The sequence below is a fragment of the Achroia grisella genome, unplaced genomic scaffold, assembly GCF_030625045.1.
Source record: "Achroia grisella isolate CSIRO2021 unplaced genomic scaffold, CSIRO_AGI_Agris_v1 utg669, whole genome shotgun sequence".
Taxonomy (NCBI): Eukaryota; Metazoa; Arthropoda; class Insecta; order Lepidoptera; family Pyralidae; genus Achroia; species Achroia grisella.
The window spans coordinates 571,504-631,050 of NW_026712988.1; the positions used below are offsets into that span (position 1 = coordinate 571,504).

Sequence of the window (59,547 nt, forward strand, 5' to 3'; positions counted from 1 at the left end):
AATATACAGTTTTATTTATCAGTATCATTTTACAGTTTCAGCACAGATCCGAGTGGCGCCTAACTGTTTTAAAACAGCTGGAGAACTTTGAGGAGAACCGTCTGAAGAGCTTGGACGTGAAACGTTACGCCAGCAAGACTCGTGTTAGGTGCTCCTTCACCTATACTTGCAATGATTCTGGCCAACTTTGCTGTACTTAATGCGACCGAGACTTTAAAAATAAACTTGGTTTCGTTAGTTACATGAAAGGAAACAACAGTGAGTTGCTGTTGCCGAATTTACGATAAGAAGGACATCATCGTCATAGTTTTGGTATACCCCGAACAGGTCAAGATCGCTGGAAAGCATTGGACGCGAGCAGCGACAGATCTCCGTGGAGATTTCTGGACGAGACCTTGTTAAGCAGTGGATGTCTTCCGGGCTGAAATTATGATGATGATGATACCCCGAACAGACAGACAGCTTCTAGCATTGCAACTAATTAACTAATAGTAAATACAGTCTATCAATACAACACAGAGTATAACTCCTCCCATATCTTCATACGATCTTCAAATAGGTTTTCATGTACTGAAAACTGGTCTCCGACCCTCAGGTATTGACGGTCAGTCGGCGTCATGGGTGGCCATTGTAATGAAGATATTTCAGGAAACTCGGAGTCACGAGGGTTTGGATCTCTGTGGATAGAATATAAATGTTCAGGTTCGTATTCACACATAAAAATATAGACTTATATTTACGGCATGTCGATTTAGAACACTGCTTTACTTACAACATTCGCGGGTTCGATTCCTCGCGCGGTGCATAGTATGTATGTATTTACAAAACAAATGTATCTATGTATTTTTGTCAGTTATCTAGTACCCATAACACAAGTTCCGCTTAGCTTGGGCCTAGATGGCGCTGTGTGAATTGTTCTGTGTTATTATTATTGCTATAATTATGTATAACAAAAATAAAGAAAAATGTTTGAAAGTAAAAAAAAAGAAAGTATTTAACATGAATGTGAATGGATGGGAAGGGAGAGGTCGACCAGAAATAAGATGGATGGATTGTATGAAAGATGATATGTATAAAAGGAGAGTAAGCTCAGATATGACGGCCAATAGAGATCAGTGGAAGAAAATGACATACTGCGCCGACCACAAATAATAGGATAAAGGCAAGGCAATGACGATGATGATAATGACGAAAATCAAATGCACTCACCCATATTTAGCAAAGTTGTACCAAATAGCAGTCATCTTGTCCACCATTTGGGAGTCGCTGCTGTTACTCACTTCGATGGTGGGGTAACGGTAGCTTAAGGTGAATAAGTAGATCAGATCGTCATGGTGCGCGGCAGCTGTATAAAAAGAAATATCATACATCATTTTATTACTCAACTATTCATTTATTTATGCCAACTTTGCAATTTGGCAGTTAGTATTCACACGAAATTCTTAAAAATGTAACTCTGAATAACGTTTATTTAAAAGAGCAACACGTAATTTCCTTGCTCATTCTTCTTGTGATGAGTTTGCGGTCAGAATGAGTGGTAGAAGCAAAAAAATATATTTCTTGTTTGTGAGTGTGGATAAATAGATGGATGGTTTGTTACTCTTTCACACAAAAACTATTGAATGGATTGTAATTAAACTTTACAATAATATAGTTTATACATCAACATAACATATAGGGTACGTATTACACGTGAGTGAAACCGCGGGTACAGTTAGTAAATATTTGACAAAATCAATACCACTTGGTTTCTTGGTCACAGGATCTTCGTAGTGGCTGTGATCGCCAATATACGCAAATTCATAATAGTACACTTTGTGTGGGGAATGGCGGCACATGAGGTTAGCCATTCTGAAAACAAAAATATTTTAATTTGAACAATAAATAAGCTCTGTAATATTTTATCGAATTAGGTGTTATTTTGCGGTAGTCCAGTTCATCGATGGTTTATCACACTGCTTTATTTAAGATAGTAGCGGGTTCGATTTCTAGATGCGAACATTTATATTCATGAGTATGATTGTTTGTATCGGTCTGGGTGTTTTCTATGTATATTATGTATGTATTTACAAAATAAGTATTTAAGTATTCTATCAGTTATCTAGTACTTATAATATAAGCTCTGCTGGGTTTAGGATTAGTTATGTGAATTATCCTGAGTTATTGTTTATATATATTCTTTGATAGCTGAAAAAGGTGGAACAAAGGATCTTCTGGATATTCTGCAGATGAATTTGTAAATTCCTCTTTGATAATTCTTAAAACTTTAGGAGTAAGTTACCTGTGTACAGGGAACCCAATTAGTGTGTCGCCGTACAAATTTCCCAAGGCTCTAGCAGTGGTCTCATCATTAACCAGCTTCTTTCCCTTGAAGTACTCCTGCCTCAATCTATCTACTGTTTCTTCCGAGTTTTCTGGAGGTAGTGCAAATGATATTGGTGCTATACGCTCCCACTCGTTGTTCATTGTGTTTAGAAGTGTTTCGTTATTAAGGATAGCTGTAAAGGAAAATATGTTGTCAATAAAAAGTATCTTATATAATATACCGTAGATATCGACGGTAAATTGTTAAAGCAGACCATGTTCTTTACAATTGAGTGGGAGCGGAAGTCTGATCCTTCTGTCCTGGAATCCACCATTTATTTTTTTCTGATAAGTATTTTGGAACATTATGCCCCTTTTTATATTTAGGAGTTTGGAACTTGAGTTCTTATAGACTACCAACAAATGTTAAGTACATTTGTTCTAAAAGTTTTCCAGAAAAATACATTTGTAGTCCGACTAAAAATGAAGATATTGAATACATAATATCGCCTTTTATATTTGGAAGTTTGGACCAGCGTTAAGTTCAATAGACCTGCTAAGTACTTACATCATGCTTTCCAGAAAAACTCATCTGTAGTCCGACTAAAGATAAAGTTATTAAATAATTTATATCGCCTTTTACACTTAGGAGTTTAAGATTTACTTTAAGTTTAATATGCTAAGAAATGTACTTACTAAAAGCCTTCCAGAAAAACTCATCTGTAGTCCGACTAACGATGAAGGGTACCGCATGCATTTTGCCCGTGCGTATCGCTTCCATTGGTTCCATTGTAAGGAAACGCTCTTGTCCAAAATCGGGCTCCACTATTGGAGACCATATTAATAATGGGTCATATCCAAAATCCTAAAAAAACTAATTCTATAAATATAAGCCTAATTACTTTTTAATGTCCAGTATCAGTATGGGCTACGGACGTAAACTCTTTCGATTGATAACTAAAATAGTATTGGCAAAGATAGCGTCGTGGATTTGTAGTTAGACTTATCGCAAAACCTTCGTAAGTTCAAGCCTGGCTGACAACAAAAAACCTTTGTTTGTCAATCTATACTACTATATATGGACTCTCCCGTAATAAAAATATGTATAACGTTCAATTAGCAAATGTAGGCATCACCAGAAAGTTTAAATTTGTTAATGTCTCTGACTACCCCCATTCCCCAATAGTCGTAAAGGTATATATTTATATTATTTTTAACTATAGACTTTTTGCCACGCACAACAACGTTGTGGAATCACCTTCCAGCAATGGTATTCCCGAACAGCTACGATATTTAAGCTTTCAATTAAAGAGTATATTCCTTCCTCAGAGGCAGGCAATGCACTTCCAATTTTCCTGGTGCTGAATCATAGATGGTAGTCATCACATAACACCCGGCGAGTAGCAAGCAAGTTTGTCGTTTATGCTTAAAATATAATATAGAGAAAATAAACTTACATAGAATGAATTCAACGATTCTCCAATTTCTTTTCCAGACTTCGTTTTTAAGCACTCAATAATTGCCTCTGATGAATTTGTTGGACAATTTAGTATACGCGCTTGTTTTTGTGCAAGATCTAGCATATCCTGTGCTAGTGGTACTTTGGTAATTGGAGATCCACTTATGGATATGCCACGGTGGAATAAACCTGCAATTATAAAATCGATTAATAATGATTTTACGTGGTCTTCAAGTAACCTATATCGACTAATATTATAAAGCTGAAGAGTTTATTTGTTTGAACGTCCTAGTCTCAGGAACTTCGGGTTCGAATTGAAGAGTCATTTTTGTGTTGGATAGTCCATTTGTCGATGAAGGCTTTAAGCTATGTAACATTACGCTACAACCTATAGGAGCGGAGCTGCAATGAAAAATATTGCAAAAGGTGGGGAAATTAAACGCAGACGAAATGGCGCGGATCAGCTAGTTGGTGATAACGATAAAAGAAAATTTTCGTTTTTTTTAGGGTTTTGGGCTATTGTCAGATGCTATGCTATCCTATGAGCTGTAGCACTGCAACCTTTTGTCCTCGCCTTGACATTTACTACTTTGTCTGCTTTCTAAGATATAGATTTTTAATGATTGTCTACATCTACTGAATGCTTATGTGTTTGTTCTTTATGCACAATAAAGTGCTGAGATGATTCTTTTTTATGTGACTGGAAAGGAAAATAAGGCGCATTACTGTCGGTATTTACATGAACAACATTATCACATTATCTTGTGACCACATGGTACTCATGACTTGCCATTCCAGAAAACAAGTTGGCGGCTGAATTACGTGAGTCAAAAATAATGGAATGAAATGAAAATTCTTTATTGTTCTCCTCCTAGAATACAAACAAACATTTATATACACTATTAATATATAAATAAGTATAAATATGTATAAAGATACAACATTGTCAAAGTGAAGAGGCAACAAACAAAATATCCACGTGGTGTTTGTACAAAACCTACGTTGGCGAGTTATAGCAACTCACCTGCCGACATTGGTGACACCATATGCAACAGCACACTGGAGGAACCAGCGCTGCAGCCTGCCAGCGTAACGAGGTCAGGATCTCCACCGAACGATCGTATATTCCTTTGTACCCACCGTAGAGCAACTACTTGGTCTTTAAACCCATTGTTACCGGGAGCTAATGCGTCACCTGTACTAAGAAATCCTGGAAAGCAAAAAATTTCCTTTAAATTTTTACCAATATTACAAAGCAGATTAGGATTGGATCCCGCACTAGGCGAACCAGATGAATTGGCAGATGTTATAAACTATTATAGATCAGTGAATAAATGAAGAAGATTCATCATTGCCTTGCCTTTATCCCATTATTTGGGGTCGGCGCAGTATGTCATTCTCCTCCACTGCTCTCTATCCGTCGTCATATCTGAACATACTCTTTTATTCATATCATCTTTCACACAATCCATCCATCTTTTCTTAGGGATGAAGAAGATTTATCAGTTCGAAAGATTTTAAACAGAAATGCTTCAAATTTGAATTAAAATAAATCAAAAGTGTTGTAACTGGCTAATGAAGAAATGTTTTGTATTTAAAATTTATAGTTCCTTTTGTAGATTCTTGTTTGTTACTTTCATTCTATTCTGAGTAGTCTATATTAATATATATTTTCCTCCGTTTTGTCTTTTTTCCTATTATCTATACATGAATAAAATAAAACTACAACAAGAAGCATCCTTACTATTATTCCAAATGCCAAAATGAGTCTGCGCATCTGTTTATTACTTTTTAACGACTAAAAGACGAATGGATTTCAAGGAAATTAGAAATGAAAATTTATTGTAACACGAGGATGTTACCAGATTATATTCTGCTTCAAAAAAGTACACAAAGTCGAGGATAACGGCTAGTATTAAACAGTCGAAGGACAGCAATCAATCACAATACAATAATATCAAACTAGTCTAAGTCAGACGAAACATGACGCGATCATATGATTTGACATACCATGAGAGTCTGTAATAGACCTCCATAATAAAGATATTTTGATGATAACTTCTGGAAACCATTTTGATAAATTTCTGGTGGGCCAACTAAACAGATTCATATTATATAATCTTTCACTGATGGCTGACTTCCAAAAGAGGTATACCGGTACAATTTACCACCATATATCAGATTATTTATTACTAGCTCCACCGGCGACTTCGTCCGCGTGGAATTTAACTATATTTTTCTAAAACAAATAGATTTTTGTAAAATAAAAGTAGTCTAAGATACTCATAATTACATCAGCTACCTGCCAATAAAAGTCCCGTCAAAATCGGTCCAGCCGTTACACAGTAAAAAATGTTATTTTGGTGTATGCACCGTATTTATATTCATATGCATGTAGCAAAAAACGGTTATTTCAATATTACAAACAGACACTCAAATTTTACTTATATGTATAGATTAATCTTATACAGAAAAAAAAACCAAAACAGCATTTACCTAGTGATCCGATTCGATAGTTAATGGTAACAAGGACGATATCTCTGTCCAGTAAATAGTGAGGTCCGGCGAGGTCACTGCGGCCTGACATCGAGTAGTACCCTCCGGCGTGAATGAAAAATATAACAGGCAGGGGATCTTTGCTGAAAACATATTAATTTCATATAATACTAATGAAAATGAAATGATTTTTATTCAGTAGAAAACTAAAACACACATTAAACAAACAAAAAATAGAATAACAAATAAGTGCGAACAATTACAAACAAATAACAGTACCCAGATTACGTATGTGCGCGTGTGCGAGCATGTGTATGTCTGTGGAGCATCTACTGAACAGATCCGTGCTCAGCGTAATACTGCAGTGTTAAAGTCCGGAACCCGTTCAACCCTAATTTGTTTGTCCTTATGAGACACACTTCGAAAGACAGCTTATTGTTTAACTGCTTTTTCCTCAACAATTTATCCACTCAATTATTTAAATATCTCTCATATAGTATTATAATATTCATCATCATCATCATCACAGCCCGCAAGACGTCCACTGCTGGACATATCCTCCTCCAAAGATCTCCACGGCGATCTGTCCTGCGCTGCTCGCCGCGGTCGCCACTCGAGGACTTTACTGCCCCAACGATCATCTGTCCTATGAGCTATGTGCCCTGCCCATTGCCATTTCGTTTCGCAATTCTTCGGCCTATGTCGGTTGCTCTGTTTCTTCTGCAGATCTCCACTTAAAGCTCCTCTTAAGAACTTTTTAATAGTCTTAACATTTTTTTTATCTACCGCTCATTCGGAAAGCTGTCTCATCACAAGAAGAACGAGCAAGAAACTTGCGTGTTGCTCTTTTAAATAATCCTTGTAACTTTACATTTTTAAGTCGAAACGTGTGAATACAGACTACCAACCAGCACTAATTTATTAGGGTCAAATATAAATACACGATAAGATTAATCATTCATCCCTATAAACAGCACTTGAGTATGACGGATGAGCCAGCCATCACTACGCCCGACCATATTTTAGGGAACCCAATGACCCGGCCCACCACGTCGCCACATGTCTGGACATTTTAATGAGCATGACTACTCATTCCACTCGACCACGTCACAGCTACTTAAAATTACTATGATGATAATGAATACAAATAATGTACATTTAGACTTATGTTATTCCTTCCAGCAATAGTATTTCCGAACCGATACGATATTGAAACCTTCAAGAAAAGAGCTTATTCCTTTTTAAAAGGCCGACAACGTACTTGCAATTTCCCTGGTGTTGCGGGTGCACATGGGCGGCGGTAATCACTTACCATCAGGTGAGTCGCATGCTCGTTTGTCCCCTGTGTTATAAAAAAAAATGTACATACCTGTCATGACTTGGGGTATACACGTTGATGATCAGACAGTCCTCATCTATGTAGTACCCTGCAGGAGCTGGTTGTGGTGCGGCTGGACCATCCTTCGTGGCGTCTACTTCACCATCATAGTGGAGAATCGGCTTAGGTGGCTACAAAATAAATATGCTAGATATATCAAAATTAAAAATAAATTTTTATTAAAAAAAAATTAAAAGAACTCGCAAGACCCTCAACTGGCATTTTTTTTTATATATATTTTATTGCACTTTTAAATACATTGATTGAATATAATATTCTCAGGACAATTCAATTTTCTCAACACAGCGCCATCTAGACCCAAGTTAAGCTAGCTAAAGCTTGTGTTATGGGTACTAGATAACTGATACAAATACAAAGATTTTTTTTTTGTAAATACATATAATATATATTATACATTGAAAACACCCAGACTGATACAAACAATCGTACTCATATATAATACAAATGTTTGTGCCATGCGAGGAATCGAAGCCGCGACCATCGGACGTAAAGCGGTGTGCTAAACCGCTAGACCACCGAGGTCGTCAGAATATGTGTTACAAATTTTGTTTGCAAAGAGGACATATCTCTAAAAGAGATCTCTTCCAGTCAACACAAAACAGCGCGACACTGGAAGTGGTGTGTGGGTCACAGGAGAAATAAATGTAAGAAAAGATAAAATAAGAACTGAAACTAAAGATTTAAAGTCAAATATTATATATATTTTAGTATAAATACACTGTAGATATAAATATATACATATATTTTCATTCATAATTTAAAAGCTACACTCTTGTCGGTGGAGCTCTTGCCACTTTCCGCGATCTTCCATCATGCTCTTTAATTCTTGATACGACACGACTCCCATTTTGTCCTCAATTTGTTTGATGTAGCTATTCCTTGGTCTTCCCCTCCCCCTCTTTCCTTCTATTTTCCCCTCAATAATAATTTTCATGAAATCATCGCGCCGTATCAAGTGTCCTAACATTTTTCCTCGTCTATTTTCTATTTTGTTCAATATCTGCCTTTTTTCTTTTACCCTGTGTAGTACTTCTTCGTTTCTTGCTTTACATATATAACTAATAATAATATATACATATATAATATAAATAATCAATATATAACCTAAAATGTTATATGTTTTGTTATTTTTCGAATCAGTTTTATTATTCTTCGTCCGCGTGGAATTTATCTTTATTTTTCTAGAATAAAAGTAGCCTTAGTTACTTTTTATTACATCGGCTACCTGCCAAAAAAAGTCCCGTCAAAATCGGTCCAGCCATTTCAGAGATTAGCCGGAACAAACAGACAGACAGACAGACAAAATTAAAAAAAAAATATGTTACCATAGTAGTATAAAAAACAATATTTTTTTTATCCTAATCTTAATATTTACAATTTTTTTTATTTGTTACTCTTTCTCGGAAAAACTACTGAACGGATTTTGATGAAACTTTACAGCAATATGCATCAGAATAACATATAGGGTATAGTTTTAATTGAAATTTAACGCAGGTGAAACCGCGGTCCTAGCTAGTAAATACAGATATATAGACAATACAAACAGTCTTATTCATGAATACAAATATTTCACGCACGATGTATATAATTTAGATATAAAATTATATACATCGTGCGAGGACTCGAACTCGCGACCATCGAAATTAAAGCGATAGATTACCTGGAATCTCAAGTTTCCGATTGGTGGCTCAGCATATCTGATGCCGCGGTAAGCTTCGAATCGACGACCTCGACGTGTTTCCATCCAGGACCCTCGGAAGCTACCAGATGGATTGGTAACCAATGGACCATCTTGTGGACACGAGATTACGTTGGCAGCCATTACCGGGGTATTTGGTATAACTAATAAAAAACGAGTGTATTTTTAACGTTAGAACCAGACATTTTTTTTTAGTTATAAACGCGAAAGTTTGTAAGTACGGATGTTTGTTACTTTTTCAAGCAAAAACTACTGAACTATTTTTTTTTATTGCTATATTTATATGTATATATATTTGCTATATATATATATATTTTATTGAACTATCGTTTAGAGAGGAATAATTCTTTCATACATATTTTTAGGTACCTTAAACTGTGTAAACGTAATGTCACGTAACGAAATCCCTCTAATATGAATATTTTTCCCCGTTGTAACATTTTTCACTCACTCTTGGCTCCTATTGGTCGTAGCGTAATGTTATATAGCTTAAAGCCTTCCTCGAGAAATGGACTATCCAACACAAAAATAATTTTTCAATTCGAACCAGTAGTTCCTGAGATTAGCGCACACAAACAACATACAAACTTCTGCTTTATAATATTAGTATACAGATTACTAGTTACTCGCCCCGGCTTCGCGCGGTTGTACATGTATTATACATAAACCTTCCTCTAGAATCACTCTATCTATTAAAAAAAACCGCTTCAAAATCCGTTGCGTACTTTTAAAGGTTTAACCATACATAGGGACAGACAGCGACACTGATGTTTTGTTTTATACTATGTAAAGATAATTGTACATAAAAATTCACATTAACCATACATAGGGACAGTCAGCGACATTGACTTTGTTTTGTATTATGCAATAATGATAATTGTTTTGAAAAAAATCACAGCACAAATAATAAAACCGTTAAAAAAAACAATTAGGGTAACTCTAACCTGTGTGTTTGTCGATGGTCTGCCGGCAGCCGAATGAGACCACAACGTAACACAGTACAAGAAACACTATCATTTTCCTGTGCGAGAGCGGACACACTAAACCGACCTGTATGAATCACAATATTTATACACTTCATTATGATTCAAATGTATATTAACTAACTAACTGCGAACCGCGACTTTGTCTGGTTTATTAGACACATATATGTATATATATATATATGTGGGCTGATGATGATGATGCTATATATATATCTATACATTTATATGTATAGATAGGTTATTAACGGTATTTATATACCGTTAATAACCTTCACCATCAGTTGGGCCGTATGCTTGTTTGCCACCTAAGTGGTATAAAAAAAAAAATTGTAGTGTCTGTTTGTAATATTGAAATAATCGTTCTTTACTACATGCATATGAATATAAATACGGTATATATCAAAATAACATTTTTTTATTAATTTTTGTCTGTCTGTTTGTTCCGGCTAATCTCTGAAACGGCTGGATCGATTTTAACGGGACTTTTTTTGGCAGATAGCTGATGTAATAAGGAGTAACTTAGGCTACTTTTAATTTAGAAAGATTTAGTTAAATACCAAGTGGACGTAGTCGCGGGAACAGCTTGTATATATATTTACTAGCTGTGCTCACGGTTTCACCCCCGTGAAAATAACCTATGTGTTATTCCGAAATATAAGCTATATTACTGTAAAGTTTCATCAAAATCCGTTTAGTAGTTTTTGCGTGAAAGAGTAACAAACATCCATCCATACTTACCAACTTTCTTGTTTATAATATTATTAAGATAAGATATTTATACCATAGTGGACAAACGAGCTTGCGGCTCACCTGATGGTAAGTGATTACCGTCGTCTATGAGCACCCGTAAAACCAGTGGAATTGCAAGTTGTTGGCCTTTTAAGAAGGAATAAGCTCTTTTCTTGAAGGTTTCAATATCGTATCGGTTCGGAAATACCATTGTTGGAAGTGGTATCTTAATATAACAGATGAGTCGTAGATATTTCACATTCACATTGCTTGTCTAGTAGTTTAGAACACCGCTATATTTCCGACTATCTTTTGCCTGCGGCTTCACTCGCGTTAATTTATCCACTTAGGGATGAAATTTAACAAAATCCTTTCTTAGGGGATGCCTACGTCATAGTAGCTTTATGCATGCAAAGTCTCAGCCCGATCGGTTTAAAATTGACGAAGTTTCATACAAACTTTCATCCCCTATTTTATCCCCTTGGAATTAAGGTAGTGGTAGAATTAATCAAAATCCTTTCTTAGCGGATGCCTACGTCATAACATCTACCTGCATGCCATATTTCAACTCGATCCGTCCAGTGGTTTGGGCTGTGCGTTGATAGATCACTATGTCAGCGAGTTTGAAATCATCACACGACACAGATTTGTATTCATGAGTATGACTGTCTGTATTGATATTCACAGTGTTTTCTATATATGTACTTAAAAAAAATAAGTACCTATGTATTTATAACAGTTATCTAGTACCCATAACACAAGCTCTGCTCACCGTGGGACTAGATGGCGCTGTCTTAATTGTTTAAGGATATTATTAGTGATATTGTTGCGTACGTTACACCATATTTCCAATTGTTTATTTACATTTTGAAAGTGCCGTGACTTAGTGACTTATTAATCTGACCTAATCCCCAAAGGTCGGGGGGAAGGGGAGTGTTATGGGAACTGGTAACTCCCATTGCTAGCAATGTACGGTTAGGTCGACCTCCACGCGGTTCCCCCTGGAAACTATCGTGATGAATCCTAGGTGAATTTATCATGATGCACTAACTAACCTGACCTCACGCTCATCTTATCATCCTCCACTGGTGCCCCGCCAGCGTAAACCGTTAGCGCAGGCGGGTGCACAATTCCATTATCATTCACAAAAAAAAATCCCAAAGGTCGTGAATTCAAGTCTGGACAGATTTTTATTTATTTGCACGGAATGAGCTATGGAATTCACATATAGGACTGTTGTATAAAAAATATAACGTATACCAGAGGCCTTTCAATAATTTTCTAGTTTTGAAATAACTTTCTTGCTCGTTCTTCTTGTGATGAGACTTTCCGAATAAGCGGTAGGTTAAAAAAAATACTGACATATTTTGAATACAAAAGTATTTTCATTAAGTTTATTTGAATAAAGGATATTCTATTATATTCTATACTATTCTGTTCTCTTATATTTTAAATAATGCTGAGTGACGACGGTAGGTTGCCGACCTTTGATAATAATAATAATCTCAGGACAATTCACACAGCGCCATCTAGACCCAAGTTAAGATGACTAAAGCTTGTGTTATGTGTACTAGATAACTGTTACAAATACATTTTTGTTTCGTTAATACATATCATACATAGAAAACCTCCTGACCGATAGAAACAATCATTATCTACGCCCAAAATAGAAATAAGGTTGGCAACACTGAACGAGTGTTCTCTCTGTGTGTGCATATAATGTCGTGGTTGGTACTTTGTAAAAAAAACCCATATACTAACAATAAATGACTTGAACTTTAAAATTATCTAATCAAATAGTGATCGCACTGATCAACCATACTCATGAATACAAATGTTAGTACCGTGAGAGGAATTGAACCCGCGACTATCGGAAGCAAAGCGAAACCACTAGACCACCGAGGTCGTAAAGACATTATCTTTGATTACACCATCCGAGAAAGAACATTATATATTTCCCTTCCATCTTCGCAGTAATTAGACCTTTTCACTGGAACTGGTTTATGTAATTTACATTTGTAAGTAAATAAGGAAAACACTCAACATGAGTCATGTGGTACAGCTGTGCAGTAGCGGCGAGATGCAGTCATCTCTAACAATGCACGCTTTTATAGATACACTCATCCTGGTATCTTGCAATATACAAAATTCTCACGTCAAGTGCTGGTCATTGATTATGTTATGGGATTCTATTTATTGTAAACTTTCGCTTTAGAAGGGATTCTATTTATTGTAAACTTTCGCTTTAGAGATATAGAATAGATTTACCAATTCATATAGAAAAAATAATCTGGCGCTTAATATTTATACGCAGCTGACTGTACCACGATTGAGGTCATTCTACCGTCATCTAATGACGTCTCAACTATACAGCTCAGACAAACAATCGAGTATTAATATTAGTTATATGCCACATAACGGTCAGTATTAAAATTTTTAATTAAGTAAATAGTTTTTTTTTCATATCTAATAATAATAATCTCAGGACAGTTCACACAGCGCCATCTAGACCCAAGTTAAGCTAGCTAAAGCTTGTATTATGGGTACTAGATGACTGATACATATACATAGATATTTCTTTCGTAAATATGTACATATTATACATAGTAAACACCCAGACCGATACAAACAATCATACTCATGAATACAAACGTTAGTAACGTGCGAGGAATCGAACCCGAGACCATCGGAAGTTAGGTGGTGTGCTTATAATAATAATAAGATGTTTATTTTGACAATGGCTCATTTCTTGGTATTTTTTTTAGTGTTTATATATTTAAAAAAAATATATCTATGTATTTATATCAGTTGTCTAGTACCCATAACACAAGCTGTGCTGTACCGTGGGACAAGATGGCGATTTGTTAATTGTCCAGAAGTTAAAAAAAATATTGGATATATGAGTTCCAACGCTGATTTTCAGGCATATTGTTGTGATACTCATCTCAACGACATCAAAACCTCAAACACACAAATAACAATTAAAATACAAGGCATGAGGCCTTGTCAACAGGACATTCGTGGTGGACGTGACACTTGGCATGCTTACATTTCGCTGGCTATGCTGAGTTGTTGAGAAACTACAGCATCGTGTTTATAAAATCAAAAATAACAACGCTATGTATGTTGGAGACTACAATATGACGTTTTCAAATCAAAATAATTTATTCATGTAGGACATTTTAGTTTCTTAAGGACGTCAAGTTTTGTGTGTTAATATTTGTTCAGTATACAGATTCAATTAAGAAGAGCTGGAAACTCAAATGGACGTTTTCAAATCAAATCAAATCAAATAAAAAAATCGTTTAGTCATGTAAGACATTTTAGCCACTTATGAACTTCAAAATTTTTGTATTTTTATTTTTTCACTACCGTCCAGTTCAGTATACAGATTCAATTGACAAGAACTGCAAACTCAAATGGACGTTGTCAAATGAAATAAATTAAAAAAATCGTTTAGTCATGTAAGACATTTTAGCCACTTATGAACTTCAAAATTTTTGTATTTTTATTTTTTCACTACCGTCCAGTTTAGTATACAGATTCAATTGAGAAGAACAGGAAACTCAAATGGACGTTTTCAAATCAAATCAAATCAAATCAAATCAAAAAATCGTTTATTGTCATGTAAGACATTTTAGCCACTTACGAACTTCAAAATTTTTGTATCTTAATTTTTTCACTACCGTCCAGTTCAGTATACAGATTCAATTGAGAAGAACTGGAAACTCAAATGGACGTTGTCAAATCAAATCAAATCAAAAAAACGTTTAGACATGTAAAACATTTTAGCCACTTATGAACTTCAAAATTTTTGTATCTTAATTTTTTCACTACCGTCTAGTTCAGTATACAGATTCAATTGACAAGAACTGGAAACTCATATGGACGTTTTCAAATCAAATCAAATCAAAAAAACGTTTAGTCATGTAAGACATTTTAGCCACATATGAACTTAAAAATTTTTGTATCTTAATTTTTTCACTACCGTCCAGTTCAGTATACATATTCAATTGAGAAGAACTGGTAACTCAAATGGATGTTGTCAAATGAAATAAAATAAAAAAATCGTTTAGTCATGTAAGACATTTTAGCCACTTATGAACTTCAAAATTTTTGTATTTTTATTTTTTCACTACCGTCCAGTTCAGTATACAGATTCAATTGAGAAGAACAGGAAACTCAAATGGACGTTTTCAAATCAAATCAAATCAAATAAAAAAATCGTTTAGTCATGTAAGACATTTTAGCCACTTATGAACTTCAAAATTTTTGTATTTTTATTTTTTCACTACCGTCCAGTTCAGTATACAGATTCAATTGAGAAGAACTGGAAACTCAAATGGACGTTGTCAAATCAAATCAAATCAAAAAAACGTTTAGACATGTAAAACATTTTAGCCACTTATGAACTTCAAAATTTTTGTATCTTAATTTTTTCACTACCGTCTAGTTCAGTATACAGATTCAATTGACAAGAACTGGAAACTCATATGGACGTTTTCAAATCAAATCAAATCAAAAAAACGTTTAGTCATGTAAGACATTTTAGCCACATATGAACTTAAAAATTTTTGTATCTTAATTTTTTCACTACCGTCCAGTTCAGTATACATATTCAATTGAGAAGAACTGGTAACTCAAATGGATGTTGTCAAATCAAATCAAATAAAAAAATCGTTTAGTCATGTAAGACATTTTAGCCACTTATGAACTTCAAAATTTTTGTATTTTTATTTTTTCACTACCGTCCAGTTCAGTATACAGATTCAATTGACAAGAACTGCAAACTCCAATGGACATTTTCAAATCAAATCAAAAAATCATTTATTCATCTAGAACATTTTAGCAGCTTATAAACGTAATTTTTTTGTAGCATCCATTTCAGTATACAGATTCAATTGAAGATAAAAAATATTTTTTTCAAAATTTTTTATTCAAATTCAAATTCAAAAATTAATTATTCATGTGACATTTGATTTGACATTTTGGCCGCTTATGAACGTAAAATGTATAATATTATATTTTTTCCGTATCGGCCACTTTAGTATATATTTCCCGGGATTACGCGTGAAATTTAACTTTATTTTTCTAAAATAAAAGAATTTTTCAAAAATAAAAGTTGCCTAAGTTACTCTTTTTTACATCAGCTACCTGCCAAAAAAAATCCCGTAAAAATCGGTCCAGCCATTTCAGAGATTAGCCGGATCAAACAGACAGACAGACAAAAATAGTAAAAAAAAAATGTTATTTTGGTGTATGTACCGTATTTATATTAATATGCATGTAGTAAAAAACGGTTATTTCAATATTACAAACAGATACTTCAATTTTATTTATATGTATAGCTTTATTATTTATTTCTTCGAACTAGACGAAATATTCTAAATATTAAAATTGACAACCCTGATTTCATTTGCTAAGATATTGCTACTTGTCTATCAGTAGGACACTACCCTATTAGGGTTCCGTGTCGATTTAGAAACGAATAAAACTTCATAGTCAACTACAAATATTATTATAGTTTACTAAAGTAGATTTTGTCTAAAATTCAAAGTACTTAAATCTCACCTATTCAAATTCAAAATATCTTTATTCATGTAGGTCTATTACAGACTCTTATGATATGTCAAATCTACCGTCAGTTAGGAATGATTTCGAGATGAGAAGAACTGACAAGAAACTCAGCTCGTATTCTTTTCAAATAAATGTTGTACATGTTTACAATAATACAGATCCATTTAAATTCAAATTTGGGAGAATAGAGTGACCACCAGCTATGCTATTGCAAGGGAGCAGTTCAAGTATTACGTAAGCAGATTTATTATTATTATTTCTTTCTTTCTTTCTTTCTTTCTTTCTTTCTTTCTTTCTTTCTTTCTTTCTTTCTTTCTTTCTTTCTTTCTTTCTTTCTTTCTTTCTTTCTTTCTTTCTTTCTTTCTTTCTTTCTTTCTTTCTTTCTTTCTTTCTTTCTTTCTTTCTTTCTTTCTTTCTTTCTTTCTTTCTTTCTTTCTTTCTTTCTTTCTTATTACAATTATTTACCTCCCCCCCCCATCCCCCTTGTCCGCAAAAGTAACTCTTACCCCTCATGATTACGTAAACATTTTTCAATTAATGTATTTTTTTAGCGAAGACAACGTGAGGTTTGCCATTCGGTTGCCATTGATAAAAAACGGTAATTTCAATATCACAAACAGACACTAATTTTATAGATTATCCACAGCACGGAACCCAAGCATCACATAGTTGAACGCTTGTTACTTTACGTTATTATTGAATTAAACGCTTGGAAATCCCACATTGAGATCGCGTGTGCGTTTAAGGAAAACAATATACCAATACGTAATACGGCCCATCTGATGGTAAATGGTACCGTAGCCTATGAACGCCTGAAACACCAGGGGTATCACGTGCGCGTTGCCGACCCTTAAGAAACCTTAATATACCCTTCTTGAAAAACCCCATGCTGTAGTCTCGTGGGAAAACCTCGGCAGGAAGTTCATTCCACAATCTAAGTGTACGCGGGAGGAAGCTCCTCTGAATCCGTACTGTCCGATCCAGCGTGTGGGCATGAATTCTTTATTTATTTTCGTTATTATATTATATTTTTTAAGAATAGAATAGAATAGAAAATCGTTTATTCAAATAAACTTAATTTAAGCACTTTTGAATAGTCATAACAATTTGTTTTTTATCTACCACTCGTTCGGAAAGCTGTCTCATCACAAGAAGAACGAGCAAGAAACTTGTGTGTTGCTCTTTTAAATAATCCTTGTAAGTTTACATTTACAAGTCGAAACGTGTGAATACAAACTACCAACAAGCAATAATTTTTTTGGTCAAATATAAATCATGCAATAAGATTAAATCAGTCGTAGTGATAAGAGCAGACCAGTCGCTACAAGCAGCACTCGTTCACGAGTATGACGGATGAGCCAGCCATCACTGCGCTCGACCATATTTTAGGGAGCCCAATGACCGGGCCCACCACGCCGCCACATGTCTGGACATAAGCTTTTTAATTTTAGGTTCTTAGTTGTACAATAAAGTTATATTGATTCTTAATATATGTCGTTTTATATTAATGTTATTTTGTCAATTTAAACGTTTCTTACAGAGATAGTTACGTATAAAAAGAGTTTGCAATTAAATATGATTTTGACATAAATATAATTTAAAAATTTGTTCAAAATTGCGAAATGTTAATAACTAGTTACTCACCAAAGCCTCGCACGTGTGTACATGTATTATTGATATAAAACTTCCTCTTGAGTCATTCTATCTATTGCTATAAACTGCATTAAAATCCGTTGCGTAGTTTAAAAGATGTATGCGTAGAGACAGCGAGAGAGATTTCATTTTTTTATTAAACTGTATAAATGTAAAGATATGAACATAAAAATTAAAAAAATTGCAATGAAATGCGATTTTGCCGTAAAATTAATTTAGTATTTATGTTGATAATTGCGAAATATAAATAATACTAATTATTTATGTATTTGCTTGTTTATATAATATACTAGCTGTTCCTGCGACTTCGTCCTCGTGGAATTTAACTACATTTTTCTAAAATAAAAGTAGCCTAAGTTACTCCTTATTACATCAGTTACCTGCCAATAATAGTGCCGTCAAAATCGGTCTAGCCATTTCAGAGCTTAGCCGGAACAAACAGATAGACAGACAGACAAAAATTGTAAAAAATGTTATTTTGGAGTATGTATTTATATTCATATGCATATAATAAAAAACGGTTTCTTCAATAGTACAAACAGACAGTACAATTTTATTTATATGTATATATATATGCCTACCAGAGGGCCCGGCCACGCGTTGCTGTTGCTAAGGTTCTTGAATAAAATAATATTGCGACTATAAATTGAGATGTAAGCTATCCTATCTTTCAAGTTGGATCAAATTGCACACAATGTGTAAATCAAATTTGCAATCGGTTCAGTAGTTTAGGAGTCCATCGGGGACAAACAACGTGACACGTAATTTTTATATATATAAATAAGATAGGCTTGTTTATCTGTGATAGTTTTTCTTTGTTATTCTTTGTACTGTTGCAATAGTGAACTCTTTGATTGCAAGCGGTGAATGATTCTTGTGGACGATTACCATCCGGTGAGGCGTATGGTTACAATAGCGAGATAAAAAATTCAGTATTCAAAGGTACTAGAGATAGATAGTAGATTACCATCCGGCGAGGCGTATGTTTGGGTACAATAGAGGGATAAATAATTCATTCAAAGTTACTGATCTCAGGAGTATTTTTAAATAATTTTAAGGAAACTTTACAAGATATTATTCAAGGAAACGAGTTTAAAAAACTCATTAGGCATATCAATGATTATCAGGACCTGTTCTGTATTATTAGCTACATTCGTAGTCCCTGATCGACCATATTCACTCATATTGCATATAAATATAATTTTATATATATACTAGCTGTACACGAGACTTTGTTTGCGTGGAATTTAACTTTATTTTTTTAAAATAATTTTATATGAGTGTCTGTTTGTAATATTGAAATAACCGTTTTTTACTACATGCATATGAATATAAATACGGTACATACATTTTTTTAAATTTTTGTCTGTCTGTCTGTCTGTTTGTTTCGGCTAATATCTGAAATGGCTGGACCGATTTTGACGGGACTTTTTTTAGCAGGTAGCTGATGTAATAAGGTGTAACTTAGGCTATTTAAAAATAATCTTTTATTTTAATTTTAATAATAAAGGTAAATTCCACGCGGACGAAGTCACGGGAGTAGCTAGTTATACATATAGTTGTGTACCTATTCTCGTATGGTTATAAGAATCATACAGAGTTTCATAGTAGTTAGTCACAATATTGTCATACAGCGAGGATGTGGTTTCAATTACTGTTCTTGTGTTTCATTATTATACAGACAGACGGACACCGGGTACAAGAAAATGCAGACTCAGGTTAGATTATTATCTATACATATAAATTAAATTGGAGCGTCTGTTTGTAATGTTGAAATAACCGTTTTTACTACATGCTACATAAATACGGTACATATACCAAAATAACATTTTTTATAATTTTTGTCTATCTGTCTGTTTGTTCCGGCTAATCTCTGAAATGGCTGGACCGATTTTGACGATATTTAGAATATAAAAAAATATCTAGAATGTTAAAAAACCTATCATAAGGTTGGCAACCCTGAGATCAATCAACACATGCAAGTGCGCGTCTATCGAAAGGAACGGGGAATTTCTGGTCGCTTGTTTTTGGTCGGTGTATTTTTTAGTTGAGTAATATAATTAGGTAGACACCTAAGTAGATTTAGCCTAGGGCCCTACAAATTCACGATCCGCCTCTGGTGAGGTATATATTTTATAATGTAAAATATATAAGACTAGCTGTTCCCGCGACTTCGTCCGCGTAGAATTTAACTTTATTTTTCTAAAATAAAAGTAGCCTAAGTTACTCCTTATTACATCAGCTACCTGCCAATAAAAGTCTCGTCAAAATCGGTCCAGCCATTTCAGAGATTAGCCGGAACAAAAAGACAGACAGACAAAAATTGTAAAAAATGTTATTTTAGTGTATGCACTGTGTTTATATTCATATGCATGTAGTAAAACACGGTTATTTCAATATTACAAACAGACACTTCAATTTTACTTATATGTATAGATTTTATTGACGATTATCCATTTGACGCTCTCGGTGGTCTAGCGATTTAGTTTAAGACACCGTTTTACTTAGATGGTTGCGGATTCGATTCCTCGCACGGTACACACTTTCGTATTCATAAGTATGATTGTTTGTATCGATTTGAGTGTTTTCTATGTATATATGTATGTATATGAGTTGTATAGCTAACCCATAACACAAGTTTTGTCAGATTTGTACTAGATGGCGTTATACAAATTGTCCTGAGATTGGGAGTAAGATAGATAATAATAATAATAATATTTCACTACAATTCACACAGCGCCATCTAGTCCCAAGTTAAGCAGAGCTTGTGTTATGGGTACTAGACAACTGATATAAATACATGGATACATTTTTTTTTGTAAATAAATACATATTATACATAGAAAACACCCAGACCGATACAAACAATCATACTCATGAATACAAATGTTTGTACCGTGCGAGGAATCGAACCCACGACCATCGGATAGTAAAGCGGTGTGCTAAACCACTAGACCACCGAGGCTGTCAATTAACTACCGATTACATAATAGATGGTGATGTATCTATGTAATCGGTAGTTATTTACTTTTTACGCAAATGGCAAACCCTCACATTGTCTTTGCTAAAAAAACAATACATTAATTAAAAAATGTTTACGTAAGCATAGGGGGAAGGGGTAAGAGCTTTGCTTACTTTGGCTGACAAGGAGGATGGGGAGGGGGGGGGACATAATTGTAATACATCTGCTTACGTAATGCTTGAACGGTCCCTCCGGAATGGCAATACCTCAGGGTGAGATAGATGTAACTTGACCAACGAGATTATCAAACTTGTGTTGAAGACTTGTGGTATCATGTTTGTAAAAACTTGTGTAACATAAGAACACAAAAGAAAATTGAAATATATCATTCATATTATTTATAGATCCAAAGGCATCTGATGATGCTCCACGAATTGTATCACCATCCGGCTCCTTCCTTGGATCCTGGATGGAGACACGTCGCGGGCGACGTTTTGAAGCTTACAGAGGCATCAGATATGCTGAACCAGCTGTTGGAGAATTCAGGTTTCAGGTATATTTAATTCAATTACTAAAAGTATTATTTCACATAAACCTACACCCGGGTCACAAGTCCCGGGAACTGCTCGGAGTGTCCTTCTCTGTCACATGGACCCGGCTTCGGTGCAGTGAAATGCTATGTGCTAGTGGAATGCTAAGAATTTCGTCTACCCTATCTTTGAGCCTCTTTTCAGCATATTTTTTATGACTAACTCCACCCAACGGCGGATCCAGGGGGGGTCATGAGGGTCATGACCCCCCCCCCCCCCTCTGAGCTGGTTCCAGGACTCAGGTAAACCATTAATTGAATATAATGATTTTATTTATATATTTTGACACCATACAGATTTTATGTAACTCATACCTTCAATATTTAATTAATTATATCTAAATGGTGCTTCTCTGGATGTCTTCAAGAGAACATGGCAATATGTACATGTATATATACAAGTACATATTTTTAGGCTATTATTATATATTTAATCTGTTGCTATTTTTAAAAAATATATACCGTTCAAGAATGCATATACATATACTAGCTGTCCTGCCAAACGTTTTGCCATATAAATTAATAACGCTATAATACAATAGGGGTTGGTGATAGAAGGGTGAAAATTTAGGGTTGTATGTATTTTTAATGACACATTATAAAATAATACAAATAAAAATTTGGCCCAAAAAATAAAAAAACATAATGTTAGGGATGGACAACCCTTATAACGTTGAGGTATGAAAATTAGATAGTCGCCGATTCTCAGACCTACTGAATATGCATATAAAATTTCATAATAATCGGTCAAGCCATTTCAGAGGAGTATGATAACTAACATTGTGACACGTGAATTTTATGTATAAGATTTAAAATAAACAAAACTAAAATTTTGCGGCAGTTAGCTTTTCGCACTCAATACATGCTAATGATAGCGGAAATAAATAAAATAATATGAATAAATGTATTAGAAATAGAAATAATCTTTATCCAAATAAACTCATTACAAGCACTTTTGAATAGTCATATTTTGATTCTACCACTCATTAGGAATGCAGATTCATCACAAGAAGAATGAGCAAATGGACTACCCCAAAATAACACCGACTTCAATCAATTAATATTTATACAAAAAACATTGAATATTTCAGCCACCTAAGCTGATCCATCATTATGAAGATGAAGTAGACGCAAGCAAGGAAGGTCCAGCATGCCCATTACCAGCTACGAAAGTGGAAATCGATGAGGACTGCCTCAGAATTAATGTCTACACACCCCGAAGTAATACGTGAGTCATTTCTTCAATATTAACAACCCGTATGAGTGCAATTATTCTATACTTTTATTCCAAATAGTAGGATAAAAATAAGGCTATGATTATTGATCCTGTCAAAGCAAAGCAAGCTAGATTTATTTGCCAATTTGAAGACGAAACGCCACTACACATCCTATGTGGTTGTAGTCATGCATAATCGAAATATCTCCATTCACGAAAGAATCTTCATCCTCCAATCCATTAGGAAACATTTGGAATTTTTGTCCAATTTAATAGGAAACCACTGTCGAGGTTTGAACCACTAGCGATGTCCTTAGACTAAAGTCGTATCCATCAGATAGGAGCTGGTCTTCACCCTCTCCTTAAGTCCTATCGCTGATTTTGAGTGTCATCTCAGTCGCCCCCAAAAGTCCAGTGAAGGTGTAAACCTCTATTTTAATGTTGTTGGCCGCAGCTGGTCTGTAAAGACCTATCTATCTAGAAAAAACTATCCTGAAAAGAAAAAATACATTGCTCTTAAGAATATTCTTCAACTCATCTTTCCAGACGGGCCTAGCCCGTAGCAAACTCTAAAAAAGGGCGAGCACGATCTTCACAAATCGCAATGCAGGTCTAAATTATCTTGCTTAGGACCCAATTGCTAGCAATGTACCATGTCAGGTTGAACTCCACGCGGTTCCCCTAGAAACCATCGTGATGAATTTCAGATTAATTTGTCTCGATAGGCTAACTGGTCTGACTTCATGCTCATCTTATCATCCACCACTGGTGCCCAGCGTAAAGCGCTAGCGCAGGTGGGTGCACCATTATGATAAATTAAAAAAAAATCTTGTAATAGCCCAAATTCAAATAAAAAGTCAATGACTTTGGACATGTTCATTATACTTATACAAAATAACAAATCAGGTGTATTAATAACTGATATGTAATAATCTCTTATCGAATGTGTTATCGTAGAGATAATAGAATTGATATATTTATAGCATTATTTTACTTTATCAATTACTTGATGTACTCTTTGTTTGTCCGTTCGAGTGGACCTCGCCTATTTCAGCTACCAAGCAGCTTGTTCTTTTGTTAGCATGTGTAAGACCACAAATATTCGGTGTGGAAACTTGACTACCGTTACGACCTTCTCTAATGGCGATCAGTACCAGATGAGTCTATACCCAGTCTGAGTGGATCTCACCAAGCAGCTTGTTTTCATATTCATATTCTTTATTGTACACACACACACATAATAAAAAAAATTATACAGAATAAATGTAATGTACAAGGGAGAGCTTATCTCTAAAAAGAGATTTCTTCCAGCAAACCTAGAAAATGTTATAGGATCGTGTATTAAATAGAATAGTCAGTGTTGTAGTGTTTTATGTTTTGTTAGCATGTGTGAGACCACAAATATTCGGTGTGGAAACTTGACTACTGTTACCATCTCTAATGGTGATCAAATTCCGACCGTTATTGAGTCTACACCCAGTCTGAGTGGATCTCAGCAAGCAGCTTCTTTTGTAACCTGTGTTTGGGTTGTAGGGTGCAGATTGGACAGAGAAATTGCAGGGTAAAAGACATCTTAGTACTCCGGAATGACATATCTTTAGTGGTCACTATATCCTTCCAAATTTAAATTTAAAAATGAATCTGTATTATGTACAATATTTTTTTGAAAAGAATACGAGCTGAGTTTCTTGTCAGTTCTTCTCATCTCGAAATCATTCCAAACTGACGGTAGATTTGACATATCATAAGTCTGTAAAAGACCTACATGAATAAAGATATTGGAATTAAATTGAATTTTGGTATCACAGGCGTCACATGATAATATTCGGTTTACCTTATTATTACTTATTATAAGCGCGAAAATTTATGGGTATGGATGGATAGAAGTTTGTTACTCTTTCACGCAATATCTACAAAACGAATTTTGATGAAACTTTACAATAATATAACTTATACATCAGAATATCACATCTTGTCTTAATTATAAAATTCTCGTGTCAGAATGTTAGTTACCATACTCCTCCGAAACTAAACCTATTAACTAACTAATATCTATTTTTTATACCCCTTTGTGATAAGGGTTGTCAATATTTATCATTTTATGTTTATTTTTGCGACTTTTTTTCCATAATGTGGCTTTAAAAAACACATATAAAAATTTTCACCCGTCTATCACCAACTCCTATTTTTCAACAGCGATTTTATTTTATAATGAAATGAATGAATGAAAAACTCTTTATTGTTCCTCTCACAGAAAGAAAATAACAATTACATAAATGAATATGTACACCAACTAAAAACAACAACAATTACAATATAGAGGTAACAATGGGCTGCCTTATCGCTAAATAGCGATTTTTTCCAGGCAACCTTAGGATAGAGAGGAGTAATTTTTGTTTGGTTGCTAGAAGGTTATAAATTTGACATTATATAAGAAACAAATAATAAATCGGATTTATATACCAGGGTATTTTTTTTTTTATTGGGTTGTTTGGGCTATTGTCAGAGGTGTAGCACCTGTAGCACTGCGACCTACATAGATCTATTGTGCTCGCCCTTTTCAGAGTTCGCTACCTAGACCCGTCAGGGACAAGAATTGAAGGATATACTTAGGAGCGATCGTTTTTATCTCCTCGGGAAAGAGTGTAAACTTTCCAAAGGAGATATTTCGTTTATGCATGAGTGGGCTACAACCACATAGGATGTGAAGCGGCGTTTCCTCTTCAGTTTGGCAGAATCTGCCGATACTTGTCGTGCATAGGCTATATACCAGGGTATCTACCATTTCGTTAAATTAAGCCCAGCTAGTCAACACAAGCCTGAACTTCTCCTATTCTATTGATCCAACATTCTTTTTCTCTTTTGTCCAACAGCACAAATCTTCTTCCCGTGATATTCTACATCCACGCGGGAGGGTTCTATGTGATGACAGGCCGCAGCGACCTCGCTGGTCCTCATTACCTCCTCGACAGAGACATCGTACTCGTCACCATCAACTACCGACTCGCAACTCTTGGTAATATTCTTTCTATGAACTTGTTTTATATCATAATAGAACAGAATAGAAAATCCTTTATTCAAATAAAGTTTTATTGTATTATATATTTTTTTATTATTATATTATTTTATAAAACATTAAAAAGAATCTTTGTAATCCATCGCACATGGAGGTAGCGTACCCAAAAAACTACTATGGTGGCAAATAAGCATACGGCCCATCTGATGGTAAATGGTTACCGTAGCCTATGGACGCCTGAAGCACCAGGGGTGTCACGTGCGCGTTGCCGACCCTTAAGAAACCTTAATATACTGGAAGCGTTGCCTCTTTGAATGGCCATACTTAGGTTCTGGGCAAAGTAGCTACCAGCTCGCGGGTCATGAGTAACTTCGATGAGCCGTGCTGAAATACACGTCAAAATTTTGGCTTCCGGGCTCCATGGGCTCAACGACTTTACACTGGAACTAAATATTATAAATGTAGGCACACTACATTTGTAATATTTAGCTCCAACCTAACCTTGCCCAAAATCTATACACATAAATAAAATTGGAGTGTCCGTTTGTAATATTGAAATAACCGTTTTTTACCACATGCATATGAATATAAATACGGTACATACACCAAAATAACATTTTTTATAAATATAATTGGAGTGTCTGGTTGTAATATTGAAATAACCGGCTAATCTCTGAATGGCTGGACCGATTTTTACGGGACTTTTTTTTTGGCAGGTAGCTGATGTAATGAGCTTTTATTTTAGAAAAATAAAGTTAAATTCCACGCGGACGATCTCGCGGGTACAGCTAGTATTGAATAAAATTGTCACGCCATTAGTTTCAAATATGAAAGAAAATCTAACCATGTTGGTACATGGTCACCACCAGTCGAGGATGGTTCCTCGACTGGTCCATTAGACATTCTACTTGAGATATTTGTCAACAAACCAACATATCTTCCAGGCTTCATCAGTACTGGGGACGCATTCGCTCCTGGTAACAACGGCATGAAGGACCAGGTGGCTGCACTCCGCTGGGTACAGAAAAATATTAAATCTTTCGGCGGTGACCCAGGCCTCGTCACTATAACTGGATGCAGTGCTGGCTCCAGGAGCGTCATGCTCCACATGGTTTCACCTATGTCTAAAGGTAAGGTAGTAGATGTGGGGAAAGGAGATTGTTACTCATGACCCCATTACTAGCAATGTACCATGTCAGGTTGACCTCCACGCGGTTCCTCCTGGAAACCATCATGAAAAGTTCGTGGTGAGGTTGTCACGATGGGCTAACTAACCTGACCTCATGTTCATCTTATCATCCTCCACTGGTGCCCCGCCAGCGTAAACCGTTAGCGCAGGCGGGTGCACCATGCCATTATCATCCATAAAAAAAAATGTAGATGTATTTGCAAATTTACGCCTGCATATTTCCTTTTATTTAAATAACAAAAAAACATTTACTACAAAGATGAAACGACTTAACTATATGTCAGTCTGCGAAGAAAAGAGTGATGCCATCGCCAATTCTCAAATATTCTTTTCTTCAACCATTTTTTTTTTATATTACGATGGTGGCAATCAAGCCTACGGCCCATCTGATGGTAAATGGTTACCGTAGCCTATGAACGCCTGAAACACCAGGGGTATCACATGCGTGTTGCCGACCCTTAAGAAACATATGTGACATCTATATCAGTGACAGATTCCACCCATTTGCTTTGCGGCGAGATATTGCATCTCTGTGCATTTTCTACCGCATATATCACGGGGAGTGTTCTGAGGAATTGTTCGGATTAATACCAGCAGCTGAGTTTCACCACCGTACCACCCGCCAGAAACTAAATTACCATCCTGATCATCTGGACGAATGGTGGTCCTCCACAGTGCGGTTTTCTAGAAACTTTTTGGAACGCACGACCACATTGTGAAATCACCTTTCAGCAATGGTATTTCCGAACCGATACGATATTGAAATCTTCAAGAAAATAGCTTATTCTTTTTTAAAAGGCCGACAACGTACTGGCAATTCCCCTGGTGTTGCGGGTGCTCATGAGCGGCGGTAATCACTAACATCAGGTGAGCCGCATGCTCATTTGTCCCTTGTGTTATAAAAAAATATATATAATTAATTAATTATACACAGAAAATGAATAGACCAATTATTCTACGTTATAAAGCCCATTTCAAAAGCGATCTTATTGCGATATTATTAATGATGATAATGGAAATATTTCAGGTCTTTTCCACCGCGGTATATCAATGAGTGGGTCTGCAACTTCCAAGGCACCAGTTCCTCACCATCAGTTCCATCTTGCGCAGAAGCAAGCGATACTCCTGAATTGCTCCCACACAAACACTTCGGAGGAAATTATAGCTTGTTTGAAATCTAAACCTTATAGGGACTTAGGATATTCATTGAAAGGATTCTTTGTAAGTTAAATTATATACTAAAACTGGTAGAAATAGCAATTTTTTTAATACATACATAATATATGTAGAACAAGATCCAAAGTCCAAACCAATAAAAAAAATTAAAACATATATCAGCACCGTGCAAGGAATCGAACCCGCGACCATAGGATGGTTATGATGATAGGATGGATTTTTGTTACTGTTTCACGCAAAAACTACTGAACAGATTTTGATGAAAATTTATACATCAGAATAACACATGCGGGTGAAACCGAGGGCACAGCTACTATTATAAACGCGATAGTTTGTGAGTATGCATAGATGCATGTAAGTTACTCTTTCACGTAAAATCTACGGAACGAATTTTGATGAAATTTTACAGTAACATAATGTAAAAAGATATTATGTAAATTGGGTGAAATGTAATGATAAATCTTAAGTAAGTATGATGCAGACGAAGTTACGTGGGTAAGGTAGTGTTTGAAGAAAGATTATTTTATTCAGATCTGTGCCCACAACTTCGTCCATGAGGAATAGTGATCTTGATCAAATAAAGTATATTTAGTTAGATTATAACCCAAACTAGTATCATCGTTCTACTTAAAAAATGGCGATTATTTAAGTAGAACCTTTTACCTTATAACCTTTATACAACCTTTCATCCCCGCTTTCAACCCTTTACAACCCTTTGTTACCGTCAACGGCAACCGTTAGCCAGCGTGCCCCGCTAAAGCAGATTTCAGCGACTACAACGTCATCTGGTTTGAGTGAGATAATCACCACAATATATTTTTATTTAATAAATATTATTTATGCTTATAAACTTAAAGTAAATATATAAATAGTAAAGATTAAATCTAATTATAATTATGACATAAAATGTATGTTCTAGAAGTTTGATATAATCATGTTTATTATTGAGTACAAGATATAAGTTCTGATTTGACCATAACAGTCCCACCTACCTACTGACTTTAAAAAGAACCACTATATTGTGTGCACAGACCAGTTCGGTTCAGATGCTCGAAGTGAAAAATACATATAAGTGAAAGAAGAAATTAATACTCTTTCGTTGCTGCTGCCGCCCCGTAACACCTTTTTTCGCCCTAAAACGTAGTCTATGTCCTTTCTCAAAGTCTAGACTATCTGTATACCAAATTTCAATTAAATCGGTTTAGTAGATTTCGTCATCTTTTTATGCTACGTTTACATTCAGCCGCTACTCCTACCACTCGCGCTGCCGGAAATATTGCGGGGCGAGAACTGAGCGAGTGGGCTGAATGTAAAACACGCTGCCACTCGCGCTGCCAGTCCTTTGACTCGCGCACGAAAAACCGACAATCGAGGGAGCGCCGGGCAGCGCGAGTGGCAGCGCCAATGGCATGGGAAGTGTATCCACTCGTGTTTACACTCTCGCGCTGCTAACTTCCCTGCCCACTCGGGCTGAGTGTAAATTGGGCATTAGGATGTTCCTTCACCAATTTTTAGTAATAAATAAAAAAAATCATGTACACTTATGTTTCCAGCTTTCTACGCCCTTTTGTTCTGTTTTTTTATTGGATTGTTTGGGCTATTGTCAGATGTGTAGCACCTGTAGTAGCTTTGTTCTCTGTTAAGTGCATCTGTGTGTTAAAGGATTGAGGTCTTATAAGCATGCTTTAATCTCTTTCTTTTAGGACCATTTCAATTCAGATCCAGTCGGTCTCTGGACGGCTGTGGTGGAACCTGATTTTGGACAGGAACGCTTCCTCACGATGGACCCTGCAGACGCGATACGAGAAGGCAAGAAGCACTCAGTGCCTTACATTATCAGTCAGACACGAAACGAGTTCTTCTGGAAAGCACTGTGTAAGAACTTGAACTATTTCTTAATTGACAAACGTGCATGGGAATAGTAATTTTTAAAGTTTCATGTTTAGTATATATATTACGACCGATGGTCGCGGGTTCGATTCCTCGCACGACACAAACATTTGTATTCATGAGTATGATTGTTTGTATCGGTCTGGGTGTTTTCTATGTATAATATGTACCTATTTACAAAAAAAAAATATCTATGTATATGTATCAGATATCTAGTACCCATAACACAAGCTTCAGCTAGCTTAACTTGGGTCTAGATGGCGCTGTGTCAATTGTCCTGAGATTATTATTATTATTATTATATACATTCATTTCATTCATTTCTTTTTAGAATACAATGTTACAAGTAGGTCTTGCAATATTGAATAATTTACAGCCTGCGTACAGGCATGCAAAATTTATAAAGTAACTAGCTGTCCCGGCAAACGTTGTTTTGCCTTAAAATAAAAAAAAATTTAGGGGTTGACTACCCCTAACATTTAGGGGGATGAAAAATAGATATTGGCCGATTTTCAGACCTACTCAATACGCTCACAAAATTTCATGAGAATCGGTCAAGCCGTTTCGGAGGAGTATGGGAACGAAAACTGTGACACGAGAATTTTATATACAAGATTTATAACATACATGTTAGAGTATCAATATGGTAGAAAAATCGGATATTTTAAAATGATATTAAAAGAAGGTAGTTTGTGTTTAGTACTAATGAAGTACCCGATGTAAAGATTATTACAAATATTGTAAATAACGCTATCTAGTATTTATAGACCGAACTAATTTGTCATAAGATAACCGTTACCCCCGCTTCTCTCCCTACTACACTGACTTTGGTCTATAAATACGGAGGTCGGTAGTTGAATAATCCTCTTTCGTTGAGTGAGCCACGGCGTTCAGTCGACGAGCGCAGAGCGTGCCGGTTGTGTTTTGGATACTAAAGTGAATTGTATTAGAAATGGGTTTATCCTGGTCTTAGTTGGGCCTGGGGGGAAGCTGCAAGTAGTGAAGGTGAGTGTTAATGCATTCTAAAAGGGCCTTTTAAACCTACACCCGTGTCACAAGTCAAGGGCGCTACTTGGGGTTTCTCTTCCGGTAGCCGGCTTCAAAGCCTAAGTCGTCATTCATAATTAGTACTTCTTACATATATATGTATACAATGTATGTAAATAAAGTAGATTAAAAAAAATACTGTTCAGTTTCTAGAACCAGTTTTCAAACAAAAAATCGTCTGACAATACATACTCCTTTCTTACAGTCGATTGAAAATCATTTCAGATGTCGTTAAAAACGAATCACTGCTAAAAACCATGAACGAAGAGTGGGAGCGCATTGCTCCAGTTTCCTTCATGCTGCCACCAGGAAACTCTTCAGCAGCTGTACGCAGGTTGAAGGAGACGTACCTTGGAGATAGAAAGCTTGTCAATGATGAAGCCACAGCAGATGGCTTGGGGAAACTTTATGGAGATGCTATAACTGGATTTCCGGTACATAGGTAATATTTGACGGTGGTCGGTTTAGCGCACTTCACTTCAATGTTTTCTTTTGTTTGTACCGGTCTGGGTGTTTTCTATGTATATTATGTATGTATTTACATAAAAAAAAAATTAAGTATTTATATCAGTTGCCTAGTATCCATAACTGCGATTTTTGGCAGAGATTCGCCAAAAGGATAAAATTATATTGTGAGAAGCCATCGTGACACGAGAATTTTATATATCAGACTAGCTACTCGCCCCGGCTTCGGACGGGTGTACATGTATTATATATATAAACCTTCTTCTAGAATCACTCTATCTATTAAAAAAAAACAATTAAAAATCCGTTGCGTAGTTTTAAAGATTTAAACATAGCGACGGACAGACAGCGACCGCGACTTCGTTTTATACTATGTAATAATGAAAAAGGTAGAATTTTGCGTTACAAATTAATATTTTCAATTTAATTTCCAGAATGGCTAACCTGATGTGCCGTTATTCAACGGAAAAGGTGTATTATGCTGAATTTGACTATATCGGAAACCATAGCCATTACGAGGATCCTGACACCAAAAAGCCAATAGGTAAAGACTATGCGACATCTCGGCGACCTCGGTGGTCTAGTGGTTTAGCACACCGCTTTACTTCCGATGGTCGCGGGTTCGATTCTTCGCACGGCACAACATTTGTATTCCTGAGTAAGATTGTTTGTATCTGTCTGGGTATTTTCTATATCTAAATCTAAATATATGTAACTCAAAGGTGACTGACATAGTGATCTATCAATGCACAGCCCAAACCACTGGACGGATCGGGCTGAAATTTGGCATGCAGGTAGATGTTATGACGTAGGTATCCGCTAAGAAAGGATTTTGAATTATTCTACCCTCAAGGGGATAAAATAGGGGATGAAAGTTTATATGAAACTTTGTCAATTTTAAACCGATCGGGCTGAGACTTTGCATGCATAAAGCTACTATGACGTAGGCATCCTCTAAGAAAGGATTTTAATAAATTCCATCCCTAAGGAGATAAATTAACGCGACCGAAGCCGCGGGCAAAAGCTAGTATAATATGTATGTATTTACGAAAAAAAATATCTATGTATTTGTATCAGTTATCTAGTACCCATAACAAGCTTTAGCTAGCTTAACTTGGGTCTAGATGGCGCTGTGTGAATTGTCCTGAGATTATTATTATTGGCTTGGTACTAATGACTACAAATGTTAGCGCCTTAGGAGGAATCTTTGTATAGATGTACATAAACGTTTATTCCTACTTGGCACCTACTAGTAAAACTAGATGACAATTGCATTGTGTTTATTGTCTATGGATATTGTACCTACACTTGTAATAATTCTGTCGACACTTGAGACCCTTCCATGAATTTACGTCTTCATTAACATAGATTTAAGTTAAGTGTAAAATCAGTCTACGTCCGAACTCCGCGTCGACTGGACGTGTTATTAATAAACTTTATAGCAACTACCAATAAACTTAATAATGTCTAATAAATATTACAATCATTTTACTGGTATACTCACTGTAGTGTATGTGGAAACACTAGCAGTTTATTATCAATCGTCTCGAGCCGAGCGTACACGGACCGCCGTGCGCAAGAGGGAAGGGATTCCCTGCGCAAGCGCCGCGGAGTAAAGACGTGGAGCTATGGCTAACGAGCCGATATTATGTCGATAACAACTTACATACAAGAAGACATAAATAACAAATAAGTGAACACTATACTCACTACCTACATACTACAATAAATATTATATTATGTAGTGCCACATCATCACAATACATATATAAAGATACAGTGATGAGGATAATCATCGCACTACAATATTATTAATAATATTAATAACTAGCTGTACCTGCGACTACGTCCGTGTGGAATTTAACAAACAAGTTATATTTTTCTAAAATATATTTTTTCCAAAATGAAGGTAGCCTAAGTTACTCCATATTACATCAGCTACCTGCCAATAAAAGTTCCGTCAAAATCGGTCCAGCCATTTCAGAGATTAGCCGGAACAAACATACATACAGAGACAGACAAAAATTGTAAAAAAAAAAAATATTTTGGTGTATGTACCATATTTATATTCATATGCATGTAGTAAAAAACGGTTATTTCTATATACAAACAGACACTCCAATTTTATCTATATTTTTACAGGTGTAGCTCATCATGACGATCTGATCTACTTATTCACCTTAAGCTACCGTTTCCCCACCATTGAAGTGAGTGACAGTGATGACTCCCAAATGGTGGACAAGATGATTGCCATTTGGTACAACTTTGCCAAATATGGGTAAGTGTATTTTCGTTGGACATACTTATTATTCAATTCACACAGCGCCATCTAGTCCCAAGCTAAGCAGAACTTGTGTTTTTTTTTGTATATGATAATGAAATGGTGCACCCGCCTGCGCTAACGGTTTACGCTGGCGGGGCACCAGTGGACGATGATAAGATGAGAATGAGGTCAGGTCAGTTAGCACATCGTGATAAATTCATATGGAATTTATCACGATGGCTTCCAGGGGGAACCGCGTGGAGGTCAACCTGACATGGTACATTGCTAGCAATGGGGTCGAGAGTCCACATTACTAACAATCCCTTCCGAGAGCTTGGGTTATAATCTCAGCACAATTCACAGCTCCATCTAGACCCAGTTAAGCTAGCTAAAGCTTGTTTTATGGGTATTAGATAACTGATACAGTTTTTTTTCTTAAATACATACATATTATACATAGAAAATACTCAGACCGATACAAACAATCATACCCATGAATACAAATGTTTGTACCATGCAAGGAATCGAACTCGCGTCCATCGAAAATAAGGAGCTGTGACTACACCACCGAGTCCGTCAAATGTAATGCATGCATTACATTTTTCTTTATGTAATTGTCTAAATTATGTAATTTAGACAATTACATGTTGTTTACCATCCAAGTATGTACTTGGATGGTAAACAAGCTGGCGTCCCACATGATGGTAAGTGGTGACCGTCGCCTATAAACATGAACAGCATCAACGATATCATGTTTTTATGTGACGCCCATAGAATCTACTATTATGCTACTAAAGTGCCTGCCGGCCTCGGTGATCTAGCGGTTTAGCACACCACCGTACTTCCGATGGTCCCAGGTTTGTTTCCTCCTACGCTACAAACATGTATTCATGAGTATGATTGTTTGTAGCGGTCTGAGTGTTTCCTATATATATTATGTATGTACTAACTCACCTGATTTCATGCTCATTTTATCATCCTCCACTGGTGCCCCGCCAGCGTAAACCGTTAGCGTAGGTGGCACCATTCCATTATCATCATGAAAAGATTATGAGTGTGGATGAAAAATTGATAAAAAATTGCCGTATTTTTCTGCAGTGACCCAAATCCTCACAACTCCAAGATCCCTGAACTATCCACGTTGGACTGGCCAGCCATGACACCGATTGATCGCAAGTATTTGCAACTGGGCGAACATTTTACAGTACGTGAGAAATTATTTGAAGATCGTTTCCAAGTTTGGGAGGAGCTCTACCCGTTGCAATATTAATGCGAAGAATATCATCATCATCATCATCATCATCATCATCATCATCATCATCATCATCATCATCCAGAAGCGTAGCGTGCCTTGGGGCCCACTATAAAAATTTGTTTGGAGACGCTTACGAAGGGTAAAGATTTCTCACAAAAGAAGAAAAATGCATAAAATTCATCATAATTATCATATCATATATTAACAATTCAAATTAAATATAAAAAAGGCAAGGAGAGTGTGTCGTTGCCTTTTTTCGGCAAACTGATTTATTAAATCACTAGCTGTGCCCGCGACTTCGTCCGCATATTATAGTGACCTTGACCGAATGAAGAAGAAATATTCAATAATGTAACCTAAAAAAGGCTAAGAAAAAAAGTTTCATCATTGTAGCTTGCATCCCCTATTTCAATTTAGGGTAATATTTTTATAAATTTCGAATGTCATATTTATGTATATTTAATCAACAGCTTAAAGAATAAGTTGCAACCTTCTAGCTTTAAAAATAACAATATTTCCATACAAACTTCCATCTTCCTTTTCAACCCCTTACAACCCTTTTTTCGCATTAAAAAGTAGCCTATATCCTTTCTCACAATCTAGACTATCCTTGTACCAAATATCATTTAAATCGGTTGAGTAGTTTTGGCGCAAAAGGGAAACAGACAGATAGTTACTTTCGCATTTATAATATTACTAATGATTTATAGCTGATGAGAGAAATTGCTTTTTTTACTTTTGTCATTTGTGAAATAAAAAAAAATGGGAAGTTAATTTTTGCTTATGCATATTGGGGGGCCCCCGTTGCTCAGGGGTCCTGTATAATTGTTACAGCAGATACGGCGGTAGTTACGCCCCCGGCATCATCTGCTTCTTCCTTATCCCATTCATTTGCGGTCGTTATAATATTGTAAGCGACGCGTTCTGTGCCTTAAAAAACAAAATAATTAAAATGATGTTTGTCTATATGTTTTTCTCTTCCATTCGTCCCTGTTCGCAGTCATCTCATTATTACACACCCTTTCTTACCATTAATCCGAAGAATAATTATGATAAAAATAATAATCAAGTACAAAAAATTGTTTAGGCTGTATATGGTTATTCCGTTGCCATATAATTATAAAAAGAAAATATGTTTATTCTTGAATAAAATATGGTGGGAAATACACAGAAATTATATTGTTAAATAAAGTATTTTTATTCCATCAACCTCGGACTTATTTAAAATAATGATTAAATGTATTAAATTTCATGAGTGATTTTATCATTCAGAATGTGAGTTCAAGAGTCGGTTTTTTAAGGTTAATGGAATGGTGCACCCGCCTGCGCTAACGGTTTACGCTGGCGGGGCACCAGTGGAGGATGATAAGATGAGAATGAGGTCAGGTCAGTTAGCCCATCGTGACAAATTCACCAAGAATTTATCACGATGCTTTCTAGGGGGAACCGCGTGGAGGTCAACCTGACATGGTACATGCTAGTAATGGGGTCATTAGTCCACATTACTATCAATCCCCTTCCCCCTCAAGAGTGGGTTTGAGGAGTCCATAGACTACGGTAACCGTTTACCCTCAGATGGGCCGTAAGCAGGACGTGAATTTGTGAGGCTCTGGTCTAAATCTACTTGACCCCTAAGTAGATATACCTAATTATATTACTCAACTAAAAAATACACCGACCAAAAACAAGATTTGGACCATCATAATACGAAAAAGAACAATTCAGTTTAAGGCCGTACACTGGACTGGCTGGAAACTGACTGGATTTTAAATGGCCTTATTACAAAAAGATAAACCTGGTTTAGCACTAGTAATAAACCATTCACCAATGTATTCCTTATTACAAAATGAAGTTTATCTCTAAATCGTGATTCGTCTATGGTCTAAAGTTAGACCTGCGATGCCCCTAGTTTAACAGTGGTCTAAATGCAAAAATACAAACTCCATTTTAAAAATTCTATTGTAAGTTGTAGTTTTTGGAAAAATATTTTAACTAAATTAAAAATATATTAACTAAAAATATTTAAAGCAAATTTTACGACAATAAAAATATTAAAAAGACGTTATTTGTTATTTTTTCACTCATTTGACATTGAAATAGTCACCATTCGAACGATCCAATAAAAATATCTCGCCGTTCCTTTCCTCCGTATAGGACTCCTACTTGTAATTTAAAACTGATTTTCAGCCTAATAGTACATTAATAAATATTACATATTAATGAAATAGTTATAATGAAGACCTAGAAAAATATAAATAAATTTATTTGTAGTTTATACAATTTTATTTGAACTAATATTATTTTTGATCTTTTCAGTTTTCTGGTAAAATGGAACGTAATTGTACGGTGCAGACATGAATGACTGATTTCTGTATGGAATACATAATGAACGATTTAACTGTAGTACTAAGTAGTCCTCTGTTAGGTCTGGATTCGTAATAATGTTAGGTTTATTCCAAGTATTAACATTAGGAATGGTTTAAACCATGACCATTTAGACCACGTTTCGTCCGAGTTTTAACAGATTTTTTGTAATAAGAACGAGAGTTCATAATACCCGCAGAGAAATGCCCCGTTCCTTTCGATAGATGCGCTTTTGCATGTGTCGATTGGTCTCAGGGTTGCCAACTTATTAGGTTTTTTAACAATCTAGATATTTTTTTATATTCTAAATATCGTTTCAGTGCCTTTGTACCTTCTGGACCCTGGGCTGCAGCCCAAAAAGCTCTTATAGATAGGTAGATCCGCCCCTGGCCGTAAGCTTGATTGCCACCTTCATTGTATAAAAAAACCTTGTATACCAGGGGCAACCAACCTTTTTCAAGAACTGGCACAATTTAAATTTAATTTTTATTGGCGGTGGGTACCTAGTAAATAAATAAAGTAACACTTTTTAATTATTTATACAATAATATATAATAATAATATATAAAAATAAATAAAGATTTCATATATAAATATAAAATTGAAGGTTGTTTGTTTATGATGATTAGTCATAGATAAACTTTCAATTTCCGGGACTTTCCCGAAATCTGTACTTCTAAGGTCCACGTGCATAAGGTAAGGCGTATAAACATATACTTAATAACGAATTAAAAAAAAAATCATTAACGCAATTGCAATGCGTATACCTACATTGTATTATTTTCTTAAATTTTATTATATTTATATATTATATGTATGTATTACCGTTAGTATTTGGAATAATAATAATAACTTTAACGACGGTGGTCTAGCGGTCTAGCACAAAAATAAATAAGAAATAGTAAGAAATCGGAAAAGTAGGGAAAAATTTATAGAAAGCAGAAAAATAATAGAAAAAGTAGCAAAAGACCAATAGCAAGTAAGCATAGCTTGTTAGATTAAATACATACTTTTGTTACTTTGTCAATATTGTAAGTTTCCTTGTGAGCAGTAAATAAAGATTATTATTATTATTATTATTATTACGATGTATAGTGACTATACAGTCGGTTAAAATAGAACAAGTGTAAAGTGAAGTAAGAATAGCAAATAGAATAGAAATAGGAATAGAGGATAAGGAAATGTAAAGAGAAAAGAGGCACAATGTAAATTAAAATGAAATAGCAATAAGTTAGAAAGTAAGAAAGTATTGCAATAAGTCCGATAATATAAACTGTGGAATTAGTATATGGTTACGCCAAACGCGATGCGTACCTGGTTTGTTGATGTGCATTGACACCCCTCCCGGCTAATTCAATAATCAGTGATGTCATAGCTTTCGCCGCGCGCGCACGTCGCACTCATATCGCACGCATGTCTTAATAGTTGTAATCAACCTGAGTGAATTCCTGAGATTCCCGTAACCGTGTGGGCCCACTGAAGAACAAGCACATTGAAGTAAGGGTAAGTCATTCATATTTGACCAGCCAGTTTCCTATACAACAATATAGTCCATCGAAGAAGGCTAGATCATAGCCACCGCCGCACCATTTATTGGCCTTCCGTCGCCGGATCACAATAGGAATCGCAATTTATTTATTTAAAATTTGTTTTAATTTTTTCCTATTGTGAAAGTCGAGTGAATGACTCGCATGTAATATTGAACCTTATTGCGCATGTAATAGGATCTATTCAAATTGCATACCACGGTTGCACAAATATAACGATACATTGGTATTTTCGTTAATAAATAAGTTTATATTTATGTCGCTTATGAATTGTTCATAACTCGCAGCTCAATTCTTCAATTTCGCTTTATATCTGTTTGCGTTGTTTCGTTCATTTAATTTCACATTCACCCGCATTATATCGATATTGTTCGATCGATCGAAGCTTCTAGAAATATTATAGTTGTCGTTATACTATTTGACGAAACAATATTACCTGTCGAATATTATGTATGATGATTGTAGTGTTTGAATGTTAAGATTGTTAGTGTTGGTTACCGTAGTCTTTACACAAGAAAGTGAGCAGGGAAAGCACACTATTTAATCTGAATAATTATTGATAAGCAGCGATTTTATTTCTGTTCGTAATAGATATTTTATTTCCTTGCAGTACTCGCCGTATAATACGCTGGTTATTGTAAATTGTTTGAGTATTCGTTCGCATAGCTGTTTTATACAATACATGTCGGTTAAAGATCGTGCCCTACGTACCTATGATTAAGTTATACGTGGTGTATCGACACAGTGACTAACAACAACGCTTTAGACTACTCCCGCGTAAAATAATAGTTGTGAACATAGTTATTTTATATCTTTTTAGTTATAGTTATAGATATATTATCTGATTTTCTATGACATCACTCACTTCGATTTCGCTTTATGTATAGTTTATGTTTCGCTCGCATATTTTTTTTGTAGATGTATGGTCGATACCTACATTCCGTATTGTCGCACTTATGTACCTACATACTACCGCTTATGAGTAGGTATATATAAATTTATTTGTCACGCGCTTTAGTGTTTAAAACGTTATTGTGATTTACTTCTCGCACCGCATATTTAAAATATTGCTTTATGCATTATTTTATTTTTCTCGCATATAGGTATATATAGATAATAGTTGTACCTATTTTTCGCATTATTAATTAGTAGTTTTATAGCATAGTAAGCATATATTTTTTATGTATGCTAGTTTATATCGCGCATCATTTCTCGCATTTGTGTACTTATTTTCGCTACAAGTACATCTGTCTGTCTTGTAGGTATTTAGTACATTAAATACCTATTATACTTTATTATTGTTTATCGCTCGCCCTTTTACGGTAGTACAGGTATAGTTGTACGTTATTACCGCACATAGTTTTATATATCGCATTTATTGGTTTTCCTTTGTTATTTTTTAAGAAGTATATATATATAAATAATAATAATGGCTAACACAAACGCAAAATTAAAAATGTATGAAGCAAAACGTGCACAATATTTTTCGCAACTTCAGTCTATTTATGAATTATCTTCGAAAACTAAAATGGAGAAACATCGTAATGTTTTTATTGCAAAAGTTAGCCTGATCGATCAAATGCGCACCGAGTATGTTAAAATTGTCGATGAAATTATTCTCCTTAATTTGGAACTAAACCCTGATTATGTAGTTAATTATCAATCTCTCACCGCTTTTGACGAAATGTTTTATTCTATAAAGATGATGGCGGTCTCGTTACAACCTCAATCTTCGCGAACTCCAGCTCCCGCTTGTCAGTCTGCTTTACCAGACAACAAACAGGGATCAGTAAGGATCCCCCAAATTGTGTTACCAGTCTTCTCAGGTGATATTTTAGAATTTCCTTTCTTTTACGAAACATTCAAACAGGTTATTCATGACAATGAATCCTTTTCGGACTCAGAACGTTTTCATTATCTTATGAGTCACCTGTCAGGAAAGGCTAGAAATCTGTGTGCTGGCTTAGTACCAGCAGCCGAAAATTATCCTATATTGTGGCAAGCTTTAATCGACAAGTATCAAGATAAACGCTCTCTTGCAACGTCATATTTAGATAAATTATTTTCTTTAAAATCAATTAACGGTCCTTCGGCAATAAACTTAGAAAAATTTATTGATACTTTCTCGTCGACTATCGCAGCATTAAAGCAACTTAAAATTGAAAAGCTGGATGATTTTATATTTATTTATATGGGATTAAAGGCATTAGATCAGGCTACCGCGCAGTCGTATGAGTCATCAATTAGAGGAGAAGATGACATACCGCAGTTTGAAAATTTTATAAAATTTATACGTCAACACGTAAAAATATTACAACGCACGTGTAACCGCACCGCCGGCGCCGCTGCCGCCACCAAGTTGGACGGTCCCGCCGCCGCGTCCGCCAGTGGTCGTGCACAGTCGCATCAACGATCGATCGCTCGATCGCCACGTACATTTTTAGGTACTAATCCTACGCAACGCATTTATTGTTCCTTATGTAAAGGTGATTCACATTCTCAATTATATAAATGTAAACAATTTTCAACTTTCACAATTAATGATCGATTTAATTATATTAAAACTAACCGTATGTGTACTAGATGTCTAAGTAGTCAACATAACTCTTTCAGTTGTCAATCAACTTCCGCCTGTCGAAATTGTAACAATCCGAGACATCATACGTTGCTTTGTTTTAAAAATAATAATTCCGCACCTACGCAAGTATCTCAGGGTACGAAAAACGCACAGACATCTTCTACGCACGGTCGCCAATTACCACCATCTTCTTCGTCGCAATTGCCTCCGCTTGCGCACACACAACCCACACAACAGACACGATTAGAACCAACTCCCGTTCCTATTGGAACCACCACTGGTGGAGACAAGGAGTCGTTATGCACGCTTTCATCGTCCATTCATGAGCAGCCGTATGTGACTGAAGTACTTGCTACTGCCAAGGTATTTGCTACTGCTCGTAATGGGAGTGATGTTGTCATTCGCTGCTTATTGGACCCCGGGTCACAAAAGCATTATATTACTTCTAAGTGTTGTTTAAAATTGGGTTTAACCATGCAGCCGGACGCACATACCACCGTTAAGGGTATAGGTGGCGCCACTGAACCAGTTAAGGGTGCAGTTGATCTCTCTTTCCGATCGAGATTTAATCATGAGCAATATTATAATATTCGCGCTTTAGTTTTGAATAAAATAACAGGTAACTTACCAACATGTCAAATTGATGTTGGCGCGCTCAGTTACTTAACTAATATTCCGCTCGCAGATGATACGTGGGGAACACCATCAGAAATTGACCTTTTGATTGGTGTCAATCTATTCGCGACCCTTTTGTCTGGAGGTAAAATTATAAATTCACCTGGTACTCCAAACGCGTTGGAGACTGTTCTCGGTTATCTTATTTTAGGTGAAGCTCCCACCTTAACTTCTACGTCTTCTTCATTCTCGTTCTGTTCCACCACTTCGTGCGAGGTTTCAGTATTAATTCGCAAATTTTGGGAGATTGAAGAAGTAGATCGCAAACCAATAACAAGTATAGACGATAAATACTGTGAAGATTTTTATACCACAACGACCACTCGTAACGAATCAGGTCACTACGAAGTCGCTTTACCATTTAAGTATAGTTCTAAGTCTTTAGGGAACTCTTTCGATATCGCTAAACGCAGATTTTATCATTTGGAACGTAAATTCGCATCGCAACCGCAACTGAAATACCTTTATGATGAGGTAATTCACGAATATATAGAAAAACAATATATTTCTCCCGTAGACGTAATTGAAAATAACAGCCCTAGTTATTTTATACCGCATCACGCAGTCTTACGTGAGGACAAAGTGTCCACGAAAATAAGGCCGGTACTAGACGCAAGCGCGAAGTCTAGTACTGGATTTTCGCTTAATGATATTCTACATACAGGTCCTTCCTTACAACAGGATTTATTTATTATTCTCTTGAATATGAGATTGTTCGCAGTCGCCATCTCAGCTGATGTGCGACAAATGTATTTACGAATAAAAGTTCGCCCGCAAGATCGTTGTTTTCAACGTATTGTATATAGATTTAGTCCTAATAAACCGCTCCAAGTCTTTGAATTTAATAAAGTTGCATTTGGCTTACGTTGCAGCCCGTACTTAGCGTTACGTACTGTAGCTCAGTTAGCTTCCGATGAAGGAAATAAAAACCCTATCGCACTGGTTACCATTGAAGATTCTATGGAACCTTATTTATATTCGCTCGCTCGCAAATTTTCGTCATGGATGAAATTACTTCGTGTAATTTGTTATATTTATAAGTTCGCTAATATTCTTCCACGCGGCGTCATATCCAGTTCCGATTTGGATTTCGCCGAACGTATAATTATTCGCGCTGTGCAGGGGTTTCATTTTAAAAACGATATTAGCAAGTTAAATAATAAAAAACCTTGTACCGCATCAATAATTAAATTAAATCCATTTTTATCAGACAATCTCTTAAGAGTTGGTGGTCGTCTGACTCATTCTGATGAAGATTTCGATTATAAACACCCTATATTACTTCCGGGCAGAGATCATATAGTTCAATTAATTGTAACACACTTTCATCGTAAAAACCTGCATACAGGCCCAGAATTGTTAATGTCAATACTACGTACTAAATATTGGATTCTCGCAGCTCGACGTATGATTCGCACGATCGTAGCTAATTGTAATATTTGTTTCCGCAATAAACCGCGTCCTACATTCCCACCGATGGGTGATCTGCCTGCACTAAGGGTGAAGGAAGTTCCTAAAGCCTTTGTCCATTGTGGCTGTGATTTCGCAGGTCCGTTTTTTGTAACCCCTTATCGCGGTCGTGGTATAACCACTCGCAAAGCATACGTTTGCTTATTCACGTGCTTAACCACTCGGGCTGTTCATATTGAGCTCGCAAGTGAATTGAGTACAGTTTGTTTTCTCGCCGCGTTAAAACGTTTTCTCGCTCGCCGCGGTCCTATTCAATGCATGTATACGGATCATGGTACTAATTTTATAGGGGCACGATCCTACCTACGTGAACTTTATTTGTTTTTATCGCAAGAATGTAGATCTGTTTGGGATAAGGAATTAGCTAACAATGGAATTAAATGGACCCTTATCCCTCCTAACGCACCGCATTTTGGAGGATGCTGGGAAAGTAATATAAAATGTGTCAAAAGCCATCTAAGTAAAGTCATTGGGCTACAAATTTTAACCTTTGAAGAACTTACGACTGTTCTTACACAAATAGAATCGCTATTAAACTCTCGCCCATTGACCGTCTTAAGTTCAGATCCGTCGGACCTGGAAGCATTGACACCTGCTCATTTTCTTAACACTATACCGCTAAAACACTTCCCAGCACATGACGTAAGTGACGCTATTCCTCATCTTTTGAAACGACACGAGCTTTTAGACCAACTCGTTCAATCGTTTTGGAAGAGGTGGCATCGGGAATATTTGCATACGTTGCAATTGAGACGCAAATGGAACACGCCGGCCTTTCCTATCCAGGAAGGCACGATAGTAGTTGTTATGCAGGAGAATTTAACTCCATTACATTGGCCTCTTGGTCTTATAATACGAGTTTATAAGGGTAAGGATGGCATTATTCGCGTTGCCTCAGTCAAAACAAAGGCTGGTATTTTTCAAAGGCCAGTGGTAAAATTATGTCCATTGCCTTTGCAATAATATGTATTCTATAAGATAGGTAGTACGCATTTATAATAGGTTAATAAGTTAAGTTAAAATCCTTTGCATTTTTCTTATTTAGTAAATTCCGCATTTGATATTTTTTGTATTTTTTCTTTCTTGTTTTTTGTATTTGTCGCATTCGCAATAAGGTTCAATTGTGTAGTTCCTTTATTTTTTTTTTTTTTCTTTTGTTAATTTTACTTTGACATTATGTCAAGGCGGGGGGCATGGTTACGCCAAACGCGATGCGTACCTGGTTTGTTGATGTGCATTGACACCCCTCCCGGCTAATTCAATAATCAGTGATGTCATAGCTTTCGCCGCGCGCGCACGTCGCACTCATATCGCACGCATGTCTTAATAGTTGTAATCAACCTGAGTGAATTCCTGAGATTCCCGTAACCGTGTGGGCCCACTGAAGAACAATCACATTGAAGTAAGGGTAAGTCATTCATATTTGACCAGCCAGTTTCCTATACAACAATATAGTCCATCGAAGAAGGCTAGATCATAGCCACCGCCGCACCAAAGAGATTATGATTTGTTAATAAGTACATAGAATCTTGAGTAATATGACGTGTCTTTTTTTCATAAATTGTTTGTTTGTTTGTTTTGTTTGTAACACTTTATTGCACAATAAATACATTTAAATTAACTAAAGATACACGATCATAAAAAATATATATATAAGATGTACAATGGCGGACTTTTCCCAAATGAGGGATTTCTTCCAGTCAACCTTTGAATGACTGAAAGGAATTGTGGAGTGGTGGAAATATATATATATATATATATACATGACAATAACAACAAAAGAAAAAGAAGCAAACACATTATATAACTATAATATATAACAACTAGAATATTAAATAAATATTTAAGTATAATATATAAATACATAATTGTTATTTGGTTTACGACCGAATAGTGTGGATTATTCGGTCGAATATATAATAATAATCATAAAGCTATTTATTCTGAAATTTCCAAACATTTTTAACTATACATAATATACAAATTGTTTTTAGTTAATTTTTATAATATATCTCGCATTTCAGTGTGCCGCTTGGCATAGGCCTCCTCCAGCGACTTCCATTGATTCCTATCCTGTGCAACTCTCCATTTCTGTCCACAATTGACTTCTACTCATCTTTTCTTTTCATCATCTGCCTTCCCCTCTTTCTCTTTCCGTCTCTAGGATACCACTCTGTTATTTTTCCACTCCATTTTTCGTTTGTATCACGCATCATGTGGCCAGTCCATCGTCACTTCTGCTGGTCTTTCTGACAATATCTCTGTTAATTTAGTTCTTAACCTGAACGATTTCGGTCGAATATCGAATATTAAAAAAATTGGCCGAATAGGCCGAATAGTAGCCGAATATTCGTGACATGAAATGATATTTATTCAGTAAAAGAAAAAACTAAAACACATTTTTTTTTATACTACGATGGTGGCAATCAAGCATACGGCCCATCTGATGGTAAATGGTTACCGTAGCCTATGAACGCCTGAAACACCAGAGGTATCACTTGCGCGTTGCCGACCCTTAAGAAACCTTAATAAATACCCTTAAATTAAACAAACAATGAAAAGAAATAACAAACAGTGCGGCAATTACAAAAAAAAAAGAACATAAACTACATGTGTGCGCGTGTGCGAGTATGTGTATGTCTGTCAAATCATCTACTGAATAGATCCATTCTCAGCATAATGCTGCAGCGGCTGGAGCGCTGCAACGCTGTTTTTCAGCACAAGACATCTCTAATATGTGCAATTTGAGAGTCATAAGGTATCCACTTACCTACTCAGTCCCAAACAAAGTACGTATTAAATTGATTGAAAGATAAACAGATACTCCGTATAGATAAGTACAGATAGTCGTTATATTACATAAAAATAATAAAAATGGCCAACCACGAGTTTGATTTACAAATGGAAGATTCCGTACAATTTGACAGCTGCGATGTATGCTAGTGGTGTAGCACACCGCTTTAGGGGTGGGGGGGGGGGGGGAATTGTTAGTAATGTGGATTCATGACGCCATCACTAGCAATTTACCAAGTCAGGTTGACCTCCACGCGGTACCTACTGGAAACCATCGTGATAAATTCCTTGTGAATTTGTCACGATGGGCTAACTGACCTGACCTCATGCTCATCTTGTCATTCTCCACTGGTGCCCCGCAAGGTTAACCGTAAGCGCAGGCGGGTGCACCATTCCATTATCATCCTTAAAGCACACCGCTTTACGTCCGAGGGGGTTCGATTCCTCGCGCGACACAAACATTTATATACATGAGTATGTCTGAGTGTTTTCTATGCATAATATGTATGTATTTACGAAAAAAAAACTATGTATTTGTATCAGTTATCTAGTACACATAACACAGGGTGTAGCTAGCTTAACTTGGGTCTAGATGGTTGGAGATTGTGTGAATTATCCTGAGATTATTATTATTTCGGAACGCAGACTCATCACAAGAAAAATGAGCAAGAAACTTGCGTGTTGCTTTTTTAAATAAACATTGTGTAATATTACATTTTTAAGAATTTGTTGAATGTGCACTAACATGGAGCGCCAATTCACAATGATTTTTCAAACTTTCATATTTAGTGCACATTATTTTGAAGACCTCGATGGTCTAGCGGTCGAGCACATCGCTTTACTTCTGAAAGACAGGGGTTCGATTCCTCGCACGGTGCAAACATTTGTATTCATGAGTATGATTGTTTATACCGGTCTGGGTGTTTTCTATATATATTATGTATGTATATACAAAAAAATATCTAAGTATTTATTTGTCTAGTACCTATAACACAAGCTTAAACCGAAGCTACAGCGCTGAATTTCAGCGGATACCTTAGGACAGTGTTTCATACATTCACCAGGAAATTGTTTATATAAACTGTAGGTCAATAAATTTTCAAAACTTATAATAAAATTTTGAAATTCATCCCATCTAATTATAATAAAGACTCAATTTTCGAATTGCATCTATTAATAATCAAATTGACCCCCGTGGGTCGTGGGGCCCACGTTGGGAAACACTGGGATAAATAGAAACATTAATTAAACCTTTTGTAGATTACCGAATTAAAATGAAATATCCCTGCTAATATAATAAATGTGAAAATAAGGATGTTTGTTAGGCTTTCACACAAAAACTACTGAACCGATCATTATTAAATTTTGTACACACATTCTTGGAGGTATCGGAATGAACATAGGATACTATTTATTAAAAAAAAAAAAATTTTTTTATAAACAAAACAAAAAATTAAATATCAACATTTTGCTACTTTAGCGCCATCTAGCAACCAGTAATGAAGTTATGCAAGCGAAGCCGCGTGTAAAAGTTAGATTAGATTCACAAATAGACAGACGGACGTACGATTTCCGATCATAAACATTCCTTTACATTTTAATTGAACCCTAAAACTTATAAGACTGATAATGTTATCATATGTCATACTGCATATACATTTAGTGAATACCAAATTTGAACTCTATTGCGAACGTGATAAGACTATAGACAATTGACGAAGCACTTTTAGAATTCAGTTCTGGCGATTTCGCTTAACGAATTACACGTGTTTTGTGCTATAATGCTCGTATTATTCCAACAATGAAATACATTTGGATTGTTCTGTTGTTAGCCACATTTGCAAAAGGTAAGAATACATATTTCTATTTATTTACCTCTTAACATTACTTATACATAATGTTTTTGAATGGTAAATAAGATATTAATGTATTTATACGTTTACAGTACCAAAGGTCATGTTTTGTATTACAGGCGATACCCGGCTTTGCAATTACTGTTGAATTCTGTCATTATTTTGTAGAAATAGAAATAGAAATAATCTGTACTAAAATTAACTCAATACAAGCACTTTTGAATAGTCATATTTTTTATTCTACCACTCATTTGGAACGCAGATTCTTCACAAGAAGAATGAGTGAGAAATCTGTAATTATTTTATAGAAATAGAAATAATCTTTATTCAAATAAAATCATTACAAGCACTTCTGAATAGTCATATTTTCATTTTATTCTACCACTCATTCGGAACGCAGATTCTTCACAAGAAGAATGAGTGAGAAATCTGTAATTATTTTATAGAAATAGAAATAATCTAATAAAATAAACTCAATACAAGCACTTTTGAATAGTCATATTTTTTATTCTACCACTCATTCGGAACGCAGATTCTTCACAAGAAGAATGAGTGAGAAATCTGTAATTATTTTGTAGAAATAGAAATAATCTTTATTAAAATAAACTCAATACAAGGACTTTTGTATATTCCTATTTTATATTCTACCACTCATTCGGAATGCAGATTTATCACAAGAAGAATGAGCGGGAAATTTGTGTGTTGCTCTTTTGATTAGACGTTTCTTTTTATAAATGATATACAGTTAATTTTACTCGATTATGATGTAGCTTTATAAAGGTGTTCATTGTTATAATAGGTGAAGTATTTTTGAGTTTAGAGAGACAGACGGGCGAATCGTGAATTTATGGGGCCCTGGGCTAAATATACTTAGGGGTCTACCTAATTATATTACTCAACTAAAAAAATACACCGACCAAAAACAAGCGACCAGAAATTCCTTTCAATAGACGCGCACTTTCATGTGTTGATTGATCTCAGGGTTGCCAACCTTATGATAGGTTTTTTAACATTCTAGATTTTTTTATATTCTAAATATCGTTGCAGTGGAGTGGGGGCCCTTTATATCCTTGGGGCCCTGGCTTGCAGCCCAAAAAGCCCTTAGGTAGATCCATCCCTGATTATAAACAAAGGACAAAAAGTCCTCTACGTGGGTATATCAGTCTTCACCTCTGTCAGCTGCTGAACAGCTTGTTGTTTGTTTTTTTTTCTTAATGAATGATAGTAGTATGGCCCCCAGTATAGCCCCCAGTTGAGGATGATAGGGTGAGCATGAGGTCAAGTCAGTTAGCACATCATGAATGTATCACGATGGTTTGCAGGGGAACTTGGTGGAGGTCGATCTGGCATAGTACATTGCTAGCAATGGGTTTTTTTTATGGATAACTAGCTACTCACGCACGGGTGTACATGTAATACACATATAAACGTTCCTCTAGAATCACTCTATCGTTACGTAGTTTTAAAAATTTAAGCATACATAGGGACGGACGGACAGACAGCAGCAGCGACTTTGTTTTATACTATGTAATGATAATGGAATGGTACGTACACCCGCCTGCGCAAACGGTTTACCCTGGCTGAGCACCAGTGGAGGATGATAGGATGACCCTGAGGTCAAGCCAAGTAGCCCCCCGTGACAAATTCATCAGACCCGGTCCCAGGGGGGGGGGCCGCGTGGAGGTCAATTTAACATGGTACATTGCTAGCTATTAATGGATGATAATGGCATGGTGCACCCGCCTGCGCTAACGGTTTACGCTGGCGGGGCACCAGTGGAGGATGATAAGATGAGCATATAGTTAGGGCAGTTAACCCATCATGGTAAAGTCATCTGGAATTTAACACGATGGTTTCCAGAGGGAACCGCGTGGAGGTTAATCTGGTATATACCTTATATTGCTAGCAATGGGGCCATCAGTCCACATTACTAAATATTCTCTTCCCCCCACTGTTTTGGTTGTGCAGTGAGATTAAACTGTGGACTAACAGAATAAGAAGTATGACATCTTAATCCTCTAAAATGCCTGGCAATGCATGAGTGGTATCACGGGTGTCACGTGATAACGTGATGTACATATTGCTGTTCATATAAAAAAACACAAATCTTTCCTTTTTTAATTATTTATAATTAACTAGCTGTCCCGGCAAAAGTTGTTTTGCCTTAAAATAAAAAAATAATAATTAGGGGTGGAATACCCCTAATATTTAGGGGGATGAAAAATAGATGTTGGCCGATTCTCAGACCTACTCAATACTCACAAAATTTCATGAGAATCGGTCAAGCTGTCTCGGAGGAGTATGGGAACGAAAACTGTGACACGAGAATTTAACGAAAACATTGACACGAGAATTTATATTAAGTCTAGCTGTCCAAGCAAACGTTGTTTTGCCTTAAAATAAAAAAAATATTTAGGGGTGGACTACCCCTAACATTTACGGGGATGAAAAATAGATGTTGGCCGATTCTCAGACCTACTCAATACGCTCACAAAATTTCATGAGAATCAGTCAAGCTGTTTCGGAGGAGTATGGGAACGAAAACTGTGACACGAGAATTTTATATATAAGATTAAGTGCTGCAACAACTTTACTCATTGCCAGGCTCCAGGCGGCAGGTCTTTGCGAGGCACTTACTGGTTGTTTAAAATTTGCTATGGTTGTTTTGCGAGGACCCCGTAAGAGCGAGATACCGGGCGATTGCCCCATTCACCACCCCCTAAGACCGCCATTTACCACTGAATAAGAGTAGCAATCAAATTTCTTATTCTTCTTGACTATCTTTTAATTTTAATGGGCAGAAGAATACAAAAATTACTAAGTTATTCAAAATTGTTTATAATAATAATAATAATTGTTTAAAACCTGTTTTGTATATAAATATTTAAAAACATTATAAAAAACAATTTTAATTCAATAAGGCACCTTTCATAGACCTATAAAAAATGCTTGTTAATTTCATTATTTCCTGTACATTTTATTCATAAATTAGTTAATATTTATATTCACATCTTCTGAGGTGGAGTATGTTTAAAACCTGTTTTGTATATAAATATTTAAAAACATTATAAAAAACAATTGAAATATATTCACATAAGTCAACAGACAACAGTCTTTGATTTCATACATAAAAATGTATAATATATAAAAGAACCGGCAAATACAAACAATAATAATAAACTTTACTGGCCAATAAAACACTGTTACATTTATACATTACGTCGAACCACACACTAGACATGCAAGTCTGTATCGTGTGGTTCAGAGGATATCATTACACATAATAGATATGTTAGGTGCTAGGCTGACTTTAATGAAACAACTTAACAATATCATGCAACACTTATGACGTTATATTACAAAGTATATATATAATAAATAAATATCTATAAATAGTAATAAATATAAAATATATTAATACATACAATATATACACATATTAAGTACTACTGAGGCTTTATGTAATTAAAATTTGGTTTGAAACAATTTCTCACATTGATATATAGTCCAGACTTATTAAAAATTCTTTTATTTTTATTTTGGCTTGAGCTAGAGAACATTTATATATATATATATATATATATAAGTACAATATTTATTTGTACAATGATTTTGTATGCTATACAATTCTACGAAATATAATTACTCATACAAAAACAAACTGACGGCGCACGGCCACGGTGGAGTAGCGATTTAGCACACCGCCTTACTTCGTTGGTTGCGGGTTCGATCCTTGCACGTTATCCCTTTCAGACCTGAATTATTTTTTTACATCCGATGGATTTGGTAAATGCCAAGTATAATAAAAAGATTATAAAAAAAATATTGCCTTAAAATTTTGAAAACAAATTAGTAGTACTAAATTGAATAATTTATAAGGGAACTAGCTTTTGCCCGCGGCTTCGCTCGCGTTAATTTATCCCCTTAGGGGGGAATTTATCAAAATCCTTTCTTAAGGGATACCTACGTCATAGTAGCTTTATGCATGCAAAGTCTCATCCCGATCGGTTTGAAATTGACAAAGTTTCATACAAACTTTCATCCCCTATTTTATCCCCTTGGGGGTAGAATTAATCAAAATCCTTTCTTAGCGGATGCCTACGTCATAACCTGTACCTGCATGCCAAATTTCAGCCAGATCCGTCCAGTGGTTTGGGCTTTTTTGGATGATAATGGAATGGTGCACCCGCCTGCGCTAACGGTTTACGCTGGCGGGGCACCAGTGGGAGATAATAAGATGAGCATGAGGTCAGGTCAGTTAGCCCATCGTGACAAGCTCACCAGGAATTTGTCACGATGGTTTCCAGGGGGAACCGCGTGGAGGTCAACCTGACATGTTACATTGCTGGCAATGGGGTTATCAATCCACGTTACTAACAATCCCCTTTCCCCCAGTGGTTTGGGCTGTGCGTTGATAGATCACTATGTCAGTCACCTTTGAGTTATATATATTTAGACAGACAAAAGAAACGTTTTCAATTTAAAATTGTAAAATCGTTTTTAATTATATCTTATGTCTACAATTGTGCACGCCGGTTTTGAAAGGGTCGTGAACATTTGTATTCATAAGTATGATAAAAAACATGTATTTTCGTTAACACATACACAATGTACATAGACACCCAGACCAATATAAACATAGTCTGGGTGTCTATGTATATTGTGTATGTATTTACGAAAAAAATACATATGTTTTTTATCAGTTATCTAGTACAAGCAATTTTATGTTTTTGTTTTAATTATAGCTTGTGCAACTATCTACTGGCCCCAGTTCGCCCGGGTGTACATATAATATATATATAAACCTTCCTCTAGAATCACTATCTATTAAAAAAACAACTTCTGTATTTTTAAAGGTTCAAGCGTACATAGGGATGGACAGACAGCGACAGCGACTTTATTTTATACTGTATAATGATATGTTATTCTTATGTATACTACTCTAAAGTGTCATCAAAATCTGTTCTTTTAGATTTTTCGTGAATGAGTGAATAATTAAAATTCATTCAATAATCTATCCATACTTACAACTATTCATCTATATAATATTAGTATGATTATACCTAATAGCTAGCGACACCCGCGACTTCGTCCGCGTGGAATTTAACTTTATTTTTCTAAAATAAAAGTAGCCTAAGTTACTCCTTATTACATCAGCTACTTGCCAATAAAAGTCCCGTCAATATCGGTCCAGCCATTTCAGAGATTAGCCGGAACAAACAGACAGACAGACAGACAAAAATTGTAAAAATTCTTATTTTGGTCTATGTACCGCATTTATATCCATATGCATGTAGTAAAAATCGGTTATTTCAATATTACAGACAGACACTCCAATTTTATTTATATGTATAGATTTATTTATAGCCTTTGTGCTGACGATCAGCAGCTTCTCCCACGACATAGGCCTCCTCAAAGACTCCAGGCTCCTCTGTCCAACGTCTTCCTTCTCTATGTTGCTCCCGCCACTGCCCCTATATCATCTTCCCACCTCTTTTTCTGTCTCCCTCGTTTTCTTTTTTTGTTCTCTTGGATACCAATCTACTTGGTCCATTTCTCTTTCTTACTTCGTATTGCATATCCTGTCCACTTCCATTTAAGTTTCTTAATAGTTTTGACTGCATCTGTCAATTTGTTCAATTCTATAACACGCATGTATTATACATATAAACCTTCCTCTTGAATCAATCTATTTATTGTTGAAAACTGCATTAAAATCCGTTGCGTAGTTTAATCCCCTCCGATTGATCCCCCGTCCAATTCAAACGGGGACCAAAGTTACGACGGCCTGAGCCGAGGTTCGAACCCCTAGCGGTGCCCTCACTCTTATCCGTATCAGCCGGGAGTTGGCCTTCAGCCGCTTCATAAGTCCTTCCACATGTTTGGAGTACCATCTGCACTCGCCCCCTATCGTCCGGTGAAGCTGTAAAGGCCAGCTGCGGCCAACAGCATTAGAGTAGTCCGAAAAAAACTTAATTTAAAAGATATAAGCTAACAGACAGATGCTGCGACTTTGTTTTATACTATGTAAAGATAATGAACATTTTTGACGACCTCGGTGGTCTAGTGGTCTAGCACACCGCTTTACGACCGATGGTCGCGGGTTCGATTCCTCGCACGGCACAAACATTTGTATTCATGAGTATGATTGTTTGTATCGGTCTGGGTGTTTTCTATGTATAATATGTATGTATTTACAAAAAAAAAATCTATGTATATGTATCAGTTATCTAGTACCCATAACACAAGCTTTAGCTAGCTTAACTTGGGTCTAGATGGCGCTGTGTGAATTGTCCTGAGATTATTATTATTATTATTATTGCACTAACGGCATACGCTGTCTGTCTAATAAAAGATATATTTATTAATCAACTAAACCAAATATAAGCAAATTGTATAATCATATATTTTTTATGCTACCGCTCATTCAGAAAGCAACTCTTCGCAAGAAGACCGAAAAAGATAAGATAAGATAAAGATTTGTTGTCTATAACTGTGTTACGTCATAGTGTTATGGAATCAACAGTTTTATCATTTCGGACATACAATGTAAAATATACTTAATAGAAATAAAACGCACTATAGCTTAAACGTAAACTAAGGGAATATTATGTGAATTTATAACTTTCTCTCTTCTCTGAATTCATTTTTTTCCATTTAACTCTCTTTAGTTTTGTGACTGTCAGACTATTTGGTATATATTTAAGTTTATTGCATATATATGTATATATTTATGTGTATATAGGTATCATATTTGTATATATTTATGTTATATATTATTGTATCTCTTAAGTATATATATATATTGTATATATATTTATATTTTGTTGCATTTTGTTTATGTTTATAATTTTGCACCGCCAACAATTATTCTCTGCACCACCTATGGTTGCCTGGTAGAAAATGCCGCATGGTGTTAAGTCCGCCAAATGTACTATATATACTATATATTATATTGTGTGCATTAAAGTTAAATAAATAAATATAGTGACTGATCTAAAAATTTTATATTATTTACTTTCTCTATATTTGTTCTGTCAATAATAATATTAAAATGAATGAATGAATGAATGAATGAATTCTATATTTTTATTTTATTTAGGTTAATTTCTAGATTAATAGATGCCAACCAATTTATTACAATATTTAGTTTATTATACATTTCTGTTGCTCTGTCAAATAAATATTTCCCAGCGTTTTTAGGATTTTGCGTGATTATAAACTGCCGAATAGCAAATTTTCAAAGTATAAATAGTAAGTTACTAATATAACTATTGCAACTCTATAACATGTTTAAACTGAATTAATAATATCTCAGGACAAATCACACAGCGCCATCTAGTCCCAAGCAGAGCTTGTGTTATGGGTATTAGACAACTGATATAAATACATGGATGATTTTTGTTTCCTAATCTAAATAAATAATATACATAGAAAACACTCAGACCGATACAAACAATCATACTCATGAATACAAATGTTTGTACCGTGCGAGGAATCGAACCCGCGACCATCGGATAGTAAAGCGGTATGCTAAACCACTAGACCACCGAGTCGAATAGCGAAATTTATTAAAATAACAAAGTATAAATAGTAAGTTACTAATTTAACTATTGCAGCTCTATTATCATGTTTTAAGCTAAATTGTTCTGTTACAAATTAAAATTTTAGTTCTTTTGAATTTGAGTTAGGCAATTCTACTAAACGGTTACATACCGCAAAGTCTACTATAAATATATTTCTTTTAATAACCGTAATCCATGACCTCACTGTTTAGGCACAAATTGAACAATAGTAACCGATGTTAACAACACATGCTGCAAACAAAGCAGATCTCGTATTGCACAATAATAAAAATACAGTTCTAAAAATAATACATTGTGTACATCCATTTTCGCAAAGACTTCGTGACGCAGTTTATTTTAAAATTTTCTGTTTCTTAATTTTCTTAATTCTCAATTTAGACTATGTCTATTACACGGGCTCGGTGGTCTAGCGCAGTGAATCCCAAATAGTTTTTGCTGCGTACCACTTCTATTTATTTATTTATTTATTTATTTAAGCTTTGCATTCCATAATTTTACAGTAAATCTTAAAAACTTCAAAAAACTTCAAACCTTGCGTCTCCCTTATTGTAGCAATCACACTAATATTATAAGTGTGTAAGTTTGTGAGTGGGTACGCGCACCCCCAGGGGTAAAGCAAGTCTCGTGTTGCACAATAATAAAATTACAATTCTAAAGTTTCATTTTCGCACAGACTTCGTGACGCTGTTTGTTTTCTCAGCTGAAAACAAAATTTTTTGTTTCTTAATTTTCTTCATTCAAAATGAAGAATATCACATCAAAATATCTATATTCATGTAGGTCTATTATACGGTCTCTGTGGTCTAGCGATTTGGAACACCGTTTTACTTCTGATGATCACGGATTTGATTCCTCGCACGCTACATTTTAATTCATGAGTATGATTGTTTGTATCGGTCTGGGTGTTTCCTTATGTAATGTATGTATTTACAAAAAAGTATCTAATATTTTTGAGAGCTTGTATTATGGGTGCTAGACAACTGATAGTATTTATATCAGTTGTCTAGTACCCATATCACAGGCTCTGCTTACCGTGGGACTAGATGACGCTTTGTTAATTCTCCATAGTTACTTATTTATAACAGACTCTTTTGATGTCAAATCTATCGTCAGTTCGGAGTATTAAGAAGAATTGATATGTATCTGAGCTCTTAATCTTTTCAAATGAGCTGCAACGTTACAGAAATTCAAATTCATTTTCAAATTCAGTTAGAGATAATTTTGAGACCACCAATTACCATCAAAATATCTTTATTCATGTAGGTCTTACAGACTTATGATATGTCAAATCTACCGTCAGTTCAGAATGATTTCGAGACGAGAAGAACTGACAACAAACTCAGCTCGTATTCTTTTCAAATAAATGTTGTACATATTTACAATAATACAGATTCATTTTTAAATTCTAATTTGGGAGAATAGAGTGACTATCAGCAAATGCTTTCCTTCTTTCTTCTTCTTTTCTTTCCTTCTATAGTGGCGTCACCAGTTGAGAATGCCTCTTCTTATCCCATCTAGAATGGGAGTCGTGAAAGTATTATTATTATGAATATTATTAATTTATCGTCTGTATTGACTACAGATAAGTGTCATATTTAATGTACAAAGATAAACATTATCTGTGGAATTCATTGATATCTTATTTGTTTAAATGACTAACATTCACAAAAATATCACATTACTGCACTATGGTCTCACTCTAGAATTTTATTAATATACATTCTTTCCTGATTCTTTACGTCTATCTTCTCTCTTCTCTCTAATATATAAAATTTTCGTGTAACAGTGTTAGTTGACATACTCCTCCGAAACGGTTTAACCGATTTTCATGAAATCCATATCTGTTTTATACCCCTAAGTGATAAGAGTCGTCCAACCTCTAAAAAAACAAATTGGTGAATAAGTGAATTTTTAATTTACAGTAAAAAATTTTTTTTTACATTCAGCATTAAAAATACACACATACATTTTCACAGTTCTACCATTCAACCCTATTTTTAATAATTACTAATCAAAATAAAAAATATATATCCGGCAGATCTATTTTTATGCTTCTATGATCTGGGTATAGCCCAGATCACTACAAACATACTAGTGAATACAAAACTTTGTACCGCGCCAGGAAATGAAATCGCGACGATCGGAAGTAAAGCATCGGATTTGTCATTAAAAAAATAAAAATAAAAAAAATATATCCGGCAGATCTATTTTCATGCTTCCTATACCCAGATCACTACAAACATACTCGTGAATACAAAACTTTGTACCGCGCCAGGAATCGAACCCGAGCCATCGGAAATAATTGTAATTGTCAATGATTTGTCATTGAAAATGAACATTGCAACATATTGTATATCGTACTTATAATGTAACAGGATATAATAACAAACTATGCAAAGTTGATTAACAATAGTGTTATCGTGTTTATTATGATTTGCAAATTTTCTTTGTGTGACTATATTAATTCTCATGTTAATGTATGATTGTATGTAATTACATATCATTCGCTGTAATCAACAAAACTCATACATTTCCAAGTAGCGAAACATTAGCTGGCATTGTATTTAATTTATTTTCATTGCTGGTATTTATTAATCCTTTTTACGGCCTCTTGTCTATGGTTGGAGTTTGTTTTTTATTGGGATGTTTGGGCTATTGTCAGGTGCCTGTAGCACCTGTAGCACTGCGACCTATATAGATCTATTGTGCTCGTCCTTTTTGAGAGTTCGCTGCCTAGACCCGTCAGGGACAAGAATTGAAGGATATTCTTAGGAGCGATGGGTTTTATCCTCGGGAAAGAGTGTAAACTTTCCAAAGGAGATACTTCGTTTATGCATGAGTGGGCTACAACCACATAGGATGTGTAGTGGCGTTTCCTCTTCAGTTTGGCAGAATCTGCAGATATTTGTTGTGCATAGCAATTTGCAGTGTCCTGTGAGGGACCTAGTCATTATGCATATGTTGTTTTTACTCAATAGCAGTAGTCTATTGGAGTATTTGTTCGAGTGGCCCAATATTTGGGCTTTTGAATGTCGGCCTCGGTGATCTAGCGGTTTTGCACACCGCTTTACTTCCGATGGTCGCGGGTTCGATTCCTCGCACGGCACAAAGATTTATATTCTTGAGTACAATTGTTTGTATCGGTCTGGGTGTTTTCTAAGTATATTTAGTATGTATTTACAAAAAATGTATCTAAGTATTTATATTACTTATCTAGTACCCGTAACACAAGTTCTGCTTAGCTTGGGACTAGATGGCGCTGTGTGAAGTGTCTTGAGATATGGTGTTTCAGGCGTCCATAGACTACGGTA

At 35.5% G+C, this 59,547-nt stretch overlaps 2 protein-coding genes across 2 annotated transcripts; one reads left to right on the top strand and one right to left on the bottom strand.

Moving 5' to 3' along the window:
* Positions 1 to 247: 247 nt before the first annotated feature.
* On the bottom strand, positions 248 to 10,383 carry LOC131849946 (carboxylic ester hydrolase-like). Its single transcript, XM_059200079.1, has 11 exons — positions 10,302 to 10,383; positions 9,319 to 9,500; positions 7,629 to 7,768; positions 6,260 to 6,402; positions 4,788 to 4,973; positions 3,762 to 3,952; positions 3,001 to 3,169; positions 2,282 to 2,498; positions 1,742 to 1,851; positions 1,210 to 1,345; positions 248 to 677 (listed from the first exon to the last, which is right to left on the bottom strand). The coding sequence occupies exons 1-11, from the start codon at positions 10,372 to 10,374 to the stop codon at positions 506 to 508; spliced, it is 1,719 nt and encodes a 572-aa protein (XP_059056062.1). The 5' UTR covers positions 10,375 to 10,383; the 3' UTR covers positions 248 to 505.
* Positions 10,384 to 19,941: 9,558 nt separating this feature from the next.
* On the top strand, positions 19,942 to 35,417 carry LOC131849975 (juvenile hormone esterase-like). Its single transcript, XM_059200114.1, has 11 exons — positions 19,942 to 20,020; positions 21,669 to 21,817; positions 22,945 to 23,081; positions 25,943 to 26,085; positions 27,030 to 27,215; positions 28,302 to 28,495; positions 30,154 to 30,325; positions 31,613 to 31,829; positions 32,287 to 32,396; positions 33,995 to 34,130; positions 35,214 to 35,417. The coding sequence occupies exons 1-11, from the start codon at positions 19,942 to 19,944 to the stop codon at positions 35,383 to 35,385; spliced, it is 1,695 nt and encodes a 564-aa protein (XP_059056097.1). The 3' UTR covers positions 35,386 to 35,417.
* The last annotated feature ends 24,130 nt before the right edge of the window (positions 35,418 to 59,547 follow it).

What these genes read in the sequence shown, in the direction of transcription:
- LOC131849946 (XM_059200079.1), bottom strand. Translation starts at nt 10,374, where the DNA reads ATGATAGTGTTTCTTGTACTGTGTTACGTTGTGGTCTCATTCGGCTGC. An exon ending in GACCATCGACAAACACACAG is followed by an intron (nt 9,501 to 10,301) that starts GTTAGAGTTACC and finishes GTTTTTTATTAG; the next exon opens with TTATACCAAATACCCCGGTA. An exon ending in TACAACTTTGCTAAATATGG is followed by an intron (nt 678 to 1,209) that starts GTGAGTGCATTT and finishes TTCTATCCACAG; the next exon opens with AGATCCAAACCCTCGTGACT.
- LOC131849975 (XM_059200114.1), top strand. Translation starts at nt 19,942, where the DNA reads ATGTGGTTTCAATTACTGTTCTTGTGTTTCATTATTATACAGACAGAC. An exon ending in ACAAGAAAATGCAGACTCAG is followed by an intron (nt 20,021 to 21,668) that starts GTTAGATTATTA and finishes TATTATTTATAG; the next exon opens with ATCCAAAGGCATCTGATGAT. An exon ending in CTACCGACTCGCAACTCTTG is followed by an intron (nt 26,086 to 27,029) that starts GTAATATTCTTT and finishes CATATCTTCCAG; the next exon opens with GCTTCATCAGTACTGGGGAC.